General features: G+C 49.7%; 1 protein-coding gene across 2 annotated transcripts; it reads left to right on the top strand.

Annotated features, from left to right (window-relative positions):
• The first annotated feature begins 18,940 nt into the window (after positions 1-18,940).
• On the top strand, positions 18,941-33,367 carry LOC115082401 (dynein regulatory complex subunit 5-like). Of its 2 annotated transcripts, none has more exons than XM_029586620.1 (5): positions 18,941-19,009; positions 20,187-20,442; positions 31,135-31,709; positions 31,858-32,307; positions 32,872-33,367. In XM_029586620.1, the coding sequence occupies exons 2-5, from the start codon at positions 20,214-20,216 to the stop codon at positions 33,076-33,078; spliced, it is 1,461 nt and encodes a 486-aa protein (XP_029442480.1). In that variant the 5' UTR covers positions 18,941-19,009; positions 20,187-20,213; the 3' UTR covers positions 33,079-33,367. The 2 variants fall into 2 exon arrangements, with proteins under 2 accessions (XP_029442480.1, XP_029442479.1); XM_029586619.1 differs by having other exon boundaries at positions 18,959-19,113.
• The last annotated feature ends 38,438 nt before the right edge of the window (positions 33,368-71,805 follow it).

Here is a 71,805-nt window from a genome sequence, read left to right as displayed (position 1 = left end):
TGTCTGGCCTTGAAAGGAAATCTCGGAAGGCCTTTCGGCGTGACTGGGAGTGTGGGGGGAGGTGATGGCGCTCTGCCCGCGTTCTGCCTGCTTATCGAGGCTTTCTCCAGCCGGCGGCGTCATCGCTAGCAAGGCTTTCTGCCGTACGCGGAGGGAGCCATGACTGCGGCAGGGAGCGAGAGGTTCACGGGGCCGCCTCAGGCTGGAATGGGGGTGGGAGCCTGGCTGAACATAACAGGTTTGTTAAAAACAAATAACAGCATCTTGCCCGGGGATTTGTCACGCTCCTAAAGCATTTCTTTCTTCTCAGCACACAATGAGTGGCAAAAGTCCTCATCTGTAGCAGTCTGACAAGAAAGAGGGGAATTTGTGTTGGGGAAGGTATCGGAGGGCGGATCCTTACCCCAAAAGACCAGGGGGGTGATGAAAACAGCCCCTTGGGCATTTGGTTTCCAGAGCAGAAAGGAAAGGCCAGGCAGGATGGGAGAGCTTGCCCTCTCTTCCCGTACATCCTGCCTGGGACCTGGCCTTGTGGCTGAGGTCAGAGGGGTTCCCCTCCCCGAGCCCGGGTGATAACCGGATTAGCAGGCCGTGGACCTCACCGATCAGAGGAGAAGCCGTGAGCTGAGCCGTACTCTGAACCCTGTAACCCACCCACTCCGGTGCGAGGGGCCGAATCGGTGCAGGGGACACGCTCAGTGCCGGGGCCAAGTCCGAGTTTTCGGGCACCAGTCCCGTCAGCCCCGGGGCGTGGATTCTCCCGACGTGGGGGATGCAGCGGGACAGGTGACCCACGTTCAGACAGCCCGCTGGCTCACGGGGATGCTACCTTCCTTCCCTGCAGGCAGTGCTGAGATAAAAGTTTACTGAAACAAAAATAAACTTCAGCCTCCATTTAAAAGATAAAGTTCAGGAACCTTCAGGAAACACACAAAAAAAATCCCCAGTGCCTGTTTTTTCCCCTGCTGTTCCCTGAGCCAGAAAATCCCTGTGGGGATAGGGACAAACTTAACAGCCATACCCCTGGGTGACTGAAAGTGGAGTCCTGGGACAAGGGCCACGTCGCTCCATGTCCACTGATAATCACAACTCCCGGGACCTTGGACGGGAAAGTCCACTGCAAGGGCACCCGCCACACGTGAGACGGAAAGCGAGCAGCTCTCGGCTCCAACACCCTCCGCCTCTTGTTTACAGAGCCAGGCTGAGCAATCCCAGGCCTTGGGAGAATGAAACGTCCAGGGGTGGCTTGAAAAAACTGCAAGTCCCTGGTATTGGTGAAAAGGGAAAATTAGCACGGATTACAGCCCTAACCACGGAAAGAGCCTCCCGCCGAGGAGAAAAGCCTGAGGCGTGGGCCGGCCGTGTAGCAGCAGAGCGTCAGTTCAAGGGCCAAAGCTGGACAGTAATCCGGAGGGCGAGGGGACGGGAGTAGCACCGACAGAAGGCGGAGGTTTGCTGCCCCCAGGGGTCTCAGAGCAGGGGAGAGGGCAGCAGCAATCTGCACCCAGCGGATCCCCCTCCTCAGGCCCAGATGCATTCCCACGCAGGGGTGAGACCTGAGGTACAGTGGGGAGGGAGAGAGGGGAGGGTGACTGTAATGGATCAGAGGCAATGCAAGGCGTTCTTGCGTTTCTACGTATATGGTAATACCTTGAGGGGACTGCTACCCCCCAAACAGCTAAATCTGCTGTGCCAAATCTGGCAGAAATGTATACAGTTATGCATTTCTAATAATTCCACATACTTGTAAATGCTGCCAGCCCACTACAGTGCCATCTGTTTTTCAGGCTCTCCTGGGATGACGGGAGAGAAATCCTACCCCAATACCATCTTCCCCGGGTGGTGCCAAATGCCTATCACATAAGGACCAACAAAGGTCACCCAAGAATGGAAATCCTGTGCTTATCCCAGGCTTTACCCCTCCCTCCCTCACAGCTAAGGATCCTCTGTGCTTATCCCAGGCTTTATCCCTCCCTCCCTCACAGCTAAGGATCCTCTGTGCTTATCCCAGGCTTTACCCCTCACTCCCCCACAGCTAAGGATCCTCTGTGCTTATCCAGGCTTTACCCCTCCCCCCCCCCACAGCTAAGGATCCTCTGTACTTATCCCAGGCTTTACCCCTCACTCCCTCACAGCTAAGGATCCTCTGTGCTTATCCCAGGCTTTACCCCTCACTCCCTCACAGCTAAGGATCCTCTGTGCTTATCCCAGGCTTTACCCCTCACTCCCCCACAGCTAAGGATCCTCTGCTTATCCCAGGCTTTACCCCTCACTCCCCCCACAGCTAAGGATCCTCTGTGCTTATCCCAGGTTTTACCCCTCACTCCCCCACAGCTAAGGATCCTCTGTGCTTATCCCAGGCTTTACCCCTCACTCCCCCCACAGCTAAGGATCCTCTGTGCTTATCCCAGGCTTTACCCCTCACTCCCCCCACAGCTAAGGATCCTCTGTGCTTATCCCAGGCTTTACCCCTCACTCCCCCACAGCTAAGGATCCTCTGTGCTTATCCCAGGCTTTACCCCTCACTCCCCCACAGCTAAGGATCCTCTGTGCTTATCCCAGGCTTTACCCCTCACTCCCTCACAGCTAAGGATCCTCTGTGCTTATCCCAGGCTTTACCCCTCACTCCCCCACAGCTAAGGATCCTCTGTGCTTATCCCAGGCTTTACCCCTCACTCCCCCACAGCTAAGGATCCTCTGTGCTTATCCCAGGCTTTACCCCTCACTCCCTCACAGCTAAGGATCCTCTGTGCTTATCCCAGGCTTTACCCCTCACTCCCCCACAGCTAAGGATCCTCTGTGCTTATCCCAGGCTTTACTTCTCACTCCCCACAGCTAAGGATCCTCTGTGCTTATCCCAGGCTTTACCCCTCACTCCCCCAAAGCTAAGGATCCTGTCTGCTTATCCCAGGCTTTACCCCTAACAGCTAAGGATCCTCTGTGCTTATCCCAGGCTTTTCCCCTCCCTCCCCCACAGCTAAGGATCCTCTGTGCTTATCCCAGGCTTTACCCCTCACTCCCCCAAAGCTAAGGATCCTGTCTGCTTATCCCAGGCTTTACCTCTCACTCCCCCACAGCTAAGGATCCTCTGTGCTTATCCCAGGCTTTACCCCTCCCTCCCCCACAGCTAAGGATCCTCTGTGCTTATCCCAGGCTTTACCTCTCACTCCCCCACAGCTAAGGATCCTCTGTGCTTATCCCAGGCTTTACCCCTCACTCCCTCACAGCTAAGGATCCTCTGTGCTTATCCCAGGCTTTACCTCTCACTCCCCCACAGCTAAGGATCCTCTGTGCTTATCCCAGGATTTACCCCTCACTCCCCCACAGCTAAGGATCCTCTGTGCTTATCCAGGCTTTACCTCTTACTCCCTCACAGCTAAGGATCCTCTGTGCTTATCCCAGGCTTTACCCCTCACTCCCCACAGCTAAGGATCCTCTGTGCTGCTTATCCCAGGCTTTACCTCTCACTCCCCCACAGCTAAGGATCCTCTGTGCTTATCCCAGGCTTTACCCCTCACTCCCCCACAGCTAAGGATCCTCTGTGCTTATCCCAGGCTTTACCTCTCACTCCCCCACAGCTAAGGATCCTCTGTGCTTATCCCAGGCTTTACCCCTCACTCCCCCACAGCTAAGGATCCTCTGTGCTTATCCCAGGCTTTACCTCTCACTCCCCCACAGCTAAGGATCCTCTGTGCTTATCCCAGGCTTTACCTCTCACTCCCCCACAGCTAAGGATCCTCTGTGCTTATCCCAGGCTTTACTCCTGACTCCCCCACAGCTAAGGGTCCTCTGTGCTTATCCCAGGCTTTACTCCTGACTCCCCCACAGCTAAGGATCCTCTGTGCTTATCCCAGGCTTTACCTCTCACTCCCTCACAGCTAAGGATCCTCTGTGCTTATCCCAGGCTTTACCTCTCACTCCCCCACAGCTAAGGATCCTCTGTGCTTATCCCAGCCTTTACCTCTCACTCCCCCACAGCTAAGGATCCTCTGTGCTTATCCCAGGCTTTACTCCTGACTCCCCCACAGCTAAGGGTCCTCTGTGCTTATCCCAGGCTTTACTCCTGACTCCCCCACAGCTAAGGATCCTCTGTGCTTATCCCAGGCTTTATCCCTCACAGCTAAGGATCCTCTGTGCTTATCCCAGGCTTTACCCCTCACTCCCTCACAGCTAAGGATCCTCTGTGCTTATCCCAGGCTTTACCTCTCACTCCCCCACAGCTAAGGATCCTCTGTGCTTATCCCAGGCTTTACTCCTGACTCCCCCACAGCTAAGGGTCCTCTGTGCTTATCCCAGGCTTTACCCCTCACTCCCTCACAGCTAAGGATCCTCTGTGCTTATCCCAGGCTTTACCCCTCACTCCCTCACAGCTAAGGATCCTCTGTGCTTATCCCAGGCTTTACCCCTCACTCCCTCACAGCTAAGGGTCCTCTGTGCTTATCCCAGGCTTTACCCCTCACTCCCTCACAGCTAAGGATCCTCTGTGCTTATCCCAGGCTTTACCCCTCACAGCTAAGGATCCTCTGTGCTTATCCCAGGCTTTACTCCTGACTCCCCCACAGCTAAGGATCCTCTGTGCTTATCCCAGGCTTTACCCCTCACTCCCTCACAGCTAAGGATCCTCTGTGCTTATCCCAGGCTTTACCTCTCACTCCCCTACAGCTAAGGATCCTCTGTGCTTATCCCAGGCTTTACCTCTCACTCCCCCACAGCTAAGGATCCTCTGTGCTTATCCCAGGCTTTACCCCTCACTCCCTCACAGGTAAGGATCCTCTGTGCTTATCCCAGGCTTTACCCCTCACTCCCTCACAGCTAAGGATCCTCTGTGCTTATCCCAGGCTTTACCCCTCACTCCCTCACAGCTAAGGATCCTCTGTGCTTATCCCAGGCTTTACCTCTCACTCCCTCACAGCTAAGGATCCTCTGTGCTTATCCCAGGCTTTACCCCTCACTCCCCCACAGCTAAGGGTCCTCTGTGCTTATCCCAGGCTTTACCTCTCACTCCCCCACAGCTATGGATCCTCTGTGCTTATCCCAGGCTTTACTCCTGACTCCCCCACAGCTAAGGATCCTCTGTGCTTATCCCAGGCTTTACCCCTCACTCCCTCACAGGTAAGGATCCTCTGTGCTTTATCCCAGGCTTTACTCCTGACTCCCCCACAGCTAAGGATCCTCTGTGCTTATCCCAGGCTTTACCCCTCACTCCCCCACAGCTAAGGATCCTCTGTGCTTATCCCAGGCTTTACTCCTGACTCCCCCACAGCTAAGGGTCCTCTGTGCTTATCCCAGGCTTTACTCCTGACTCCCCCACAGCTAAGGATCCTCTGTGCTTATCCCAGGCTTTACCTCTCACTCCCTCACAGCTAAGGATCCTCTGTGCTTATCCCAGGCTTTACCTCTCACTCCCTCACAGCTAAGGATCCTCTGTGCTTATCCCAGGCTTTATCCCTCACCGCTAAGGATCCTCTGTGCTTATCCCAGGCTTTACCCCTCACTCCCTCACAGCTAAGGATCCTCTGTGCTTATCCCAGGCTTTACCTCTCACTCCCCCCACAGCTAAGGATCCTCTGTGCTTATCCCAGGCTTTACTCCTCACTCCCCCACAGCTAAGGGTCCTCTGTGCTTATCCCAGGCTTTACCCCTCACAGCTAAGGATCCTCTGTGCTTATCCCAGGCTTTACCCCTCACTCCCTCACAGCTAAGGATCCTCTGTGCTTATCCCAGGCTTTACCCCTCACTCCCTCACAGCTAAGGGTCCTCTGTGCTTATCCCAGGCTTTACCCCTCACTCCCTCACAGCTAAGGATCCTCTGTGCTTATCCCAGGCTTTACCCCTCACTCCCTCACAGCTAAGGATCCTCTGTGCTTATCCCAGGCTTTACTCCTGACTCCCCCACAGCTAAGGATCCTCTGTGCTTATCCCAGGCTTTACCCCTCACTCCCCTACAGCTAAGGATCCTCTGTGCTTATCCCAGGCTTTACCTCTCACTCCCCCACAGCTAAGGATCCTCTGTGCTTATCCCAGGCTTTACCCCTCACTCCCTCACAGGTAAGGATCCTCTGTGCTTATCCCAGGCTTTACCCCTCACTCCCTCACAGCTAAGGATCCTCTGTGCTTATCCCAGGCTTTACCCCTCACTCCCTCACAGCTAAGGATCCTCTGTGCTTATCCCAGGCTTTACCCTCTCACTCCCCCCCAGCTAAGGATCCTCTGTGCTTATCCCAGGCTTTACCCCTCACTCCCTCACAGCTAAGGATCCTCTGTGCTTATCCCAGGCTTTACCCCTCACTCCCTCACAGCTAAGGATCCTCTGTGCTTATCCCAGGCTTTACCCCTCACTCCCCCACAGCTAAGGATCCTCTGTGCTTATCCCAGGCTTTACCCCTCACTCCCTCACAGCTAAGGATCCTCTGTGCTTATCCCAGGCTTTACCTCTCACTCCCCCACAGCTAAGGATCCTCTGTGCTTATCCCAGGCTTTACTCCTGACTCCCCCACAGCTAAGGGTCCTCTGTGCTTATCCCAGGCTTTACCCCTCACAGCTAAGGATCCTCTGTGCTTATCCCAGGCTTTACCCCTCACTCCCTCACAGCTAAGGATCCTCTGTGCTTATCCCAGGCTTTACCCCTCACTCCCTCACAGCTAAGGGTCCTCTGTGCTTATCCCAGGCTTTACCCCTCACTCCCTCACAGCTAAGGATCCTCTGTGCTTATCCCAGGCTTTACCCCTCACTCCCTCACAGCTAAGGATCCTCTGTGCTTATCCCAGGCTTTACTCCTGACTCCCCCACAGCTAAGGATCCTCTGTGCTTATCCCAGGCTTTACCCCTCACTCCCTCACAGCTAAGGATCCTCTGTGCTTATCCCAGGCTTTACCCCTCACTCCCTCACAGCTAAGGATCCTCTGTGCTTATCCCAGGCTTTACCCCTCACTCCCTCACAGCTAAGGATCCTCTGTGCTTATCCCAGGCTTTACCTCTCACTCCCCCACAGCTAAGGATCCTCTGTGCTTATCCCAGGCTTTACCCCTCACTCCCTCACAGCTAAGGATCCTCTGTGCTTATCCCAGGCTTTACCCCTCACTCCCTCACAGCTAAGGATCCTCTGTGCTTATCCCAGGCTTTACCCCTCACTCCCCCACAGCTAAGGATCCTCTGTGCTTATCCCAGGCTTTACCCCTCACTCCCTCACAGCTAAGGATCCTCTGTGCTTATCCCAGGCTTTACCTCTCACTCCCTCACAGCTAAGGATCCTCTGTGCTTATCCCAGGCTTTACCCCTCACTCCCTCACAGGTAAGGATCCTCTGTGCTTATCCCAGGCTTTACCTCTCACTCCCTCACAGCTAAGGATCCTCTGTGCTTATCCCAGGCTTTACCCCTCACTCCCTCACAGCTAAGGATCCTCTTTGCTTATCCCAGGCTTTTTTTTTTTTATTTCTGTCATTTTTCACTTCTCTATTGCTTTTCCTGGAAGAGCATCCTCGTGTTACTCATGAGTCCTCCTCTGGGGCTTATATCATGATCTCTTTTTAATTTTTTTTTTTTTACTAAGAAAGGTTTGCTTGCTGTGCATAATTTCTGCAGTTGAGGTAAGTGACTGTCTCTGTCGTGTTCGCCCCCTCCCCTCCCCTCCCCTCTTTGCTAGGAAGTGGCCAGCACCACAGACCCAGGAGATGCAGTGCAGGTGGCGAGCTCGCCATCCAAATCAATCCCAGCTCAGAACTGGAGGAGCTGGGAGACAACACGCGCCCCCCTCGGATAGAAAATATCTCCACTGAGCAGAGGCAGTGAAGGGGGAAGGAGGTGCAGGGGGCAGAGGGGAGTTAATTGGGTAGCGTCCTCCCCCCTTCTCATCTCCCCTGGCCCTCACCTCTGGCTGCCAGGAAAGGGCGTGAGTGGATGGATGAAGACAGAGTGCCTGGCAGCTCCCCAGAGAGTGAGGGAGGAGCAGGCACCGGGAGAGAGAAACTCAGCTGCTGCACCCGGGGTGACCGCCGGCTCTGGGCTTCTCTCCTCCGCAGTGAGGAACAGCTGGGCCAGTTGCTGCCGCCTAATCAGCGACAGTTTTATGCTGCAAGGAATTGTACAAAGGGACAGACGTCTCTCTCTCTCTCCTATGGCGTGGGGTCTGCTGGCAGGGGTGCTGGTTGCCCCCACACTGTAGCAGTGGCTCTGTTGGCAGGGGGGGGGGTCTCTGCCCCCTCCAGTCCCATCTTGCTCCTAAACACCCCCCCCCCCCACATTAACATAGTCCTCTCCTCCACACCCCTTCTGCCAGCAGAAGGAAAGCGGTGCTTCCTACCTACGGCTGCTGCCAGCCCTGCCCCCTGCGCCCGCTCCTCTCTGAAAAAGAGAAAATGTGTTTGTGTTCTCACCGGATCTAAATAAAACATTAGATAGGGGGATGGAAATGCCAGTGAAAGAAACTTTACTTCAGTAGGCTCGGGTAGGGGCTGCCCCCGGTTGCCCTCAGGAGTGAGAGGCCCCTGTGGAAGGTCACTCGGTGCAGTGAACACCACCCTATGCCACTCCCGCCGGAGGCTGCTCGGGTGGCAGGGTCACCTCCTGGGGTGGGTGTGGACATTTTAGTTAGGGGCCGAGAGGACCCCTGCTGTCCCGCTGCTCACAGATCCCTGGTGAGGAGCCTGCACCTTGGGTGAGGGATTTGCTCCCGGGTGAGCGTGCGCTCTGGGGAGAGATGCTTGGTTCCGTCCATGCTTTCCAGGAGAAGGACTGCTCGCCGCCTGGCTTGCTGTGAGACACTGCTAGTGTTTTATTTTTGGAGGCCAGCGGTTTTAAGCTTTCTGCAGCCTTTACAGTCCATCTGGGGTATCTTGGAAGAAGACGGGGGCAGCCATCCAGTGCCATAATGTGGTGGAGAATTGAAGGTTGAAGGGCTGGCTTCAGTCTGTGCTTATCTGGTGGAGACGGAGAGAGGAGGAGGCAGTAAGATCGGGGCTCCTTAGAGGCCTTGCGCTCAGAGACGTAGGCCGAGAAGCAGGGAACCTACTCTCCCTCCCCCCTACTAACCCTCCTTGTGAGCTTGGGCAAGTCGCTTTAACTCCCCTTGCCTCAGGTACCCACTTAAGGTTGTAAGCTCTTTGGGACAGGAACGTAACTGTACCTGAATCCTTATCAGCATGATCCAGGCCCGGCACTGCTAGGCAATGGGAGATGGGGGGGGGCATGAAGTGGAGGCGCTCTGGGGAGGGAGCGGCTGGGAGGGAAGAGGGGGACTGATTAGGGCCTGTGAGCTGTTTGTTTTTTGTTTTTCACATGGGATCGCCACTTAACCCCCGCTATATTGAAAAGAATACCCGGTTCTGTTTAAAGTTCTCCGGCTAAGGTCAGCGGTAGGTTTCTCCCACTGAATATTCAGACTTCAGCCGCATAACTTCATCCACATTCAGTAGGCCGGGTACTGGACCTCACCTCCTTAGGGTGGGGTTCCAGGAGGCACAGCCCTAAATTACCCTGGGAGCACCCAGAAGAGGACCCCCGGGAAGAAATCAGAGGAACCGCAAACCCAGACTTGACAGTAATTTATTTCTGTCAGACAGAGGTGGGGAGAAAGCGCACAGAGTGCAAAGCGCTTGCTGTGCAGCGGACGACTCGGTAAAGATTTCGTTGGAGCATCATTCTGAATGCCTGTTCCTGGCACGAGCCTTCGCCTGCACAGAGGTCCACGTTCAGCCGGGCAGAGGTAGCTGCAGGAGATTTAGCACTGCTTCTGAAGGTATCCAGTTATCCGGCCGATACAGTAAAAAACGCGGGAGAGCGGGCGAGCGCCCGATCTCCCAGCGCACGCACAGGACACACTCTCCTGTGCGCGCGATACAATAAGTTAATTTATTTAAATTAGGCCCGGCGGTAAAAAGAGGCGCTAGGGACACTAGCGCGTCCCTAGCGCCTCTTTTTTGACAGGAGCGGCGGCTGTCAGCGGGTTTGACAGCCGACGCTCAATTTTGCCGGCGTTGGTTCTCGAGCCCGCCGACAGCCACGGGTTCAGAAACCGGACACCGGCAAAATTGAGCGTCCGGTTTTCGGCCTGACAGCCACCGGCCCGACAGTCGGAGCGCACTGTACTGTATCGGCCTGTATGTTAGTTGGATGACGTTGAAAACTGGTGTTTTCCGGCTTAACTTAGCCAGACAACGCCGGACCGCACCTGACATAGCCGGATACGTTCCTAGCCAGCTGAGAACTTACCCGGACCAGTGGGATTTTAAATCCTGGCATTTCTGTCACCAAGTGCCAGACTTAGCTGGACAAACGTGCTGAATATGGACCCTATAATGCAGGGGCCTGTGAGGTTTATCCTTCCCAGGAGAGGACCTGCATCAGGACTGCAGGCAGGTGAGCCCAGAACTTGGCCTTGGCACGAAGTACTGAGCACCAACCCCCTCACCTAAAGCAGGGGTCCTTGGTGCCATCCCATCACATCCCGCTGTGTTTCCAGCATTTCCCTAGTGAGAAATATATGCGTGCACTGGAGGCGATGCGTACAGATACATCTCATGCACATTCATTAGAGAGATCCTGAAAACCTGCTTGGCTGGGATGGGGAGGGACCCCAAGGACCAGTTTGAGCACCCCTGACCTAAAAGACAGCCTGGGTCAGTGGTTACAAATATATCAATGACATTAAACAATCAGTCCAAGTCTAAATTATCTGTGAGAAGTGTTGATGGACCTCACGCAGCCCAGCGGGTCCCCGTCTTAGTGACTTAAAAGCAGGTCTGAATTGAACTGTTCTGTCTCTGCTACCTTAAGGGTTAATTTCTAGTTACAGCCGAGACATGAAAAGGATCCCTGCTGCTGCTTCTTGAGTTTGAAAGAGGGAGCGCTTCAGGGAAAGGAGCTGGCCAGACCATCTTTCAAAAGAGAGGAAGCAGATGGCCACCCTGTGTTTATGGCCGGCCCGGCCCGTGCTCTTCATCTTGTCATGTGTCGTTCCAGGTGGAAGAGCCGGGAGAGGTTTGGAGGCGCGCAGCTTCAGATATAAGTGCACGGAGAAGTGAGCGACCCTGATAGCTGGGCCACCCTGATGACGTTACATCGTGAGGGGATGGGATGCTCTAATTAACTCGTCTTTGGGAGCCTATCGGGCAATGCCAAGATTCAAACTGGCGAATGGAAAACGTTTTGTCTGGCAGCCAAGGTTTGCATCACTTACCTAAGCGATACGTTACCTGTTCATCCCTTTAGCCAGGAACAGGTAAGGGACTGAGTGCTCCTGAGATTTAACCAATCCCAGCTGCCTCTGTTGAAGTCTGGGGTAAAAAGAGATGAGCAGACAAAGGCAAAGAAAGACAGGAAACCAGCCACCTGGTAGGATGTTACCTGCCGCCTGCTTTTGGCTGCTGAGAGCTAGGCCTTTGCAGGAATCAAGGAAACGAATATATTTCCTCAAAGACCGTTATAATATTAGTGGATGTATATTATACATAGAGCTAATAGTTTGTTTTTTATTAACCATGTGATAACACTGGTCTCTGGTTTCTTATCTTTTTTCTGACTTTTCTTGTTTTAGTTATAAACTTAGTATAGTTATGTTAAAAAATTAGGGATTACAATTATACATTGTATTTTTTTTCCAACTATTACTTTACTTATTTTATATTTATTGATTTTGTTTTTGTTATGCAGTTTTTTGTTTAGTTATCTCTTTTAGTTTTTTATATTTTGAAGTTGTGAACCGTCTTGGTCAGACTTTGTCTGTGAAAGTCGGTATATAAAATGTTTTAAATAAATAAGTTTAGCTTGGAAAGAGAAGCAGGTAGCCTGAATCCGGTTTAGCTTGGAAAGAGAAGCAGGTAGCCTGCATCCAGTCTAGGCTCTGGCTGGCATTGACAGGAATCGTTGCGTAAAATCATTTTTAGCTAACTTGTTTTCATTTCCTACAGTACAAGGATAGTTGCATGCATGTCATTCTTATTAGGCAAACTGAGTTATAGGGAATAATCAGAAGAACTGTCATGACTTTATTCACAACAGAGAGGGAGTTTTGTCATCTTTGTTGAGCTAAGGCTGTTTGTGAGTCGAAGTGATGTCCTGGTCAATCTGCAGAGCACAGAGGTCACTGGGGGAAGTCCAAGCGTCCTGGAACTGCATCATCATCCGAGGATTGCAGAGAAATTCATCTAAAGCATGTGGCAAACACGTGAGATTGACCTAAGAAATCGCATACCAGTTTCTAGCCAGAATTTCACTGGGGACTTCAGGGATAGACTTTTAATTTGATTGAACTGGGAAATGAAATGGAGTCCATGTTTTTCTTTTTTACATGTTGCAAACAGCGAACTTTCCTATGATCATACATTTGTTCTTTCACTATAAGAGCGTGTGTTTTGTCTCCTGTAGAGTACAGGTTATAAATGTGTAATATGTCGTGAATCTCCGCCAGCAGGGGCCCCTCACTAGGCCACACTTGGACCGGCTCTAGCCAACACCTTCAAGGTGTTGGCTAGAGCCGGTCCAACACCTTGAAGGCTACGTGCCCTGTAAGAACCTCCCTCACAACACAGTCCCCGCCTCAGTGTAGAGTCTCCTCTCTGCCTCTGGCCACTTGTTCCTGTGCTCTTGCCCTTGTTCCTGGACCTTTGCCTGTTACCTCGCCCTTGCTCTGTTCAGGCCTTCTAGCCTGTTTGCCCTTCCTTTTCTTGTCTCTTGCCTGTGCTCGGGCCTATCCTTGTGTCCTTGTCCTGTCTAGGCCCTCCAGTGACCTTCCTTGTCTGGATGTTTCCCAGTTGTGCTTTTGCTCCCAGTGGCCGTCCTGGTCCCTGTGCCGCTGCAGTGGCCCTCCCGTGTCTTCTCCAGGCCTCCCAGTGGCCTATCCTGTTTGCATATATTCCTTGCCCTGTATACTGTTTTGGTCTAGCTCTGCCTTTGCTCTTTCCCTCTGTCTGTCTATCTTTCCCGTGCATGCCTTGTTCCCGAGTACCCTGTTCCTGACCCAGTGCACCGCCCTCCAGAAGCCCCGCCAGCACCAGAGGGCTCACCCCGAAGGGAGAAGATCTCTGCCAGTCCTGCCTGCTCCTGACCCCTGCAGGAGGCCGCATGCTGGATCTGCCTGCTTCTGACTCGCTCCCCCCTGCTTGGGGGATTCCCAAATTCGCCAGCCCCCAGCAATAACATAATGTAAAAGGAAATGTTTTCATTATTTGCAGTAATCATTTTCTCTCTGCTCCAGCCTCCCTTCCCTGTCTCCAGGAAACCCTGTTTGCATATTTTCTTATGTCCATTTTGAAATTAGGCAGCTGGGAGGCAAAGTTATGCAGGTGACCATGTGCTGCAGAGGGACTGCTTACAAAATTATTGCTCCTCCCAAACATGGTAACATTATTCCTTAGCCTAGCCATTGTGAGTACGGGTACTGCTGGTAAGGAATAACCAGGTCAGGTCCCATAAACTAGGGAGGTGTGCTGCCTTTTGAAATGTTTTGTTTTGTTTAATTTTTCTTTTGTTTCAACCTGAAGAAGCAGCTGCTTCCAGCATGAAGGGGGGAAAAAGGCATCGGGTCCAGGCCCCTTCTCCCGCCTGCCAGACCTGTTTAAAGAAAGACTTTCTCTGAGCCCAGATCTTGCCCCATGGTGGGGCTTCCTGGTTGCTTCCGCCCTGCAGCCCAGGTTTGCAGCATGGCCGCCCGTCAGACGATCAGAGGTCATTTTTCAAAGAGATCCGCGCCCGGAAAACGACGCTTGATGCACAGAAGTGGCCCTGCCTCAGGATTGCTTATGCGACAATGCAGGTAAACGCGTCCGTGCACGTCTCGTACGTGCGTCCGGTTACCTGGGGGGAGGCTTTTGCACACTTGCGCACGTTTCCTCGCGGGTGTAACTCGGGTAGATTTGGTGGCAGAATTTCAATGCGAGCGCATCAGCAAAAGTCTGCTTTCAAAATCGGCGTAACTTGGGCGTGCTTTTGACGATTTTCCTAGGTGTGTTTGAAAATGACCCTTCCCATGGAGTCCTTGGGAGCACGGACAGATGGCCAAGAAAGCCGCCTCCATCTTGTGCAGGGGGGACCTGTGTTACTCTCTCTCTCTCTCTCGGTTGCATTAGCGCAGGGACACCCGGCTGCTTTTGCTGACTGTAGTAACATTGCCCGGTCCCGTCTCTTGGAAATAAAAGGCTGAATCGTGCGCGCCGAGGAATCACTCTCCCCTCCTCCCCGATTCTGCACCTTTATGCCTGCTGTTAGCTAATAACCTCTCTCTTCAGAAAGGGCCCTGCTCTCCTGCGGTTTGCGGGGATGGATGGTAATTACCCGTAATTAGTCTGGATTTAATTTCGCCAGTTGGCTGCTGTGATTACTCCCCGGGGAGCAGATGATTTCCCAGCTCCTCCTCGCATGCTAATGCTCGGCTTTGGCTCTGCTTAAAGGGGCAGTGCCTCGGACTGACGGAGAGGATGGACCCAGCAGATACGGACTTCAGTTGCTTACGATAACAGGGCAGGGGTGCAAACAGGCCTGAACTGGGGGAGGGATCCAAGGTTAATGGGGGTAGGTACTGTGGCCAGACCCCCTGCTCTGCCCCCATCCCCTGTGGGTCTTCTGGGCAGGGGTGCAAAACCCTTTTAGTATCTGGCAGCATGGGTTTGGCTCCTGACTCTTCCCTCTCTGCTTGTGCTGCTGCTGCTCCTGGTTCTCATTCTCCCGCCTTAGCTAAGGCAGCTGCTTTATACCGGGGTTAGTCTTTTCAGGTTGCAGAAGAGCAATTATGCACATAGAAAGTTTGAGCGCTTGAAGACTTTTACAGGTCCAGCCCACGTGCGCCGGCGTTTCCGCCTTCGAGTTAGGCCCCTTAAAGGCGCAGTGGCAGCGATCCCAGTGCCTCCGGGCTCTCTTACCTGCTGCACGTTTAAGGGGCTGACTCGGGTAAGGCACGACCCTGCTGCTAGCGGTGGGGACCGGAGGCCCAGGCCCCTGCGCGAGCAGGAGAACTGGGGGCCACGGCAGCCGCACGCCCACTCCCTCCAGCGGGACCGGCTTCCCTTCCTCCCACTGCAAGGAGAATCCGAAGAAGCATCACCTCCCAGCACAGGAGGGGACCCTTCCCCGAAGAGCTTCACCCTCAGAGAATGCCTGCAGGTTCTGGACAGGAAAGAGGGCCTTTCGGTTGCTAAGACCTGTTTTACAGGGCTTCTGGATGTACACAGCACTGTACAGCGTGAAGGAGAGATGGTCCCTGCTCAGTTCTTTTTGTGCTATTGCTATAAAGCTTTCTGAACTAGAATGAGAAGGATTGCATTGAATAAATGTACATTTCCAGTTTTAAATAAAGTAGACTGTTTTGTGGATTTGAAGCTCTGAAGGTGTAGAAGGCGCCAGGGTGAGGAGTTTCGCATGGATATTGCAGAAATGAATAAATTAACCCATCCCGAGAGGGAACCCCGGGATGGGGCATCTCCTTGGGCTCAGGAGCAATAGATTTGAACCCGGTGGGAATCAGGACCCTGGGGCATCTTGCCCCCGCGGTGAGCCTGGCGCGAGGGATTCTCCTCTGCAGACAGGGTGAGCCCGCATCCCACACAGCAAAGCCGCCTGCAAAGCTTGCGCCTCGCTCGGCGTTTTTAGCTCCTCCCTCTGCACTTGCTCATCAGTGCAGCCTCTGTGTTCTCACTACTGACAGCTGAAGGGGAGCTGTGTTTTCTGCTGCTGTAGCCTAAGGCTCTTTCCTTCTGCTTAGGAAACAGAAGTGAAGAGCTCGGATAGGCCCTCTGACAGGTTTTGCCCTTTTGATTTGGAGGTGAGGGGGTTCTGTGTTTCCCTATATCTGGAGCCCTCCGGTCCTATGCCCATCCTCTGAGCCAACCTGAAGATGTTATCCTGCTGCACACTGGCCCCTCAGCCTTTGAAAGAACAGGCAGAGGGCCCACAGGGAAGACCTGGGACGTCCATTAGAACAGGGGACTGCTGGTGACCAGCGGCATGGCAGGCCAGGATCATTACAGCTGTGATTTGCGCCCTTCAGCTCTGTAATTTACTCTTGGGGGAACCTTTCACTCATATCAACTTCCAAGCTACTTGTGATCAAGGATTGTTTTACTTAACAGGACCTCCTGCTGACATGCACACACTGCCTGCATGGACACGAAAAACAGGAGAAAATAATGTCTCACTATTCATTTCCTGAGAATTTAGTGCTAGGAATCAATAGTTGGTGATTTTGCTGATCCACCTGTATGTAAAATGTTTAAGTTATATTTGTGAAATGTGCTTTGCAGCAATGAATCTATCACTGTGGCAGGAGTGACAACAGCTGCCACTAAGTAGGCACGACAGGCTGTCCCTGGGCTAAAGTCAATACATCTCATTAACATCTGGTTTTATTTTTTTATTATTCTGCCTTCTGTGACTGATCAGCCACTTTCCTTAAGTGAATTGACACTTAATCACTTCCTGACAGCCCAGTTCCATCAATACCTGAGCACCAGCGGAAGCTCTAGACAGAAGTATGGGGGGGAGTGACATTTCCACACATCATGCACACCCACAGCACAGACCCCTGCCTTCAAACTACCTATAAAAAACACAGTAAGAAAAAGGCCCAAAGACCTATGCAATTAAAATAAGCCCTGACTAGTTGCAACCATCCAGAGTAAAAGTATCATCACAATTAAGCTCTGGAATTTGTTGCCAGAGGATGTGGTTAGTGCAGTTAGTGTAGCTGGGTTTAAACAAGTTTTGGATAAGTTTTGGAGGAGAAGTCAATTAACTGCTATTAATCAAGCTGTCTTAGGGAATAGCCACTGCTATAACTGGCATTAGTAGCATGGGATCTACTTAGTATTTCAGAACATAAAAACATGCCATACTGGGTCAGACCAAGGGCTCCCTCTGCCTGGATCCCGCCGCCCGTCTGAGACTATCGCGCGTCCACCCGCCGCCGCTTGGAACAGGCGCCCACCCGCCCGCGGCCTAGATTTTACACGCGACCACTCGCTCCCCGGCTCCCGCCGCCGCCCGCCTGGACCCACGCAGCCCTCCGACAGGTATTTAAAATTTTTTTTTTTTTTTTCTGACAGGTTTTATGTGTCTCACAGCATTACATTTTCTCGATCATCTCTGTATCGCTTTTTTTTAAATTGTGTTTTATTGTGTTTCAGTATTTTAAGTGGTGTCGATGGGTTTGCTACAAGACTCACAGTCCTAACACCTACTAGGGGGAGGCGGTAAACTAACACGTTAAGGCCGCGGCAAAACAGCGCGTTCCTAAGGAGATAATATCAGCGCCCGTTACAGTATCCTGGGGGAATAGCTAATTCCTTCATTATACAGCTAATTCGTTCATTTACACATCATCTACATGCTGCGTGCGGAAAGGGTTATGTGTCTATTTTAGGAAGCGCTATGGACGCGTGAAACTGGAGACTGTATCGCTGGATGGCCTTACTCGTCTGTATTGTGCGCTCCCAGCACGTTACAGACGGGAAATCTTCAACCGCACGTTACTGTATCGACCTGTTAGTGAACTTAATAGCAGGTAATGGACTTCTCCTCCAAGAACTTATCCAATCCTTTTTTAAACCCAGCTACAGTAACTGCACTAACCACATCCTCTGGCAACAAATTCCAGAGTTTAATTGTGCGTTGAGTGAAAAAGAATTTTCTCTGATTAGTCTTAAATGTGCCCCATGCTAACTTCATGGAGTGCACCCTAGTCTTTCTATTTTCCGAAAGAGTAAATAACCAATTCACATCTACCCGTTCTAGACCTCTCATGATTTTAAACACCTCTATCATATCCCCCCCTCAGCTGTCTCTTCTCCAAGCTGAAAAGTCCTAACCTCTTTAGTCTTTCCTCATAGGGAGTACTTGCCAAGTACTTATAGCCTGGATTAGCCACTGTTGGAAACAGGATGCTGGGCTTGATGGACCCTTGGTCTGACCCAGTATGGCATTTTCTTATGTTCTTATCCGATTGCATCATTCAGTCAGTTTTGCTATATGGATATGGGTCTGAAGTTTATACAGATAGGGACAAAATCTCAATATAAACCCTGCACCTCTAGTTCTGTAACACACCATATCTACATAAACTCCCCCAACAATGAACCTTCGATGTTTCCCCTAAAAAAAAAAAATCAACTTCTGATGGTGCCACTTTAGTAACTGCCACACAAACACCTTTCACTGCCAGAAATATTACTACAAGACCCAGAACACCAATACCCATCCTATTGGAAAAAAAACCACAGAACAATCCAGGCTGCTATAGATCCCGACACAGACACCATTTATGGAAAAGCGTGATTGCGTGGTACTAGCAAAACTGGAAGTGGACAAGGCCCTGGAGGCCGCATGGGAAACCTGCTGGAATCTCTGCCAGGCCAGGTGCAATAGATCTTTGGGGATATAAAAGACCCCCCAGGCCTGAAGATGAACGGGTGGTGTCCCTTTTTATAACCGTTCTAATAGAAGAAGTTGGAAACTACAGTCTTGTCTTGGTGGACAGAATTTAATGAAGAGCCTTCTGAAGGAAAGCATAATTAAGGAATTAGAAGCCAGGCGGGAAGGGTTTCACTGGAGGGAGATTGTGTCAAGTAAATCCGATTGACTTCTTGATTGGGTGATTAGAAAATTAGATCAAGGACTTCTCTGACTCCCTCCTGCTACCTCTGGCCCCCCTCCTATTCACATACATGTATTGGCATGACAATTTTACATGCCTTGTCAAACTGATATACAGAATGAGTAAAGTAAAAATAAAACATTACAAAATAATTACAGTAAGGTTATGGAAATTACGGGCTCTGCTGCTGTCCTGCATCCTCCCTAGCAGAGCTCAGCCCGCAGCAGGCACAGCGCCTCCCGTTCCAACCCCCACTTCCCCTCCCCCTCCCCCAGCGCTGATTGGCTACTTCCTTCCACCGGGGTGAGGAGGGGCGGAGAATCCCCGCCCTCCCTGCGGCGCTGATTGGTGGCCTCTCTCCTTCCCCGGGGGTTGCCGGGGTAACGTGGACGCTGAGCGGGAGGACGGCGGCGGAGGAGGATCGGAGAAGGCCGGTAACGTTAAGCCCTGCTGCAGCCGGAGAGTCCCCGCACGTTAAGCACAGGAGAGCAGACCCTTCCGCTGCAGGAAAGGGAAGCGCGCAGCCGGGCCCTCTGAGGTGCAAAACTACAGCCCGGTACCGGGGAAGCTCCGAGCCCGGGGGCCGGGCCTTAGCACTGCGCTGCGCAGAATGTGTGCCCCCCCCCCACCCCCGGAGGGCCCAGGCGTGCACATAGGCCAAGCCCACATCCCGGCTCCGGAGTTTATGTGCCCACAAGCGCGAATCCTGCCTTCTTATGTGCACACAAAATGATTGCTGGCCAGAATAAAAGAGGGAAGAGCAGGGCCAGGCTGCAGCTCCTCCAGGGCGACCCCCGCCTGCCTGCTGGAAAGGCCGGTCTGCCACGGACGCACGGCTGCCCTAGGGCACAGCACAGCCCAGAGTGGGCTGCATAGTGCTTGGCCCGTGGGGGTATTTAAAAAGAGGGAAAGATTTATGTGCACACATGCGGATTTGTGCATTTAAATCCCGAGTACAGGTCCCGGCACCAGTACTTAAGCTTCTGTTCGTAAGCTAACATTAGCCCTAGAATATTTTTCCACCTTTGAATGGGAGTTAGGTTTTCTTAACACTGAAAATTTGAGTTTAGCCAACGCAGCACCCTGCATTGGGGGGGGGGGTAATAGCTAATGCCTTCATTACCATAAGACTTGCATGAAGGGCGTACATTGCCTGCACACTTTTTGTGTGCAAAACACTTTGCTGCACTGGTGGTAAAATTAGTGCACAAAACTCGACTCTGCCAAGCGCATCTTATTACTTTCTGCTCTTAAACTGTAAGCCCTCTGGGGCAGAGACATACATACCTACTGTACCTGAATGTAACTCATCTTGAGCCCAACCTTAGAAATTACTAACTCTAAAAACCTAATAGCACATTAACCACTGCAGCTACTGACGGCACGATAATTTTATAGTTGTCTTCAATGTATAAATGCAAATTAAAAATTACAAAGAAATAAATGCAAAACAAAAGTTCAGCTAAACTGGAATGGCATTGGAGTTTTACTCAGGCACTGCCTCTGCTACCCCTAGTACCACTTAATTAACAGGCCCTGCCCTAAAGGCTTCTGATCTAACCGCTAGAAAAGATGCTGATTTCTTTTCCAATTTGAACTTCTCTTTGGCAGAAATGAGCCACTAGAGGCAGCTGAGCAATGATCCCAGCAGCGAGCGCCCCTCTGATGGATGTCCAGGAGCGGAAGATGGCAGATTCTGCCGGTTATGCTGGTTTACTGGACCGTCAAGCTTTACAGATAGGCAAACAGCCAGCGTCTGCTATCAGGAGGCTGCGTAGGATTATCGCAGAGGATCCAGAGTGGTCACTTTACACAGTGCCACCACTGACAGACCTCTGCCTCCAGCATATAATCACCAACTTTGAGTGTAAGAGGTTCATATCTCTTAGGGGGTATAATAGAATTTAATAGATGCTGGGAGTGATGTCTCTTAGGGTGTATAATAGAAGTTAATAGGTGCTGGGAGCGATGTCTCTTAGCATGTATAATAGAAGTTAATAGGTGCTGGGAGTGATGTCTCTTAGGATGTATAATATAAGTTAATAGGTGCTGGGAGCGATGTCTCTTAGCATGTATAATAGAAGTTAATAGGTGCTGGGAGTGATGTCTCTTAGGGGGTATAATAGAAGTTAATAGGTGCTGGGGGTGATGTCTCTTAGGGGGTATAATAGAAGTTAATAGGTGCTGGGAGTGATGTCTCTTAGGGGGTATAACAGAAGTTAATAGGTGCTGGGAGTGATGTCTCTCAGACTGTATAAGAGAAGTTAATAGGTGCTGGAAGCGATGTCTCTTAGGGTGTATAATAGAAGTTAATAGGTGCTGGGGGTGATGTCTCTTAGGGGGTATAATAGAAATTAATAGGTGCTGAGCATGCCCTCAGGGAAGTGCAGTTTTTCCAGGGTTTATCCAATAAACACCTATTGTTTTTTTATTCAGTGTTTATTGAGATTTAATGGTTTAAAGTTAAAATCAGAAACCCTAGCTTTTTGTATTCTCAGAGATCACCGAATTTGCTGGCAAATAAACAGCTAAATTTACAGGGCCTAATGTTGATTAGTAGGGTTTATCCATCTAAGTGGCATCCTCTGAATATCCGCTAATTAGAAACCGGATAGTCAATGGCAGGGAATGGGCAGTGCTACTTATCTGGTTATCTTGACCTGATAAGTGCCTGTATTCAGCCTTTCCTGGTTAAGTTAACTGAATAAGTTAGATCTGCTCAATAGCAGGTCTAAAGTTATCTGGACATAATTTAGTCGGATAACTAGAGTCTATCAATTGATATTCAGCAGCATAGCCGTGCTACTAAATTTCCCTTCTGAGTTATCTGGATAAGTAATTTCTGGATAACTTAGATAACCAGATTTCTTTGAATACTGGGCCCACATTTTCTAAACCCCTAAAATCTGAAACCCTGGCTATATCCTGGCAGTGTGGCCAGAGATAACTGGGCAGACGGAATGTGTCGGTTGTCTTTATCTGCTGTCATTAACTATGTTAATATGAATGTTTCCTAGCAAATAGACAGATGGACTCAGGACCAGTGGGTTTATGCACCTCTACCAGCAGATGGAGATGGAGCAAGCTGATGTCATAATATACATAACCCTGCAGTGGCCGCAGCCTGCCAGTATTCTCCGTCTCCAGCGGATGGGGATTGCTTCAGATTTTGGATGGATAATTTTAAATTGAATAAAGAAAATTCTCTCTACGTACCCGGATTAGTCTGGATTCCTGACCCTCCAGCAGATGGCGACAGAGAAGTTTTGACTGAGCTGCCCGATATCCTGAGGTGCCACCTGCAGTCCGTCAGAATTTCTCTGTCTCCAGCAGATGGTGGAGGTGCAAAATCCTGCAGTCTGAGATATAAGACCAGCAGGTTACTGGGTTAGACTTCTAGCCTCCCAGGGGGTTGTCAGGACCTGGTGGGACCATCCCCCCTGGTATTTGAGGCAGGCGAGCAGAGGGTTGCGGACCCTGTAAGCTCTGTGCCCAGGGTGATACCAGGGGACCTGGCTCACTCTCCCTGGCGGGCACTGGGGACCCTTCAGAGCCTGGTTTTTTTGTTTGGTGGTAGGCAAGAAAGTTTTGTTTGGAAAAAAAAAAAAGTGCGGAGGTAGCGGCACATCTCTCAGGTAGGCGAGGATTTCGGTCCTCCTTTGGCTCACTCCTTCACTGCTGGGGAGGGAGGGCTTTTCTCTTTATTCTCCCCGTGGTTTCTTGCGTTTCCCCCAATCCTCCGATGCCGCGTGGTGCAGCCTGTGGTGCGTGCGGTGACGCGCGCTCGTTGTTCGCGCGCCGGCCTCTGTTCCAGGTGCCTCCCCAGTGGGGAGGGCATCTCGAGGAAATCATTGGGGAGCCAGGCGCTCAAACAGAAAAAGAGAGAGAGGACTGGAAGTCTGTGACTTGTCCGGTGCTGACAGCAGATCCCCTCCCAGGAGGATGACAGGTCCTGGTCGTAGGGCCGAGCAAGCAGGGGTTGGGGACCCTAATCTGCTCTTGGGGACCTAGTGAAGGTGAAAACTGGTGGTCCATTTCCCTGACCTCCAGGAGCGCGAGGAGGATCCCTCGGCCTCTCTTCAGCTAAGCTGCTCGCTTTTCTTCTTATAAAGAACAGAGGAAGGCAGGCCTGATCGGGTTTCCTGTTTTCTCCTTTCATTCGGGCTGTGAGGCTTTTCGGGGATTGGTTTGTTTTATCGCTGCTTCCTCCGCCCGTGTGGACCCCGCTGCAGCCCGGCATGTCTAGTGAGCTCTGATGCTCCGTCTGCGGGTCGGCCTCTCCGTGCTTGTCGTGTACTGGCCCCTGTGTGTGTGTGTTGGGGGGGGGGGGGCCTGCGGCGGCATCTCCACGACAGCGTGGGTCGGGAGGTTCTAAGGCTGCTCGGTGTGCGGCTGCAGCTCCGTTCCCACTGAGCGCGGGAACGGCGGCCATTTTGGGGACATTCACTCCTAAGGCACCGATCGCAGCTGGGGGAGGGGATCTCCCCCTGCACTTTCCCCGGCCAAATTAAGCCCCGTTGAGGCCCGGGAGGGCCGCAGGCAGCAGTCTGAGGGGGAGTTTGATCATCTGGAGGAGGATACTGATTCCTTTCCCCCCTTTTTCGCCCAAGTTTGTGCTCTTAAGGCTCAAAGCTTTCATTGCCTGTGAGGCCATGGGGCGGCCCTGTTGTGAGCACCAGGCCACCGATCCTCTGAAGGTGAAGAGGTTTAAGCTCCCTGGGGCCCTGAGGATTCATTGGGGCCAGGGGTCTCCAAAACTTGGAAATTTGGAGGGGGCTTCCTCCGATATTGTTGCGACCGTCGCTGCCCGACGTCTCCACTACGCCCACCTTAACTCTTTGGCTACTCCCTCTTTGCTTGATGGGAGATTGGCCACCGCGGCGTCAACTTGCCGACCTCCGGCGTCCCCAGGCCGGCTGGACGCTGCACTCCGCCATGTTTCCCAGAAGCCTAAGGGCGCGCGCGTGGCGTGGCCCTGACTCAAGTACCAGCAGTGGTGCGAACCTCAGGGGCGTCCCCCTGAGATGACGTCATCCTCACCGGATACTTAAGGTCTCTGAATTTGCTAACTAATCGAGTTAGCAACGGAAAGAATGCCTAGCTTCCTCCAGGTATCGCTGCGGATGGGATTCGCTCTCCGCATACTTTGCTACTCTGCCTCCTCAGACTTTACCAGAGGTACCCGCTCCTCGGGGGCCTCGCTCTCTCTTGTTTTTCAGGTCGCAGTCTGGAACCGATTCTCCCTCCTCGAGGGCCCACCTTCCCGGATTTGCTATTGAATACCACTTCTGTCAGGAAGTCTTCGCTGCCTACAACACCAGTGAGTTACCATCTCTCTCTCAGAGTGTTCCCTGGAACCAGGTACTCGCTCCTCGAGGGCCTACTTCATTTCCAGCTCCTGGGCTGCTTCTAAGAGACTATTGTGTGAGTGTTACCATCAAGGTTCTGTTCCTGAACTCTGCATACCCTGCCTACTCACTATATTCAGTTTCTCTACAGCTCGGTTATCCAGGGATCGCTGTTCCAGTATCTGAGGGACTACAGCCCAGCCGGGCGCTTCCAGCTCACTACTGCCACCTCTGGTGGTTCAATATACTGTTTAATAAAAAAAACCTCGTGTGTGTCTATCTCCAAACTCTGAGCCTGACCGGTGGTCTCTCTCGGGATCTTCCCCCGAGGGCGTGGTCATCTGCCACCGGCCCAAGGATCCTCCCACAGCTATCTGAAACACTAACAGATATGTCTGAGGGGACGTGCCGAAGGTTGGCACCTCAGCCACTGATCCTGAGCGGAGTCCACAGGATCCGTCTGGAGAGATGGAGTCAGTCCCCGCTCTGGAGGGCAACGTTCCCCAGATGCTTCGCCTGTTCCATAAGGAGGAGCTGGGTCCCTTGATCCTGGTGGAATGGGGCATAGCGGCTCCCCATTTGATGCGGGCTGCGAGGAGGTGGACCCAGTCGTGGCGGGCCTGTGGGGCCCAGCCAAGACTTTTCCTTTTTACAAGTTGGTGCAGCAGTTGGTGGTCCGGGAGTGGGATACTCCAGTGACGGGCCTGAAGGTGAGCAGAGCTATGGACAAGTTATTCCGGCTGCCCGCGGACACTTTGGAGTTGCTTCGGGTTCCGAAGGTGGATGCCTCCGTTTCGGCGGTCACAAAGAGGATGACCATCCTGGTGGAGGGGCCACCGCTCTGAGGGATGTGCTAGATAAGCTGGAGTTGCATCTTAAACGGATTTAAGAGGTGTCTGCATTGGCATTCAGGCGGCTGTCTGCAGCAGTTTTATGCTTCGGGCTTCTCTGAGATGGTTGCAGCAGTTACAGGATCGGGCAGACTTGTCACCCGCTGAGTCTCAGCAGGCAGAGCATCTGGAAGCTGCGGAGGCTTACGGCGCTGAGGTCCTTTATGACCTCATTCCTACTTCGTCCCGTTCGATGGTGTCTGCGGTTTCTTCCTGGAGACTTCTGTGGTTGCCGAACTGGTTTGCAAATGTTTCCTCTAAGGCTCAGCTCGGGGCATTGCCTTTTAAGGGCAAGCTCCTGTTTGGTGAGGATTTGGACCAGCTGATCAAGCTACTGGGAGAGAATAGAGTCCACAAATTACTGGAGGACAAGCCCAAGGGCTCCAAGGGTCCCTTTCCGTCTTGCTCCTGTTTTCATAGATAAAGGCGTTCAGACAGCGCAGAGCTCCGGCATCTGGTCAGGGGGAAGGCCTTGGGAAGGCTGCAATCCTGGCCTCAGTCCTTTCGGGCCTGCAGGTCGAGCACGATGGGCTCCAGTCAGGGTACTGGTGGGGCTAAGCCTTCCCAATGCAGTGAGGCTAGCCCTCTTCTCGGTCCCGGTAATCGGGGGTAGTCTTTCTCAGAGGAGTGGGCCAAGATCATGTCGGACTGGTGGGCTCTTAGTGTGGTCGACCCCTGTTTGCTTTAGAGTTTGCTCGTCCCCTGCGAAGGCTCTTCTGGGTTATGCTGGCACCGTGGTTCTGGTTCCTCTGTAGGAGCAGGGAACAAGTCGTTATTCCATCTATTTTGTGGTACCGAAAAAGTACGGAGTGTTTCGACCCTTGTTAGACCTAAAGAAAGTAAATCTCGCTCTCAAAGCTCCTCGTTTTACCCATTGGGACCCCATCTCAGAGCAGTTTCTGCTACCTCTTCCTCTCACCGAATCTGCATGCTCCAGCCTCTTTTGGTGGCTTCTCCTGGACAAGTTGCGCCGGGGGGCTGGACTTGGAGATTCCCACCTGGACAGTGGTAACTACAGATGCCAGCCTTTCGGGGTGGGGTGCAGACTGTCAGGACCTTTCGGTACAGGGACGGTGGTCGGTGGAAGAGGCATCGTGCTTGATTAACCGGTTGGAGACCAGAGCAATCATCAGCCTTCTCAGTTGTTAGAGTATCTGGGGGTTTGGTTTGACACGGGGCCAGAAGTTTGGATTCAGAAATTGATGTCTCAGATGCGTCAGTGTGGTCCTATCAACAGGTGCTTCGCTTGATGGCGGCAACCCTGGAAGTGGTGCTGTGGGTGAGTGCGCATATGCATCCTCTTCAGAACTCCCTCCTGTCTCTTTGGAACCCGCAGTCTCAAGACTATTTGGTTCAGCTGCACTTGCTGATGGAAATCTGCTCTCGCCTCCAGTGGTGGTTGCAGGAGGCTCATCTGAGAGAGGGAGTTTCCTTGTCCTCCCTGACCTGGTTGGTACTCATGACAGATGTGAGTCTCCCGGGTTGGGGGGCTCACTGTCAAGAGCTGATGGCCCAAGGACGTTGGAATGCTGAAGAGTCCCCTCTGGAACATCAAATCGCCTGGAAGCCCGGGCAGTCCGGTTGGCATGCTTGCAGTTCACCCACAGGCTTCAGGGTCAAGTGATCCATGTGATGTTGGATAACACGACGACTGAGGCCTACATCAATCACCAGGGAGAAACCAAGAGACAGCAAGTGTCGCAGGAAATAGACCAACTTATGGAATGGGCGGAAGGACATCTACAGATGATCTCGCCTCTCACATTGCAGGAAAAGACAATGTAAAGACGGACTTTCTCAGCAGGGAGAGTCTGGACCCAGGAGAATGGATGTTGTTAGATGTGGCGTTTCAGCTGATTGTGGATTGCTGGGGCCTTCTGTTCCTGGACCTGATGGCGACTTCTTGCAATGTGAAAGTTCCTTGCTTCTACAGTCGCCGGAGAGATCTGTGGTCCCTGGGCATAGATGCTCTTGTACAGATCTGGCTGGAGGACAGATTGCTTTATGCCTTTCCTTCGTGGCCCTTGCTGGGGTAGGATAATTTGCAAAATCGAAGTCCACAGGGGGCCTAGTACTTCTGGTGAGAACAGACTGGTCCAGGATTCTGTGGTATGCAGATCTGTGAAGACTCATGATGGAGACCTCCCCCACCTTTGTCTTCTGCTGCATGTGGATCTGTTGCAGGAGGGATCGGTTCTTCATGAGAATCCGACTTGGTTCTGTCTTACAGTTTGGCCCTTGAGAGGGCTCGCTAGTTGAAGCGTGGATATTCTGCTACGGTGATTGCCACCTTACTCTGTGCACGAAAGTTCTCCACTTCCTTAGCCTATGTGCGGATCTGGAGAGTATTTGAGGCCTGGTGTGAGGCGCATGGTTGTTGTTTCTCGTTTGGTTAAGATCCATTACATTCTGGATTTTTTGCAGGATGGGTTGAATAAAAGATTGGCCCTTGGTTCTTTGAAGGTGCAGATTGAGGCTCTTGCCTGTTTCAGAGGCCTGGTGAATGGTGTTTCCTTGTCGTCTCATCCTGATGTGGCCTGTTTTTTTGAAGGGAGTGAAGCATCTTAGGCCTCCCTTGAGGTTACCAATTCCATTGTGGAACCATATATTCAGCTGCCTTAATCTAATTACTCCTTCTTATAAGTGCAACTCTGTTGATTTTGAATATGACTGATGATTGTGGATATTGACAAATGTTTTCAACAATTGTTTATATGTTTGAATATGGGCAATATTTTGTTGACACTGTTCACTGTTCTCAATTTTCTATATGAAATTCATGTTATGTTTTGTCATGTTTTATGTTTCTCAATTATTGTATGTATGTATTTATTGTAAATCGCCTTGACCATTTGTGAAAGGCGATTAATACATTTTAATAAAATGTAAAAATGGTCGTGGATTTTTTGGTAGGCCCTATGTTCCAACCGCTGCGTAGCCTTTCCTTGTGGTTATTGACCTTGAAACAATGTTCTTGGTGGCTATATGTTCTGCGCATTGAATGTCTGAGCTGCAGGCCTTGTCTTGCCGGGAGCCGTTCCTTTGGGTGACTCCGGGGGCATTGCAGCTGCGCACTGTTCTGTCCTTCTTGCCTAAGGTGGTCTCAGAATTTCATTTGAATCAGTCCATTTCCTTGCCATCCCTGGATAAGGTCAAGGATGCGGAGGATTTTTGCCTTTTGCGCTCCTTGGATGTTAAGCGTCTTGTCATGTGGTATCTGCTGGTTTCTGAAACTTTCCAGTTGTTCTCCATGGCAGGAGTAAGCAGGGTGCTCAGGCTTCGCGGGCTACAATAAATTGCTGGATTAAGGAGGTGGTCTTGGCCACGTATATGGATGCTGGAAAGCCGTTGTGTACTCAGGTTAGGGCTCATTCTAGTAGGGCTCAGGCAGTGTCATGGGTGGAAGTTAGTCTGTTGTCTCCTATCAATATCTGCCAAGCTGCGACATGGTCCTCTTTACACGCTTTCTCCAGGTTTTATCGTCGGGATGTGCAGGCCCAGGAGGATGCAGCCTTTGCATGAGCGGTGTTGACTGGATCGCGGGCAGCCTCTCACCCTGTTGGGGAGTAGCTTTGGTACATCCCACTGGTCCTGAGTCCATGCTAGGAAATGGAGAAATTACTTATCTGATGATTTTGTTTTCCTTAGTGTACACAGATGGACTCCGCTTCCTGCCCTCGGCTGCCGCATGAGTGTGTCAATAGTCTTGTGGAGCTCTGGGTCCCAAAGGATTCATCCAGTCCCTAGCTTGGGGTACCTGGAATCTTACGGGAGTTCACTGTTATAGTTGGTTGAGTATAGTTATGGTTGCCTGTTTTTAATTATGTTTTTTATCAAGTTTTTTGCTAGTCTGTCCTCAGTTGCTTTTGAAGAGAATACTGGCAGGCTGGGGTCACTGCAGGGTTATATATACCATAACGTCAGCTTGCTCTGTCTCCATCTGCTGGACAAGGAGAATACTGGCAGGCTGGGGTCACTGCAGGGTTATATATACCGTGACGTCAGCTTGCTCTGTCTCCATCTGCTGGACAAGGAGAATACTGGCAGGCTGGGGTCACTGCAGGGTTATATATACCATGACATCAGCTTGCTCCGTCTCCATCTGCTGGCAGGGGAGCATAAACCCACTGGTCCTGAGTCCATTTGTCTACACTAAGGAAAACGAAATTATCAGGTAAGTAATTTCTCCAATTTCTTCCACTCTTACCCCTTTCTCTTATCAAAAGGGAGATTAACAGCAAGGCTCTGCGGGATTTTGTAAATTGGGCCAACACCTGAAAAGGAACTCTCTTTCTTTTCTCTCTGCTACTTTCCTCCTTTTTCCAGGCCTTGGTGAGGTCCTGTCCCACCGCATGGGAAGTAGAAAGCAGCAGGGCTTGGCCTTGGCGGAGTGATTCACAGGACCTCAAGGCCCGATGTAGTGAGGGGCACTGGGCGGGATGCTCCTGCTGGCGACTGGTTGGACGCCCAGAAATTTACAAGGCCTTTTTCACTCATCCATGCAAATTCCAGGACCGGATTTAAGTTGCTGCATTCAGAGGCAGCTTGTAGGGGGTGGGGTGGAGTTTGTCTAACTTGCCCCAACCCCCCTCCTCCCCGCAGGGCTAGAAGGATAATTCCTCCCCCTCATCACCCATGCTCAGTCCCCTTATGCGATCTCCCCCTCACTTTCACGTCAGCAGCAAGTGGAGGCTGGGGCCTCCTACTGACGGGACCCTTTGAAGATATCTGGTTCAGTGCTCGGTTATCCAGCCACACAAAACCAGATACCTTTAGACCTACAGTTTGGCTGGTTAGTTTTAAAGTTATGCAGCTGCAGGTAGCCGGATAATTTTAGTAAGGGATATTGAGTGGGATGTTTATCCCACTCAATATCCAGGATAAGTTATGCAGCTAACTTTAGTCAGCTAAATTATCCACCAACCAGCTTACTGAATACTGGCTCCTGGGTCTATAAGGGGCGAGCTCACAGTGTGACTGGCCCAGCGGCCCACAGGGGATGCCCAATTCCCCAATAGGGCAATCAGGCCTTGCCTATTCTTTCCTCCCCTTCAGCCCGTTCTTCGGTTCCTCCATCTCTGCTTTCTCCCTTCTCCATATAATGCCTCTTTATCCTATTCTTCCCCCTTGCTGCCACGCTCTTTTCCCCTTCCCCAGCATTTGTCCCCTGCCTTTTTTTTTCCCTCCTTCGACCTCCCCAGCATCCATCCCCCCTCACCTTCCCTGCCTGGCTTGTGGCTGCGGCTCAGCTCCATCTGTGCCAGCACCGCGAGTACGTTCAAAGTTGACAGGCCAGAACTTCCCGGCTACTGGTCTCCTGCAGCCAGGAAGCAGCACCCCACAAATCCTGAACATGGCTGCGTTGCTGGCATCCCCGGGGCAGAAGGGTGTGCATAGGCATGGCCGTTGGAAGAATGCTGTGCAATCATGCATAACGCACACCTTCGAGGGAACACTGGTTCCGAATCCCTCCGCTCAGTCAGCTGTCACAGCAGAGCCCAGGAGGGGAGGGGCCTGGCAGTAAAGAAACGTTCCCCTCTTTGGCTACCGGTGCAAGTCCCTCTTCTGGGACTCCCGACTGCTTCCAGACTGGTTTGACTTTATTTACAAGGCTCTGGTTCCACAGGAAGCAAAGAGCTGAACAGGTCTCACTTTCCCTGATCTGGGAATCCAGTAGGGCAGTGCTCCCCAATCCTGTCCTGGGGCCCTACCAGCCAGTCGGGTTTTCAGGTTACCCACAATGAATATGCATGAGAGAAAATTTGCATGCACTGCCTCCATACATGCAAATGTTCTCTCATGCATATTCATTGTGGGTATCCTGAAAACCCAACTGGCCGGTGGGCCTCCAGGACAGGGTTGGGGACCACTGCAGTAGGGGGGCGCCAGTTACCCCCAGTGACAGAGTTTGGGGGCCGTCAGCCTGTGGCTGATTCCTGTCTCCTGGAACAACAGATCCCTTTACTGCTTCCCACCCTGGGTTGAGGTGTAGTGGGAGGGGTCCCTGCGGTACTCACATTTCTAGCAGCTCGCTCGGAAAAGATCCTCAGGGGGGTGGGAGGGATTCTTCAGAGCGCTAAGCTGCCTCCTTAGGGAGCGAGACGGGTATCGCCTGCTCGCTCTCTCTGACTAGAAGCGCCCAGTCCCTGCCCGGTTAAACCCTGGGCTTTACAGCCAGGGGTTTGTATTCAGAGAGTAGTGGAGTGTAGCAAGAGGTTACAGCCCTAAACAAATTCCCTGTAAGTTTCTGTGAAATGAGTGACAATGGACATGAGAGTTGTAGCAACTGAGTCCAACAATCCTCTCTCTTCTCTCATGCAGCCCATCCCATTGTGGAAAAGCTGATCCCCAAGCATCAGGAGCACGTCCTGCAAAAACTCTCCACCAGCCTGCCCCTCTCTGTCACAGCCAACCTGATAAGTGATGAGGGCTACTGGCAGAGGTGCTGCACCAAGCGCTGGGAAATCTGCGACACTTCCTCCTACGGGGGCAGCTGGAAGCGGATGTTCTTTGAACGTCACCTGGAGAACATCATCGAGCACTTCATCCCAGGGGTGACAGACCTTGGTGTGATCCGGAGCGCCCTTCCCCTCTGCAAGCAGTATGTCAAGAAACTGAACATCACCCAGCTCCTGCCGCCAATAAAGATGGACCTAAGAAAGCAAGATGAAGAGGAAGACACCTCCGACTCGGGGAGCGATAATGGCACCGAGATGTCCACCACAGACCACTTGGATCTGGGGTTCGTTATCGGTGCCTTGTCCAACTTGGAGGAGCTGCACCTGGTCTACGGGGTGAAAAGCTGCGGAATGAACTTTGAGTGGAACCTTTTTGACTTCACCTACCCGGACTGCTTCTCCCTGGCCAAACTCCTCAAGATCTGCAAGACTTTGAAGGTAATTTGAAACCGCCTTCCCCTATCCTCATGAGGGAGGCATTCAGTGGTATAACAGGCTATTTCTTGCACCAGCTGTGTAACAGGAATTAGGGAGTCCTATTTGGGGACATGGTTACACAGTGTCTTACTGTTTTACCCTTCTGCAGGTTTTTAAGCTGTATAAGAGCAAAGTGGACGATGTTAAAGCTCGAGTGCTGATCAACAGTCTGCTGGAGCACCCGTCCCTGGTACACCTGGACCTTTCTCACAATCTGATCGGTGATCGAGGCGCCCGAGCCGTTGGCAAACTTATCAACCACAGCAAGCTGGAAACCATCGATCTGTGCAACAACCGAATCCAGGCCAATGGGGCCCAGGTCATTGCCCTCGCCCTGACCCGAAATTCCATTCTGACCTCCCTGAACCTGCGGCTCAATCGCCTAGGGGATGAGGGAGGCCAGGCAATATGCCACGCCCTGCTGACCAACTCCACCCTGACCAATCTGCACCTCGGCAGCAATGAGCTGTCCGAGCCCACGGGCATCGTCCTCTCTCTTGTCCTGTCCCGGAACAAGGTGCTGCGGACCATCAACCTCTCTTCCAACCGCATTGGCATGGTAAGTTGCTTCTTTCCCGGCGTGGCGAGGGAAGCCCATTTAAGATTATCGGGTAGAGCAGTAATGCTGAGGAATGCGTACAGCAGCAGGCGTTCAGGGAGACCAGAATCCATCCTGCAGGTGCCTTCTGGCTGTGGGTCAGAGCATTAGCTCAGCGACTTCAGCACGTTATGGAAAGGAGAACGTCCCTTCACTGTCAGTAGCAGCAGGAAGCCGATATTTTCACAGTTGCAGCAGCTGTTAAGAGTAGCCAATGTGTCTTATTCGGGTGGGGCTTGCAAAAGAAGGTCCATAGAGTTTCCTAGTGGCTGAGAATGGATTCAGGGTAGCCAGGCCCTTGCTGTTTCTGCGCTCCCCAAACACAAAAGAGGGAAGAGCAGAGCGGCTGCCTGAATTTTAAGTACTGATAATACAGCAGGAAGACGTGACAGGAAGGGCCATATTGCATCTCATCTCTGGTGCACTGGCCCCCACACAGGCATTTGGCTGTAATTGGCCCCTTGCCTGTGAGGTGAATATGCCCCTTGACGTCTGGCTTTAATGGTTTCTCCATTGGAATTCCAGGATGGTGGCAAGCAGCTGGTGGAAGGCATGTCCGACAATAAGACGGTGGTGGAGTTCGACCTGCGGCTGACAGAGGTGGGGCAGGAGAGCGAGTTCTGCATTAACCAGATTCTGAGGAATAACCAGGAGCGGGCTCGCCTGAGAGCTCTCCAGAATCAGCCTGCCCATCCTCTGCAGTACATCCCATCGGACATCAAGGGGCGCTGAGAGCAAGCTTTCAAACCCCCTTAGTTTAGATCTTGCATTTTCTTCTTTCTGTTCCTTTTTGATATACATTATTGCCAGTCGGCTGTATTTTGCCGACCCCTGCCTTGGTTGGGCTCTCGTGCTTCTCTCAGACTGTCTAGGACTAGACCGTCACTGTGGAAGATGTGTGGCTTCCATGCCACCTTGCAAGCTGGAACTTTGGAAGGCAGATGAGGTATATGTAGGTCCAACGTACAGCTCAGAAAGCTGCCCAGGAAAGTAATAAAGCCTGTCTGCTCATCTCACAGTCCCTGCGTCTCTGTTGTTAATCCTCTTATTCTTGTAATTTATAATTGGTGCTGATCCATCAGTACAGCTTTCTCCAATTCTAGCTTGTCAGAAAAGAGAACCTCTTCCAGCCTGGCTGTTCATTCACAGGGATCCAGTATTTCTCCCTTTTAACCTACGATCTGCCTTTAGAGCTGAAGATGCTCTGGTGGAGACCACAGCTCCCTTCAGAATTTGGTGTACAGGAACCTTTAGCTAGTCAGTCATTAAGAAGATAGTTTTGTAATAGCCTGCATAAGAAAATCAGCAAATACATGCATAGGTTACACCCTTATCCCAAAGTAACTTTGCTCCTTGGTATTCTTCCATCTTAAGAGACTTGAAATGAATACTTCAAAGTGCTGAATGACTCTGGCATAAATCTAAATCTACCTCTGACCTGCACACTTATCATCCAAAGCTAGCTGATTATAAGGTAGCCATTGATACTGCCAAAACGAATTGCTTTCCTTCTCATCCTGCTACACCAGACCAGAATGTTTCCCTTCCAGTAGATGGAGACAGAGCACATTGCTTTTCCTGTGACATCATTACTATTTGTGTGGTGCAATGACAGACAAAGCCAGTATTCCCTGCCTCCAACATATGAGGAAAGGCTCATATGTTGAGGAAGAGGTTAGGGCTGTTCAGCTTGGAGAAGAGACGGCTGAGGGGGGATATGATAGAGGTCTTTAAGATCATAAGAGGTCTTGAACGAGTAGATGTGAATTGGTTATTTACACTTTTGAATAATAGAAGGACTAGGGGGCATTCCAGGAAGTTAGCAAGTAGCACATTTAAGACTAATCAGAGAAAATTCTTTTTCACTCAACGCACAATAAAGCTCTGGAATTTGCTGCCACAGGATGTGGTTAGTGCAGTTAGTATAGCTGGGTTTAAAAAAGGATTGGATAAGTTCTTGGAGGAGAAGTCCATTACCTGCTATTAAGTTCACTTAGAGAATAGCCACTGCCATTAGCAATGGTAACATGGAATAGACTTAGTTTTTGGGTACTTGCCAGGTTCTCATGGCCTGGATTGGCCACTGTTGGAAACAGGATGCTGGGCCTGATGGACCCTTGGTCTGACCCAGTATGGCATGTTCTTAATGCAACAGCAGTAGCATATGTGAACAAACAGGGGGATATGCGAAGTTGGGGAATATCCGAAGAGACAAACCTTCTATTTCCCTGGGCAGAAATTGAACAGAATCGGTTCCAAAACCGATCCCTGGGGCACTCCACTTAACACTGTTCTCTCTTCAGAGTAGGTTCCATTTACCATTACGCGCTGTCTCCTGTCAGTCAACCAGTTTGTAATTCATGCCACCAACTTGGCACCCAAACTTCTCATTATATTGAATATCCTCCTATGCAGGACCATATCAAAAGATTTGCTGAAATCTAAGTAAATCACATCGAGCGCTCTTCCTCGATCCAATGTTCTAGCCACCCAATCAAAAAAAAGCAATCCGATTTCTCTGACAGGACCTGGTAAATCCATGCTCCCTCAGGTCCAGCAACCCACTATCATTTCCTTCAGCACCACCAAGGTGAGGCTAACTGGCCTGTAGTTTCCAGCCTCCTCTCTGGGACCACCACTGCTCTTCTCTAGTCATGCGGCACCACTCCCGAATCCAGGGATCTATTAACATAGTAACATAGAAATGACAGCAGAAAAGGACCAAATAGTCCATCCAGTCTGCCCAGCAATTTTCATGGTAGTATCCGCTGCTCTGTGCAGGTTATCCCCATCTTTCTTTTAAGGGTAGCAACTGCTGCTCCATGCAGTTATCACCAAGCCTTATCATAACCCATAAAAATTTACTGCTGGCAACATTGTTACTGGGTGATGAGCCTTGAAAAATCAGTCGGTGCTTCTTGACGCGCTTTGCTTATGGACTTGTCCATGGGAACAGTCCTGTGTTTTTTCCCTGATGTACCCTAGACTGTAAAAAAAAGTCAGGGCTTGTGTTGGTTGTCTCTGAATCCAATTCCTCTTCCCCCACCCCCTTCGTCAAAGCAGAGAGTGATGTTGCAGTTGCATCAAAAGATTTATTGGCTAAGGGTAATAATCACATGCCTTCTATTAAGGGTAGTAACTGCTACTCTGTATAGGTTACCCCTATAAAAGTCGAGGCCCTTGTTGGTTGCTGTCTGAATCCAATTCCCCTTTTCCCCCTGCCATTGAAGTAGGGAGCAACTTTGGAGTTGCATCAAAAGTGTTTATTGGTTAAGGGTAGAAATAGCCTCACCAGCAAGTTACCCCCATGCTTACCAGTTCCCCAGACCATAAAAGTCGAGGCCCTTGTTGGTTGCTGTCTGAATCCAATTCCCATTTTTCCCTGCTGTTGAAGCGGAGAGCAAAATTAGAGTTGTATCAAAGGCTTATTGGTTAAGGATAGTAACCATCGCACCATCAAGTTACCCCCATGCACTCTTTTCTTCATTTTCATCCTCTAACCTTTAGGAATCCACAGTGTTTATCCCTTGCCCCTTTGAATTCTTTCACTGTTTTCATCTTCATCACCTCCTCTGGAAGGGCATTCCAGGCATCCACCACCCTCTCCATGAAGAAATATTTCCTGACAGTTCTGAGTCGTCCTCCCTAGAGTTTCATTTCGTGACCTCTAGTTCTATTGATTTCTTTCCAATGGAAACATTTTGATGTTTGTGCATCATTAAAACCTTTCGAGAATCTAAAGGTCTGTAACCTATCTTTCCTGCACCTCCTCTCTTCCAGGGTATACATATTCAGATACTTCAGCCTCTCATCATATGTCTTCTGATACTGACCATACACAATTTTGGTTGCCCTTCTCTGGACCGCCTCCATCCTGTCTTTCATTTTTGAGATACAGGCTCCAGAACTGAACACAGTACTTGATGTGGGGCCTCACCAAGGACCTGTACAAGGGCATCATCACCTCCTTTTACTTACTGGTTATTCCTCTCTCTATGCAGCCCAATATTCTTCTGGCTTTAGCTATTGTCTTGTCACATTACATCGCCATCTTCAGATCACCAGAAGCTATCATGCCAAGATCCTTCTTTTGGTCCGTGCACATCAGTCTTTCACCTCCCATCAAATATATCTTTTGGATTACTACAACCCAGATGCATGACTCTGCATGTCTTGGCATTGAATCCCAGCTGATAAATCTTCAACTGCCCTTCAAGCTCTCTTAAATCACTATTTCAGACATATCCATTCTGTTGCAGATCTTAGTATCAACCATAAATAGACACATTTTACCTTCTATCCCTTCCACAATGTCGCTCACAGAGATATTGAACAGAGTCGGTCCCAATATCGATCCCTGTGGCACTCCACTTAACACCATTCTCTCTTCAGTCAACCAGTTTGTAATCCATGCCATCACCTTGGCGCTCACTCCCAAGCTTCTCATTTTATTTACAAGCCTCCTATGCGGGACCGTATGAAAAGCTTTGCTGAAATCCAAGTAGATCACATTGAGCACTCTTCCTCAATCCAATTCTCTAGTCACCCAATCAGAAAACAATCAGATTTGTCTGACATAACGTTCCTCTGCTGAATCCATGCTGCTTCGGGTCCAGCAACTTATTGGATTATAGATAATTCAGTATCCTTTCTTTCAATAGCATCTCCATTAATTTTCTCACCATGAGGTGTGGCTAACCAGCCTGCAATTTCCAGCCTCCTCTCTGCTTTCACTCTTGTGTTGTAGGACCACCACTGCTTTTCTCTAGTCATGTGGCATCACTCCTGTTTCTGGGGATCTATTGAACAGGTCACACAGCGGACCCACCAGCACATCTCTGAGCTCTCGTAGTATCCTGGGATGAACCTCCTCCGGTCCAATGACCTTGTCCACTTTCAGTTTTCCTAGCTCCTCCCATATATTCTCTTCTGTAAACAGAGTTTCATCTACCCCAATCCCATCTACATTCTTGTCAACCAGCAACAATCCTTTTCCAGGGTCTTCTTTGGTGAATACCAAGCTGAAGTATTTGTTTAATATTTCTGCCATTTCTTTGTCTCTCTCCACACATTGCTCCTTGTCAACTTTCAGTCTCACTATACCACTTTGGACCTTTCTCCTTTCTCTGATATATCTGAAAAATGATTTGTCACCTCGCTTTACCTCTTTGGCAATCCTTTCAGGCTTTCCTGATTTCTTTGTCTCCTTCAGTTCCACCAGTTATTCTTCCCTGTGTTCCTCTTTTTGATATCCTTTATACTTCTTGAATGCTGCTATTTTTGCCTTTATTTTTTCAGCCACCTCCTTTGAGAACTAGATTGATTTCTTTGTCCTCTTACTTTTTGTTTACTTTTCTAACATATAAATTTGTTGCCTTTGTAATAGCTCCTTTTAATTTGGCCCACTGTTGTTCCACCTCATCCATTATCTCCCAATCTTCCAGTTCTTCCTCCAGGAACATTCCCATTTTGACAAAGTCCGTCTGATGATCACTGGTGCTCAAGTGAGCACTTATCTAGACACTAGAGACATTATCCCCATTTGTGAGCACTAGATCGAGTATCACACCCTCCTTCGTGGATTCCATTACCATTTGTTTAAGCAGAGCCCCTTAAAAGACATCCACTATCTCTCTACTTCTTGTAGATTCCACAGAAGGGATACTCCAATCCATATCCGGCAGATTCAAATCTCCAATGAGCAACACATCGCCCTTCTTTCCCACCTTTTTGATGTCTTCAACTAGATCTCTGTCCAGTTCTTCCATTTGAGTTGAAGGCCTGTAGCTCACACTAGTAAAAATGAAAGCACCATCTTCTTTTTTTAGGACGGCCCATAATGCTTCTTCTCTACTTCACGTCTCTTGCAATTCAGTTGCTTGGATATTGTTTTTGACATAAAGAGCCACTCCTCCCCCTTTTCTGAGCTCTCTGTTCTTTCTTACCAAGTTATTGTCCGGGATGGTTGTATCTCAGTCATTAGACTCACTGAATCATGTCTCCATAACAGCAACAATATCCAAGGCTGCCTCCACCATTAAGGCCTGCAGCTCTGGGATTTTATTGCCCAGACCATAAGCATTTGTGGTCATCGCTTTCCAACTTTTGTCCCTTGGTTTACTGCTCTTCCTAATTATCTTTTCTGTTGTTTGGAGCTGATTGATTTTATTTTCTTCTCCCACTTCCTATATCACTTGGAGGTGATGTCAATTTCATTGGCCACCGCCTGCCACCCCGCCCTCTAGTTTAAATGCCTAATAATGTATGATCTGAATTTCTTGCTTAGCATCCTCTTTCCTGCCAAGGACAAATGTACACCATGCTTACCATTTAAACTTCTATTGTCCATGTACATCCCTAGCCTCCAATGTATACCATCCTTACCATATAACCTTCTGTTGTCCATATATATCCCCAACCTTCAATGTACACCATCCTTGCCATATAACCTTCTATTGTCCATGTACATCCCTAGCCTCCAATGTATACCATCCTTACCATATAACCTTCTGTTGTCCATATATATCCCCAACCTTCAATGTACACCATCCTTGCCATATACATAGAAACATAGAAATGACAGTAGAAAAGGACCAAATGGTTCATCCAGTCTGCCCAGCAAGCTTATGGTGGCATCTGCTGTGCCATATAAGTCACCCCCATACTTAGTTTCCCAAACCATCACAGTCAGGGCCCTTGTTGGTTGCTGTCTGAGTCCAATTCCTCGTTACCTCTTGCTGTTGAAGCAGAGAGCAATGTTGGAGTTGCATCACAAGTATAAGGCTTATTGATTAAGGGTAGTAACAGCCACATTAGCAAGTTCCCCCCATGCTTATTTGTGTTCCCAGACCGTAAAATTCAATGTCCTTGTTGGTTGCTGTCTGAAACTAATTCCTCTTTTCTTCTTTTTACTCTGGTGTTAAAGCTGAGAGCAATATTGGAGTTAGATCAACAGTATGAAGGCTTATTGTTTAAGGGTGGTAATCGCCACACCATCAAGTTACCCCCATGCACTCTTTTCTTCATTTCCATCCTCTAACCTTTAGGGATCCACAGTGTTTATCCCATGCTCCTTTGAAATCTTTCACCATTTTTGTCTTCACCATCTCCCCCGGAAGGGCATTCCAGGCATCCACCACCCTCTCCATGAAGAAATATTTCCTGACATTGGTTTCAAGTCGTCCTCCCCGGAGTTTCATTTCATGACCCCTAGTTCTACTGATTTCTTTCCAACAAAGAAGGTTTGTTGATTGTGCATCATTAAAACCTTTCAGGTATCTGAAGGTCTGTATCATATCTCGCCTGCACCTCCTCTCCTCCAGGGTATACATATTTAGGTCCTTCATCCTCTCCTCATAAGTCATTTGATGGAGATCCCCCACTATTTTTGTCACCCTTCTCTGGAGCGTATCCATCCTGACTTTATCCTTTTTGAGATACGGACACCAGTATTGAACACAGTACTCCAGGTGAGGCCTCACCAAGGACCTGTACAAGGGGATTATCTCCTCCTTTCTCTTACTGGTTATTCCTCTCTCTGTACAGCCCAGCATTCTTCTGGCTTTAGCTATTAAGAACATAAGAGAACATAAGAAATTGCCATGCTGGTTCAGACCAAGGGTCCATCAAGCCCAGCATCCTGTTTCCAACAGAGGCCAAACCAGGCCACAAGAACCTGGCAATTACCCAAACACTAAGAAGAACCCATGCTACTGATGCAATTAGTAGCAGTGGCTATTCCCTAAGTAAAATTGATTAATAGCCATTAATGGACTTCTCCAAGAACTTATCCAAACCTTTTTGAACCCAGCTACACTAACTGCACTAACCACATCCTCTGGCAACAAATTCCAGAGCTTTATTGTGCGTTGAGTGAAAAAGAATTTTCTCCGATTAGTCTTAAATCTGCTACTTGCTAACTTCATGGAGTGCCCCCTAGTCCTTCTATTATTTGAAAGTGTAAATAACCGAGTCACATCTACTCGTTCAAGACCTCTCATGATCTTAAAGACCTCTATCATATTCCCCCCCCAGCCGTCTCTTCTCCAAGCTGAACAGCCCTAACCTCTTCAGCCTTTCTTCATAGGGGAGCTGTTCCATCCCCTTTATCATTTTGGTTGCCCTTCTCTGTACCTTCTCCATCGCAACTATATCTTTTTTGAGATGCGGCGACCAGAATTGTACACAGTATTCAAGGTGCGGTCTCACCATGGAGCGATATAGAGGCATTATGACATTTTCCGTTCTATTAACCATTCCCTTCCTAATAATTCTTAACATTCTATTTGCTTTTTTGACTGCTGCAGCACTCTAAGCCGACGATTTTAAAGTATTATCCACTATGATACCTAGATCTTTTTCCTGGGTGGTAGCTCCTAATATGGAACCTAACATCGTGTAACTACAGCAAGGGTTATTTTTCCCTATATGCAACACCTTGCACTTGTCCACATTAAATTTTCATCTGCCATTTGGATGCCCAATCTTCCAGTCTTGCAAGGTCCTCCTGTAATGTATCATAATCTGCTTGTGATTTAACTACTCTAAATAATTTTGTATCATCCGCAAATTTGATAACCTCACTCGTCGTATTCCATTCCAGATCATTTATATATATATTGAAAAGCACCGGTCCAAGTACAGATCCCTGAGGCACTCCACTGCCCACTCCCTTCCATTGAGAAAATTGACCATTTAATCCTACTCTCTGTTTCCTGTCTTTTAACCAGTTTGTAATCCATGAAAGGACATTGCCTCCTATCCCATGACTTTTTAGTTTTCGAAGAAGCCTCTCATGAGGGACTTTGTCAAATGCCTTCTGAAAATCCAGAAGGCGTTTTACAAATCACACTGCTTTGCTGTCTTGAGAGCACTAAACACTATTACCCCAAGGTCCCTCTCTTGCTCCATGTACAACAGCCCTTCCCCCACATCACATACAGCTCTTTTGGATTACCACACCCCAGACGCATGACTCTGCACTTCTTGGCATTGAATCCAAGCTGCCATATCTTTGATCATTGTTCAAGCTTCTTTAAATCACATCTAATTCTCTCTACTCCTTCTGGCATGTCCACTCTTTTGCAGATCTTAGTATCATCCACAAAAAGACAAACTTTACCTTCTATCCCTTCTGCAATGTTGCTCACAAAGATATTGAACAGGACCGGTCCCAACACCGATCCTTGTGGCACTCCATTTAACACTGATTTGTCTTCAGAATAGGTTCCATTTACCATCACACTCTGTCTTCTAACCGCCAACTAATTTGTAATCTATGCCACTATCTTGGCGCTCACTCCCAAACTTTTCATTTATTCACAAGTATCCTATGCGTGACTGATTGAAAAGCTTTGCTGAAATCCAAGTAGATGACATTGAGTGCTCTTCCTTGATCCAATTCTTAAGTCATCCAATCAAAACAATCAATCAGATTTGTCTGACAGGACCTTCCCCTGGTGAATCCATGCTGCCTTGGGTCCAGCAATCCTCCTGACTGTAAATAGTTCACTATTCTTTCCTTTAGCAGAGTCTCCATTATTTTCCCACCATTGGGTTGAGGCTAACCAGCCTATAGTTTCCATCCTCCTCTCTGCTCCCACTCTTGTCAAGCGGGAACACCACCGCTCTTCTCCAATTGTTGTGGTTTTGTAAGAATGTGAACCCTGGGCTGAGATGAGAGGTGACTCCGCCCACAGGGAGGAGCCCTGTGAGCCTCACCCTCAGCAGGCGTAGTCTCAGTGGCGTGGGACACAGCTAGAAGTAGAGACTTTATTATGACGGAAGGAAAAAGTAATGTCCACAGAGCTGGAGATGTAATAGTACAGTACTGAGCAATGGGGAATTCCCAGAGCGAGGCTACAGATGAGAAGATCTGGTAGTGACCCACGGAGCGGGGTACACTGGGGATCCCCTCTGACGCGTGTAGGCACCTCAGGAATACAGATCCCGTAGTGGCCCGTGGAGCGGGGTATGCCAAGGATGTCTGTACAGTAGATGTAGAAAAACTGGTAGAGTTGCTGGAACCCGGAAGTAGCTCCCGTAGTTGGTGTGTCAGTACTCTGCAGCGCAGGAAATGCTGAATAACTTCTACTGAAGGAAAGGCGGCAGTGGCCCGAGGCGCAGCATACACCGCAGGAGATTCTCAATACAGTTCGTATAGTAGACGTCAGAAGAGGTACTCACAAGAGATGGTTCCAGGAGAGAGAGAGACCTGAGAAGCAGGTCTGGTAGTAGTCAGGCAGGTAGGCCCTCCAAGGAGCGGATAGCTGGGAACACAGGGGAACCTCCGAGGAGCGGGTACTCAGAGCGTTAGATGCCAAGACCAAAGTCAGGAACAGGAAGTCCTCGAATGAGGATTCAGCAAGATGGAATTCCTTGCTAACTCATAGAAGGCAAGGGTCGGTCAGGTTAAATACAGTAGTGGGTTGACATCATCGGGGGGGGGGACACGACGCTCCCGAGGTCCCCGCCATGACGTGTACAAAGGAGGCCCTTGGCGCATGCTCACCTGTTGCAACCGTCCATTTCCGACGGCTTCACTCCGCCTACCTTTCTTTCCTTTCATCTCCTCTTGATGTTGATGGACGCCTGGCTGCCGCGGCGTCTGCCTGCCGTCCTCTCCAGCGTCCCCGGACCGGCTTGGGCGCTGCCTCCCGCCATGCTTCGCTGGTACCTTAGGGCGCACGCACCGCGCAGCCCTCACTCTTATTTCCTACTTGGCACGAACCTCAGGAGCGTCCCCCTGTGATGACGTCATGCTACCCGGATATTTAAAGCCTACGATGTTTGCTAGCCTTTGAGTTAGCAAGGGATACCTTACGGATGGGATTTTCTCTCCATACCCAGCTACTCTGCCTCCAAACTACCATTGGACTCTTAACGCTAATGGGGTACCCGCTCCTCTGGGGCCTCACTTGCTTTTCAGGTCGCTATTAGGAAACCAGTACTCGCTCCTCGAGGGCCCATGTTCCCTGACTCGCTGCCTGCTCCTACCTTCTCTTCTGCCTGGAAGGATTCGCTATCTTCAACACCAGTGAGTACTACCATCTTCACCTCAGAGCTGTTCCCTGGAACCAGGTACTCGCTCCTCGAGGGCCTGCCTCCGTTCCAGCCCTGGTGCCATCTTCTATGTGGAACCACTGTGTGAGTACATCTCCTACAAGCCTCTCAGCTCTCAGGGATCAGGTACTCGCTGCTCGAGGGCCTGCTCTCCCTATCCTGGGGTTCTCCATACTGGGGCTTGTGCATATTCCACTGAACTCATTATTCTCAGTTCCTTCCACTACAGCACTGCTACTGGAGGAGTCGCTGTTCCAGCGCCTGAGGGACACTAGCCCAGCAGGGCTACTTCTGCTGCTCACCCCTGCCACCTCTGGTGGCTTCACCACATTGTTTAATAAAAGATCAATCTCTGTGTTTGTGTGTCCTAAGCTGAGCCTGACCTGTGGCCCCTCACGGGACTGCCCCCGTGGGCGTGGTCAGCTGCCACAGTGTCCAAGGGTCCACCCAAACCTCACTATAACATTGCCTAAGTAATTCCGGATCCAAGATGGCGGTCGGCAGCGTCCACGCTGTCCCGGGAACGCTGGAGAGGTCAGCAGGGATTCGCAGAGACCGCCATTCTTCCCAGATTTGACGGTGCAGGGAGAAAAAGGTGAGCATGAGAGGTCGCAGCCATCTGCGACCGACAGGCATAACACCAATCACTTGGCACCACTCTCGTTTCCAGGGATCCCATGCAGTAAAACATTTAACATATTCCAAAGGAAAAGAAAAATTGTACAACCACCAAATTTAATAAAAGGAAATTGAGGGGAGAGACATTGAAACTAAAAAATTAAACTCTGGAATTTGTTGCCAGAGGATGTGGTTAGTGCAGTTAGTGTAGCTGGGTTTAAAAAAGGATTGGATAAGTTCTTGGAGGAGAAGTCCATTACCTGCTATTAAGTTCACTTAGGGGCGGATTTTAAAAGGAGCGCGAATAGCCTACTTTTGTTTGCGCTCCAGGCGCTTCAGGCGCAAACAAAAGTACGCTGGATTTTAGCAGATACGCGCGGAGCCGCGCGTATCTGCTAAAAACCTGGATCGGCGCGCGCAAGGCTATGGATTTTGTATAGCCGGTGCGCGCCGAGCCGCGCAGCCTACCCCCGTTCCCTCCCCTCACCTTCCCCTCCCTTCCCCTACCTAACCCATCCGCCCGGCCCTGTCTAAACCCCCCCCTTACCTTTGTCGGGGGATTTACGCCTCCCTCCGGGAGGCGTAAATCCCCGCGTGCCAGCGGGCCGCAACCTGGGGGCGGGTACGGAGGGTGCGGCCTCGCCCCCGGACCGCCCCGGGCCGTAGCCACGCCCCCGTACCCGCCCCCAAAACGCTGCCAACACGCCCCCGAAACGCCACGATGACTGGGCCCGCCCCCCGACACGCCCCCCCTCGGAGAACCCCGGGACTTACGCGAGTCCCGGGGCTCTGCGCGCGCTGGTAGGCCTATGTAAAATAGGCTTCCCGGCGCGCAGGGCCCTGCTCGCCTAAATCCGCCCGGTTTTGGGCGGATTTAGGCGAGCAGGGCTCTGAAAATCCGCCCCTTAGAGAATAGCCACTGCCATTAGCAATGGTAACATGGACTAGACTTAGTTTTTGGGTACTTGCCAGGTTCTTATGGCCTGGATTGGCCTCTGTTGGAAAGAGGATGCTGGGCTTGATGGACCTTTGGTCTGACCCAGTATGGCATGTTCTTATGTTCTTATGTAGTGAACAAAAAGTAATATTCAAAGAAGAGAAAAAAGGTATCACTTTGAACTACCCCAGCTTAATATTTATGTCGGATGCTCTAATTACAAACCCAAGAGCCCTTTAAGTTGGTCTGGATCTGTGACGATATATTTTTCATTGTTGTATTTAACTAAACATCTGCATGGGTATTTAAGCAGAAATTGCCCCGCTTTATCGAGTACATCTTGTCTATATACTAGAAATATTTTCCTGCGTAACTGGATGTTTCTGGCCAAATCTGGATACATCCAGACTTTCTGACCATAAAAGGTCACAGATCTAGACCCTAAGAAAAACCTTAATACATTTTCTTTATTTGAAAAAAAAGCAAAGTTCACCAAAATAAAACAAGCAAACGGTAATCCAAAAACTCTTTTTACAATAGTAAAAAACTTAACAACAATACAATCTAACATACCATCCAATACTTCCGATGACTTTTGTAACAACATTGCTTCATTCTTTAAAAAGAAAACTGATGACATTTCACACGAATTCAATCTGTTACCAATTCCAAAAAATAACACCCCCCAACTCACTTGTGTCTTTTCCGAATTTTCATCTATAAATGATAACACTATAATAAAAATACTTACCAAATCCAAACCATCAAATAGTCCATTTAATCCATGCTCTGGCCATCTACTCAAAGATTTAAAAGATCCTCTTGCACCAATCATTACAAATATAGTAAATGCTTCTTTACAACAAGGTATATTCCCAGATTCCTTAAAACAAACTGCTATTATACCCATTCCAAAAAAGAAAAACCATGACCCAGCCGATGTTACTAATTACCGCCCTATCGCTATATTACCATCTTTAGCAAAAATTATAGAATCAGTAGTTCTACATCAAATATCAGACTACATCGAAGAAAATAATATTTTACATACTAACCAACACGGTTTTAGAAAAGGACACAGTACTGAATCCTTACTCATATCATCCTTTGACACCATAATCCGTGGATTTGATTCCAACACAAATTACTTACTGGTTTTAATTAATATTTCCGCCGCATTTGATACAATAAATCACGACATCCTTATTACCAATCTAATTCAAATAGGCATTTCCGGTCTTCCCTTAAAATGGTTCACGTCATTCATATCCAATCGCCAACAAAAAATCATGACAAACAATCAATCATCACAATGGTACACCACTTCTACAGGAGTACCCCAAGGATCAGCTTTATCAGCTCTTCTATTCAATCTATACTTGATACCTCTGTGTAAACTTCTTGACGGCCTAAACTTAAATTTTAAAATTTACGCTGATGACATTCAGTTTATCTTACCTTTCACTGACTCCTGGTCTAAAACCTTCTCATTATTGCACTTATATCTGTCTACAATAAAAATCTGGCTCTCTCATAACCGGCTAAAGTTAAACACAAACAAAACAGAGTTAATCTATCTATCCACTGTTCCAGACTCAATTCACAAACCTCCAACAACATTTATCTTTGAAAACCAAACCATTCCCATAAAAACACATGCAAAAAATCTAGGGGTTATCCTAGACTCCAAACTATCGTTGACAAACAATATATCTGAAATAGTAAAAAAATCCTTCTACAAAATTTACATGCTCAAGCAATTAAAACCATTACTTTTACCAAATGATTTCCGCCTGATTACACAAACCCTTATCTTATCTTCACTGGATTATTGCAATGCGCTTTACCTTGGTTTACCCCAGTCAACTATTCATTCTCTCCAATTAATTCAAAATGCAACTGCTCGTATGTTATATAATATCCGTCGAAACGAACATATTTATTTATTTATTTATTTATTTAAATGCTTTTAAAATATACCGACATTCATAGGACATATCATGCCGGTTCACAATCAACATTGTAAAGGAGGAAGAGGAAATTACAAATAACAGGGAGGGGGGAGGTGGAGCAGTGAAGGAAAAAGGAGAGGATGGGGGTCAGGTGACAGTAAGCGCAGAAGTTGCGGGAAGGAGAAAGGTAGTGAAGTGCTAGGGGAGAGAGAAATTGATAGGAACTGTGTTAAAAAAACTGAGAATAAAAAATTAACAAATTTACAAAATCAGCAATTCCCTAGGATGCATCAACGGATTAGAAGGGGTAAGGGAATTGGAAGTGGCAGTGGAGGGGGTTTAGGTCTGATTGGAGTCAGGGTATGCTTGTAAGAAAAGCCAGGTTTTGATGCCTTTTTTGAAGTTGGGTAAGGAAGGTTCAAGGCGGAGATACGTGGGAAGAGAGTTCCAGAGGGAGGGGCCGGCTATGGTAAAGGCTCTCTCTCTGGTAGTTGAGTGGTGTGCTATTTTGAGGGGTGGGATGTGTACAGTGCCCGCCGTGGAGGCTCTGGATGGACGATTGGATGTACGGAAACGTGGTGTTTCCTTGAGCCATTCGTGGGTATTTTTGTGAAGCATGTTATGGAGTATTGTAAGGGTTTTGTATTTTATACGGAAAGGGATGGGGAGCCAATGCAGTTCTTTTAAAATGGGTGTGATGTGTTCTCTCTTACGAGTGTCTGTGATGATTCGTGCCATGGAGTTCTGCAAGATTTGTAGGGGTTTAATTGTGGCGTAGGGCAGGCCTAGGAGAAGTGAATTGCAGTAGTCTAATTTTGATAGGATTGTGGACTGCAATACAAGGCGAAAGTCTTGAAGGTGGAGGAGGGGTTTGAGCTTTTTGAGGATGTGGAGTTTATAGAAGCCGGTTTTTAGAAGGGATTTGATGTGTGGATGAAAATTAAGGTGTTTGTCTAATACAACACCTAGGTCTCTTACAGATGGCAGGATGGGGAGGGTTGTGGGGGTAGTTTTAGTAGAGGCCTGTGAGGTAACCTCGAGTTTGTTGGAAATGAGGATGATTTCAGTTTTTGCTGTGTTAAGAGCGAGTTGGAGGCTGTCTAAGAGAGAGTTAATGGAGGCAAGACAGGATTCCCAGAAGTTTAGAGTTTCTTGTAGGGTTTTTTGCATGGGGATGAGGATCTGTACATCATCCGCATACATGAAGAAATTGAGACCGAGGTTAGAAAGTAGATAGCAGAGGGGAAGAAGATATATGTTAAAGAGGGTGGAGGATAAGGAGGATCCTTGGGGGACACCCTGGAGGAGGGGTATGCGTGGGGACTCAGAGTTGTCAATGTTGACCAGGTATTCTCTATGGGTGAGATATGAGGTAAACCATGATAGTACAGTGCCAGAGATGCCGATTTCTGATAGCCGGGATAGGAGTATTTGGTGGTTGACAGTGTCGAAAGCAGCAGAGATATCTAGTATAGCGAGTAAGAATGAGGTTCCTTGGTCCATGCCTATATGTATGGTGTTGGTGACTGCCAGAAGGAGGTTTTCCGTATTGCGACCTTTACGGAAGCCGAATTGTGCGGGGTGCAGAATGTTGTGGTTTTCGAGGTAGTCAGAGAGCTGGGTATTGACAACCTTTTCAAGTATTTTAGATACAAAAGGGAGGTTGGATATAGGCCGGTAGTTAGAGGGGTCTTTGGGGTCTAAGGTGGGCTTTTTTAGGAGGGGCTTGACTATTGCAAGTTTGAGTGGGTCTGGGACCTTGCCATATGTAAGAGAGCAGTTGATCAAGTCAGGTAGGAGTCTGGATATGGATGTGGGAGAAGATAGGAGGGTCTTAGAGGGGATGGTGTCAGCAGAATGGGAAGCAGGTTTCATTCTTTTTAGAATGGTTTCAATTTCAAGGGTAGATGTTTGTTCGAACGTTTGCAGATTGGTTCTGGATGTTTTGGTAGGTAGGTGGAAAGTGGTGGGGGGCTTGGTGGTGAAGCGAAGGAGAATGTTGTCAATTTTATTCTTGAAGAAATTAGCAATTTCTGTGCATTTCTCTTTGGCGTTTTGTTCTGGGGAGAAGGGGCGTGGGGGGCAGTGAGATTAGCAACAAAAGTGAAAAGGGCATTTGCATCGAATTGATAATTGTGGATTTTGGCTGCGTAGAAGTCTTTTTTGGCTTGGTTAGTGGCTTGACGGTAGTGGTGTAATGAATGTTTATATGCTGACTTGTGTCTGGGAGTGGGGTTTTTACGCCAGGTGCGTTCTTTGGCTCTAAGGTCCTGTTTGATCGTTTTGAGTTATTTGGTGTACCATGGTTTTTTGTCTGTGTTGGCTAAGGGTATTTTTTTGTGTATCATGGGGCAGGCTTCCTCCGCTATCTTGGCATTGATGTTATTCCAAGATTGCAAAGCTGTGTTCGGGTTGGAGAGGTCCAGGGATTTGTTTGCTTTCTCAAAGGCACGGGCGATGTCTTCCGATGAGCAGTGCTTGCGGAAGGCAATAGTCTTGCTGGTATAGTCAGGATATCTCTCCAATTTTACAACAATTACATTGGCTTCCAGTATCATACCGCATAACATACAAAATCCTATCTACCATACACAATTTGATTTACAACAATGACTCAATCTGGCTATGTTCATTACTGCGAATTTACAAACCCTCCAGACAACTACGCTCTTTCGACAAATGTTTATTGGAAATTCCTAATGTAAAATCTGTAAGTCTATCTCTAATCCGTAAACGCGCTTTTTCAGTTGCAGGTCCAACAATATGGAACGCTTTGCCTGACTATATCCGACTGACCTCTAACCGTAGAGAATTTAAAAAATCACTGAAAACTTACCTATTTACCCAAGCTTTTCAGCTACAATAGTTTGTATAAATTCATGATTCCCAACTAACCTTTTAACAATTGTCAAAAGTGGCCAATTCAAGTCACAAATACCCAAACATTAAATAGATCTCAAGCTACTATTGCTTATTAATTAATAGCAGTTTATGGATTTTTCCTCTAGGAACATATCCAAAACTTTTTAAAACCCAGTTACACTAACTGCTGTTACCACATCCTTTGGCAATGAATGCCAGAGCTTAACTATGTGCTGAGTGAAAAAGAATTTTCTTCGATTTGTTTTAAATGAGCTACTTGCTAACTTCATGGAGTGTCTCCTAGACATTATCTGAGAGAGTAAATAACCGATTTACATTAACTTGTTCAAGTCCTTTCATGATTTTATAGACCTCTATCATATCCTCCCTCAATTGTCTCTTCTCCAAACTCAACAGCCTCAAACTCTTTAGTCTTTCCTCATAGGGGAGCTGTTCCATGCCCCTTATCAATTTGGTTGCCCTTCTCTGCACTTTCTCCAGTGCAACTATATCTTTTTTGAGATGCGGTGACCAGAATTGCACACAGATTCAAGGTGCATTTTCACCATGGAGTGATACAGAGGCATTATGACATTTTCCGTTTTATTCACCATTCCCTTTCTAATAATTCCCAACATTCTGTTTGCTTTTTTGACTGCTGCAGCACACTGAGCCGATGATTTTAAAGTATTATTTACTATGACGCCTAGATCTCTTTCCTGGGTGGTAACTCCTAATATGGAACCTAACATTGTTAACTATAGCATGGGTTATTTTTCCCTTTATGCATCACTTTGCACTTGTTCACATTAAATTTCATCTGCCATTTGGAAGGCTATTCTTCCAGTCTCGCAAGGTCCTCCAATTCATCACAATCCGATGGAGATTTAACTACTCTGCATAATTTTGTGTCATCTGCAAATTTGATCACCTCACTCATCGTTCCCCCTTTCCAGATCATTTATATATATATTAAAAAGCACCGGTCCAAGTACAGATCCCTGAGGCACTCCACTGTTTATCTTTTTCCACTGTGAAAACAGATCATTTAATCCTACTCTCTGTTTCCTGTGTTTTAACTGTTGCATCCATTGGTGCTAGACGGCTTCGCCCCGTTTGCCTCAACTTATTCACGACTCCTCCCGCATTTACAAGCCGACCTCTCTGGCATCCCCAGAATGGCTATGGTGCTGCCTCCCGCCATGCTCCTCCCAGGTATCTACTAGGGTGCGCAAACACCTAGTGAGTACACTAACCCTACTAGGGTGTGCAAACACCTAGTGAGTACACTAACTCTCAGTCTATTTCATCCACAGTACTTCCTTGCTGGGAAACCTGCTTCGGAACCTCCCAATACCAACGGGGTGAGAAGGGCTCCCTCTGCCGAGGTCCCTGAGACTGCAGCTACCAGACTGCCTCACTACTGCTACCTCTGGTGGTACTCTTCAAAGCTGTTTAATAAAGAACTAATTGTGTTTGTGCGTTCTGAGTTTAGCCTATTACTGTGGCTCCTCATGGGGCTCCTCCCTGTGGGCATGGTCATCTGCCACAGTACCCAAGGATCACCCAAACACCGCTCATTCATAACATTAACCACTTTGTAATCCACGAAAGGACATCGCCTCCTATCCCATGACTTTTTAGTTTTCTTAGAAGCCTCTCATGAGGACTTTGTCGAACGTCTTCTGAAAATCCAAATACACCACATCTACCACATGTTTATTCGCTCCTTCAGATAAATGTAGGCGATTTGTGAGGCAATGTAGGAGATTTTGCAGAAATGGCTGAGCCCCAGACCAGACATACTAAAAAGGGCATCAGGAAAGGTTATTTGGTTGGCAGAGTCAGAAGAAGTTTTCCAAGGATTGAAGGGAGCCCTGTTTTAATGAGCCCTGACGTTAATAAGTCTTTCATTATTCAAACATACTTCTGAGATGGGCCTAAGGACAGTCTTGATGCAAGAAAAGGAGGGCTAAGAGTGGCCAATAGCATTCATAAGTAGGAAGTTACTCTTTAGGAATAAATGTTATTCAGTGACTATAGAGGAAGCCTTGGAGACATTCTGCTGTTATCTGCTGGGACTTAAGTTCACGCTGGTGACTGATGATCTGTCTCTAGTCTGGATCGCCAGGAACCAAGAGACAAATGGCCAGGTAATGAGGCAATTTCTGGCCCTCCAACCCTTCACCTTCCAAATGCAACCTAGGGCAGAAAAGGAGAACTTAACTACTGATTTTCTCTCCTGAGAAATTTCCCTGGCAGATGCAGGCACTCAACTGAGAAAGTTAAACTGAGCGGGAGGGTATGTGGCCAGACCACGGAGCATCTTAAAGAACTGAATCCAGCTTTCTAGCCCAGTCCACCTTAAGTGATAGGAAGCTAGGTCAGAGGGCACCTCCCAGCGTAGGGAATAAAACCCAGGCCTAAGAAGAAGTGTTAGGAAAGCTCAGGCAGTATGCTAAGACTCCGTATGTGTGAGTACACTGATTGTTTGTTGTTTAGATTGCTGAAGTAAGATGACGGTGTGACCTGTTGCTTCTATAAATAAATAAAAGCTGTTATTGCTGTAAACTGGAGTCTAGGCTGTTCCTGTCCTCTGGCTCCTTCTGATCAGTAATGCCCAAGACCATACACCATGTTATCACACCATCCCCTCCAACGGCTGGGCTGTATGTCTGGAAATCAGACTGGAAATTTGCAGAGATGTGAATTTGTTTTTAGTATGATGTGAGCTCTGGGAACCCAGCCTACTCAGGAAGGGCCTGAATCAAAGTGGCACCTGGCGGTCCAGCTGACAGGTTCTTCTGTTCAGGGGTTTTCATGACACCATGGTTTTTGTGTGTCTTTGTTTTTATGTTGTTTTTTTTGTTGTTGTTGTTGTTTTTTAATCATTTTATGGACTTATTTTTGTTAGCTGCTCACAGTAGAACTTTGGATTGTTGGATGATAAGCTTTTTAAATTAATTCATTAATTAAGTGTTAACCCAGGCTGATCTGGGATCAGCTATCATGTTCCCTGTCTTTTGATAATTTGAAGTAAGAACTGTGGATGTCCCCTCTAAGTCTGCACACTCCATGTGACTTACTGCTGTCCCTCTGCTGTAACTTGCTGCTTGCCTGTCTGCATTGCTTTTGTTGACAGTAATACATGGCACCTGCATTTGCACATCAAGGAGTCAATGAGTCAACGGAATCTTTATTACACAGATTTGGTTTTACAATCTTTGCACTTTTATATTTCCAACAAAAGGCAACAATGTGATATCTTTTGTTAACATCTATATTTACAGTTCAACACAACATACTCGTGGTATGATGGAAATCGATTCCTGTCATGTCCTTTACCATGTAGTGGCAATCCCTGGTGGAGCAGGGGTTCAGCTGATTAACTGGCCAAGGGCAGAGAGGTTTAAACACTCATATCATTGCTTTTACTCAGTGCGTATCCAGCAGAAAGCAACTGTAGGATCAAACGAGAGCCAGCTAATCAATGAGCTGAGTCAGAGGTGGCGTTCTGAAAACAGAGCTTCATCCAATGGAGGAAACCACAATTCTAAAGCAGCCCTTGCATTGTAGCCTGCAAGCATGTCAGCCAAAGCATGCAGTGACTGTGAGTCTATCCAGAGGCGACAACTGCAATCCCACAGCACTCCCTGCAGCTTTCCCGGAAGCTGAACCAGTGCGAACATTCAGCATCATAATCCCACAGCACTCCCTGCAGCTTTCCCGGAAGCTAAACCAGTGCGAACATTCAGCACCATAATCCCACAGCACTCCCTGCAGCTTTCCCAGGAGCTGAACCAGTGCGAACATTCAGCACCATAATCCCACAGCACTCCCTGCAGCTTTCCCAGGAGCTGAACCAGTGCGAACATTCAGCATCATAATCCCACAGCACTCCCTGCAGCTTTCCCAGGAGCTGAACCAGTGCGAACATTCAGCACCATAATCCCACAGCACTCCCTGCAGCTTTCCCGGAAATTAAACCAGTGCGAACATTCAGCACCATAATCCCACAGCACTCCCTGCAGCTTTCCCAGGAGCTGAACCAGTGCGAACATTCAGCACCATAATCCCACAGCACTCCCTGCAGCTTTCCCAGGAGCTAAACCAGTGAGAACATTCAGCACCATAATCCCACAGCACTCCCTGCAGCTTTCCCAGGAGCTGAACCAGTGCGAACATTCAGCACCATAATCCCACAGCACTCCCTGCAGCTTTCCCAGGATCTGAACCAGTGCGAACATTCAGCACCATAATCCCACAGCACTCCCTGCAGCTTTCCCGGAAACTAAACCAGTGCGAACATTCAGCACCATAATCCCACAGCACTCCCTGCAGCTTTCCCAGGATCTGAACCAGTGCGAACATTCAGCACCATAATCCCACAGCACTCCCTGCAGCTTTCCCAGGAACTGAACCAGTGCGAACATTCAGCACCATAATCCCACAGCACTGCCTGCAGCTTTCCCAGGAGCTGAACCAGTGCGAACATTCAGCACCATAATCCCACAGCACTCCCTGCAGCTTTCCCAGGAGCTGAACCAGTGCGAACATTCAGCACTATAATCCCACAGCACTCCCTGCAGCTTTCCCAGGAGCTGAACCAGTGCGAACATTCAGCACCATAATCCCACAGCACTCCCTGCAGCTTTCCCAGGAGCTGAACCAGTGCGAACATTCAGCACCATAATCCCACAGCACTCCCTGCAGCTTTCCCAGGAGCTGAACCAGTGCGAACATTCAGCACCATAATCCCACAGCACTCCCTGCAGCTTTCCCAGGAGCTGAACCAGTGCGAACATTCAGCACCATAATCCCACAGCACTCCCTGCAGCTTTCCCAGGAGCTGAACCAGTGCGAACATTCAGCACCATAATCCCACAGCACTCCCTGCAGCTTTCCCGGAAATTAAACCAGTGCGAACATTCAGCATCATAATCCGACAGCACTCCCTGCAGCTTTCCCAGGAGCTGAACCAGTGCGAACATTCAGCACCATAATCCCACAGCACTCCCTGCAGCTTTCCCAGGATCTGAACCAGTGCGAACATTCAGCACCATAATCCCACAGCACTCCCTGCAGCTTTCCCAGGAGCTGAACCAGTGCGAACATTCAGCACCATAATCCCACAGCACTCCCTGCAGCTTTCCCAGGAGCTGAACCAGTGCGAACATTCAGCACCATAATCCCACAGCACTCCCTGCAGCTTTCCCAGGAGCTGAACCAGTGCGAACATTCAGCACCATAATCCCACAGCACTCCCTGCAGCTTTCCCAGGAGCTGAACCAGTGCGAACATTCAGCACCATAATCCCACAGCACTCCCTGCAGCTTTCCCAGGAGCTGAACCAGTGCGAACATTCAGCACCATAATCCCACAGCACTCCCTGCAGCTTTCCCAGGATCTGAACCAGTGCGAACATTCAGCACCATAATCCCACAGCACTCCCTGCAGCTTTCCCAGAAGATAAACCAGTGCGAACATTCAGCATCATAATCCCACAGCACTCCCTGCAGCTTTCCCAGGAGCTGAACCAGTGCGAACATTCAGCACCATAATCCCACAGCACTCCCTGCAGCTTTCCCAGGAGCTGAACCAGTGCGAACATTCAGCACCATAATCCCACAGCACTCCCTGCAGCTTTCCCAGGAGCTGAACCAGTGCGAATATTCAGCACCATAATCCCACAGCACTCCCTGCAGCTTTCCCAGGAACTGAACCAGTGCGAACATTCAGCACCATAATCCCACAGCACTCCCTGCAGCTTTCCCAGGAGCTGAACCAGTGCGAACATTCAGCACCATAATCCCACAGCACTCCCTGCAGCTTTCGCAGGAGCTGAACCAGTGCGAACATTCAGCACCATAATCCCACAGCACTCCCTGCAGCTTTCCCAGGAACTGAACCAGTGCGAACATTCAGCATCATAATCCCACAGCACTCCCTGCAGCTTTCCCAGGAGCTGAACCAGTGCGAACATTCAGCAACATAATCCCACAGCACTCCCTGCAGCTTTCCCGGAAGCTAAATCAGTGCGAACATTCAGCACCATAATCCCACAGCACTCCCTGCAGCTTTCCCAGAAGCTAAACCAGTGAGAACATTCAGCACCATAATCCCACAGCACTCCCTGCAGCTTTCCCGGAAACTAAACCAGTGTGAACATTCAGCATCATAATCCATCAGCACTCCCTGCAGCTTTCCCAGGAACTGAACCAGTGCGAACATTCAGCATCATAATCCATCAGCACTCCCTGCAGCTTTCCCAGAAGCTAAACCAGTGAGAACATTCAGCACCATAATCCCACAGCACTCCCTGCAGCTTTCCCAGAAGCTAAACCAGTGAGAACATTCAGCACCATAATCCCACAGCACTCCCTGCAGCTTTCCCGGAAACTAAACCAGTGTGAACATTCAGCATCATAATCCATCAGCACTCCCTGCAGCTTTCCCAGGAACTGAACCAGTGCGAACATTCAGCATCATAATCCCACAGCTCTCCCTGCAGCTTTCCCAGAAGCTAAACCAGTGAGAACATTCAGCACCATAATCCCACAGCACTCCCTGCAGCTTTCCCAGAAGCTAAACCAGTGAGAACATTCAGCACCATAATCCCACAGCACTCCCTGCAGCTTTCCCGGAAACTAAACCAGTGTGAACATTCAGCATCATAATCCATCAGCACTCCCTGCAGCTTTCCCAGGAACTGAACCAGTGCGAACATTCAGCATCATAATCCCACAGCACTCCCTGCAGCTTTCCCAGAAGCTAAACCAGTGAGAACATTCAGCACCATAATCCCACAGCACTCCCTGCAGCTTTCCCGGAAACTAAACCAGTGTGAACATTCAGCATCATAATCCCACAGCACTCCCTGCAGCTTTCCCAGGAGCTGAACCAGTGCGAACATTCAGCATCATAATCCCACAGCACTCCCTGCAGCATTCCCAGGAGCTGAACCAGTGTGAACATTCAGCATCATAATCCGTCAGCACTCCCTGCAGCTTTCCCAGGAGCTGAACCAGTGCGAACATTCAGCACCATAATCCCACAGCACTCCCTGCAGCTTTCCCGGAAGCTAAATCAGTGCGAACATTCAGCACCATAATCCCACAGCACTCCCTGCAGCTTTCCCAGGATCTGAACCAGTGCGAACATTCAGCACCATAATCCCACAGCACTCCCTGCAGCTTTCCCGGAAGCTAAATCAGTGCGAACATTTAGCACCATAATCCCACAGCACTCCCTGCAGCTTTCCCAGAAGCTGAACCAGTGCGAACATTCAGCACCATAATCCCACAGCACTCCCTGCAGCTTTCCCAGGAGCTAAACCAGTGCGAACATTCAGCACCATAATCCCACAGCACTCCCTGCAGCTTTCCCGGAAATTAAACCAGTGCGAACATTCAGCACCATAATCCCACAGCACTCCCTGCAGCTTTCCCGGAAATTAAACCAGTGCGAACATTCAGCACCATAATCCCACAGCACTTCCTGCAGCTTTCCCAGAAGCTAAACCAGTGAAAACATTCAGCACCATAATCCCACAGCACTCCCTGCAGCTTTCCCGGAAATTAAACCAGTGCGAACATTCAGCACCACAATCCCACAGCACTTCCTGCAGCTTTCCCAGAAGCTAAACCAGTGTGAACATTCAGCACCATAATCCCACAGCACTTCCTGCAGCTTTCCCGGAAATTAAACCAGTGCGAACATTCAGCACCATAATCCCACAGCACTCCCTGCAGCTTTCCCAGGAGCTGAACCAGTGCGAACATTCAGCACCATAATCCCACAGCACTCCCTGCAGCTTTCCCAGGAGCTGAACCAGTGCGAACATTCAGCACCATAATCCCACAGCACTCCCTGCAGCTTTCCCAGAAGCTAAACCAGTGCGAACTTTTAGCATCATAATCCCACAGCACTCCCTGCAGCTTTCCCGGAAATTAAACCAGTGCGAACATTCAGCACCATAATCTCACAGCACTCCCTGCAGCTTTCCCAGAAGCTAAACCAGTGCGAACATTCAGCACCATAATCCCACAGCACTCCCTGCAGCTTTCCCGGAAATTAAACCAGTGCGAACATTCAGCACCATAATCTCACAGCACTCCCTGCAGCTTTCCCAGAAGCTAAACCAGTGCGAACATTCAGCACCATAATCCCACAGCACTCCCTGCAGCTTTCCCAGGAGCTAAACCAGTGAGAACATTCAGTACCATAATCCCACAGCACTTCCTGCAGCTTTCCCAGAAGCTAAACCAGTGCGAACATTGAGCACCATAATCCCACAGCACTCCCTGCAGCTTTCCCAGGAGCTAAACCAGTGTGAACATTCAGCATCATAATCCGTCAGCACTCCCTGCAGCTTTCCCAGGAGCTGAACCAGTGCGAACATTCAGCACCATAATCCCACAGCACTCCCTGCAGCTTTCCCAGGATCTGAACCAGTGAGAACATTCAGCATCATAATCCCACAGCACTCCCTGTAGCTTTCCCAGAAGATAAACCAGTGCGAACATTCAGCACCATAATCCCACAGCACTCCCTGCAGCTTTCCCGGAAGCTAAATCATTGCGAACATTCAGCACCATAATCCCACAGCACTCCCTGCAGCTTTCCCAGGATCTGAACCAGTGAGAACATTCAGCATCATAATCCCACAGCACTTCCTGCAGCTTTCCCAGGAGCTGAACCAGTGCGAACATTCAGCACCATAATCCCACAGCACTCCCTGCAGCTTTCCCAGAAGCTAAACCAGTGCGAACATTCAGCACCATAATCCCACAGCACTCCCTGCAGCTTTCCCAGGAGCTGAACCAGTGCGAACATTCAGCACCATAATCCCACAGCACTCCCTGCAGCTTTCCCAGGAGCTGAACCAGTGCGAACATTCAGCATCATAATCCCACAGCACTTCCTGCAGCTTTCCCAGAAGCTAAACCAGTGCGAACATTCAGCACCATAATCCCACAGCACTCCCTGCAGCTTTCCCAGAAGCTAAACCAGTGCGAACATTCAGCACCATAATCCCACAGCACTCCCTGCAGCTTTCCCAGGAGCTGAACCAGTGCGAACATTCAGCACCATAATCCCACAGCACTCCCTGCAGCTTTCCCGGAAATTAAACCAGTGCGAACATTCAGCACCATAATCCCACAGCACTTCCTGCAGCTTTCCCAGAAGCTAAACCAGTGCGAACATTCAGCACCATAATCCCACAGCACTCCCTGCAGCTTTCCCGGAAATTAAACCAGTGCGAACATTCAGCACCATAATCCCACAGCACTCCCTGCAGCTTCCCCGGAAATTAAACCAGTGCGAACATTCAGCACCATAATCCCACAGCACTCCCTGCAGCTTTCCCAGGATCTGAACCAGTGCGAACATTCAGCATCATAATCCCACAGCACTCCCTGTAGCTTTCCCAGAAGATAAACCAGTGCGAACATTCAGCACCATAATCCCACAGCACTCCCTGCAGCTTTCCCAGGATCTGAAGCAGTGAGAACATTCAGCACCATAATCCCACAGCACTCCCTGCAGCTTTCCCAGGAGCTGAACCAGTGCGAACATTCAGCACCATAATCCCACAGCACTCCCTGCAGCTTTCCCAGAAGCTAAACCAGTGCGAACATTCAGCATCATAATCCCACAGCACTCCCTGCAGCTTTCCCAGGAGCTGAACCAGTGCGAACATTCAGCACCATAATCCCACAGCACTCCCTGCAGCTTTCCCAGGAGCTGAACCAGTGCGAACATTCAGCACCATAATCCCACAGCACTCCCTGCAGCTTTCCCAGGATCTGAACCAGTGCGAACATTCAGCACCATAATCCCACAGCACTCCCTGCAGCTTTCCCAGGAGCTGAACCAGTGCGAACATTCAGCACCATAATCCCACAGCACTCCCTGCAGCTTTCCCAGGAGCTGAACCAGTGCGAACATTCAGCACCATAATCCCACAGCACTCCCTGCAGCTTTCCCGGAAACTAAACCAGTGCGAACATTCAGCACCATAATCCCACAGCACTCCCTGCAGCTTTCCCAGGAGCTGAACCAGTGCGAACATTCAGCACCATAATCCCACAGCACTCCCTGCAGCTTTCCCGGAAGCTGAACCAGTGCGAACATTCAGCACCATAATCCCACAGCACTCCCTGCAGCTTTCCCGGAAGCTGAACCAGTGCGAACATTCAGCACCATAATCCCACAGCACTCCCTGCAGCTTTCCCAGGAGCTGAGCCAGTGAGAACATTCAGCACCATAATCCCACAGCACTCCCTGCAGCTTTCCCAGGAGCTGAACCAGTGAGAACATTCAGCACCATAATCCCACAGCACTCCCTGCAGCTTTCCCAGGAACTGAACCAGTGAGAACATTCAGCATCATAATCCCACAGCACTCCCTGCAGCTTTCCCAGAAGATAAACCAGTGCGAACATTCAGCACCATAATCCCACAGCACTCCCTGCAGCTTTCCCAGAAGATAAACCAGTGCGAACATTCAGCACCATAATCCCACAGCACTCCCTGCAGCTTTCCCGGAAGCTAAATCAGTGCGAACATTCAGCACCATAATCCCACAGCACTCCCTGCAGCTTTCCCAGGAACTGAACCAGTGAGAACATTCAGCATCATAATCCCACAGCACTCCCTGCAGCTTTCCCAGGAGCTGAGCCAGTGAGAACATTCAGCACCATAATCCCACAGCACTCCCTGCAGCTTTCCCAGGAGCTGAACCAGTGCGAACATTCAGCATCATAATCCCACAGCACTCCCTGCAGCTTTCCCAGAAGATAAACCAGTGCAAATATTCAGCACCATAATCCCACAGCACTCCCTGCAGCTTTCCCAGAAGATAAACCAGTGCGAACATTCAGCACCATAATCCCACAGCACTCCCTGCAGCTTTCCCGGAAGCTAAATCAGTGCGAACATTCAGCACCATAATCCCACAGCACTCCCTGCAGCTTTCCCAGGAACTGAACCAGTGCGAACATTCAGCACCATAATCCCACAGCACTCCCTGCAGCTTTCCCAGGAGCTGAACCAGTGCGAACATTCAGCACCATAATCCCACAGCACTCCCTGCAGCTTTCCCAGGATCTGAAGCAGTGAGAACATTCAGCACCATAATCCCACAGCACTCCCTGCAGCTTTCCCAGGATCTGAACCAGTGAGAACATTCAGCACCATAATCCCACAGCACTCCCTGCAGCTTTCCCGGAAATTAAACCAGTGCGAACATTCAGCACCATAATCCCACAGCACTCCCTGCAGCTTTCCCAGGAGCTGAACCAGTGCGAACATTCAGCATCATAATCCGTCAGCACTCCCTGCAGCTTTCCCAGGAGCTGAACCAGTGCGAACATTCAGCACCATAATCCCACAGCACTCCCTGCAGCTTTCCCAGAAGATAAACCAGTGCGAACATTCAGCACCATAATCCCACAGCACTCCCTGCAGCTTTCCCAGGATCTGAACCAGTGAGAACATTCAGCACCATAATCCCACAGCACTCCCTGCAGCTTTCCCAGAAGATAAACCAGTGCGAACATTCAGCACCATAATCCCACAGCACTCCCTGCAGCTTTCCCAGGAGCTGAACCAGTGAGAACATTCAGCATCATAATCCCACAGCACTCCCTGCAGCTTTCCCGGAAACTAAACCAGTGCGAACATTCAGCACCATAATCCCACAGCACTCCCTGCAGCTTTCCCGGAAATTAAACCAGTGCGAACATTCAGCACCATAATCCCACAGCACTCCCTGCAGCTTTCCCAGAAGATAAACCAGTGCGAACATTCAGCATCATAATCCCACAGCACTCCCTGCAGCTTTCCCAGGAGCTGAACCAGTGCGAACATTCAGCACCATAATCCCACAGCACTCCCTGCAGCTTTCCCAGGAGCTGAACCAGTGCGAACATTCAGCACCATAATCCCACAGCACTCCCTGCAGCTTTCCCAGGAGCTGAACCAGTGAGAACATTCAGCATCATAATCCCACAGCACTCCCTGCAGCTTTCCCGGAAACTAAACCAGTGCGAACATTCAGCATCATAATCCCACAGCACTCCCTGCAGCTTTCCCGGAAATTAAACCAGTGCGAACATTCAGCACCATAATCCCACAGCACTCCCTGCAGCTTTCCCAGGAGCTGAACCAGTGCGAACATTCAGCACCATAATCCCACAGCACTCCCTGCAGCTTTCCCGGAAATTAAACCAGTGCGAACATTCAGCACCATAATCCCACAGCACTCCCTGCAGCTTTCCCGGAAATTAAACCAGTGCGAACATTCAGCACCATAATCCCACAGCACTCCCTGCAGCTTTCCCGGAAATTAAACCAGTGCGAACATTCAGCACCATAATCCCACAGCACTCCCTGCAGCTTTCCCAGGAGCTAAACCAGTGAGAACATTCAGCACCATAATCCCACAGCACTCCCTGCAGCTTTCCCAGGAGCTAAACCAGTGCGAACATTCAGCACCATAATCCCACAGCACTCCCTGCAGCTTTCCCAGGAGCTAAACCAGTGTGAACATTCAGCACCATAATCCCACAGCACTCCCTGCAGCTTTCCCAGGAGCTGAACCAGTGCGAACATTCAGCACCATAATCCCACAGCACTCCCTGCAGCTTTCCCAGGATCTGAACCAGTGCGAACATTCAGCATCATAATCCCACAGCACTCCCTGTAGCTTTCCCAGAAGATAAACCAGTGCGAACATTCAGCACCATAATCCCACAGCACTCCCTGCAGCTTTCCCAGGAGCTGAACCAGTGGGAACATTCAGCATCATAATCCCACAGCACTCCCTGCAGCTTTCCCAGGAGCTGAACCAGTGCGAACATTCAGCACCATAATCCCACAGCACTCCCTGCAGCTTTCCCAGGAGCTGAACCAGTGCGAACATTCAGCACCATAATCCCACAGCACTCCCTGCAGCTTTCCCAGAAGATAAACCAGTGCGAACATTCAGCACCATAATCCCACAGCACTCCCTGCAGCTTTCCCAGGAGCTGAACCAGTGCGAACATTCAGCACCATAATCCCACAGCACTCCCTGCAGCTTTCCCAGGAGCTGAACCAGTGCGAACATTCAGCACCATAATCCCACAGCACTCCCTGCAGCTTTCCCAGGAACTGAACCAGTGCGAACATTCAGCACCATAATCCCACAGCACTCCCTGCAGCTTTCCCAGGAACTGAACCAGTGCGAACATTCAGCACCATAATCCCACAGCACTCCATGCAGCTTTCCCAGGAGCTGAACCAGTGCGAACATTCAGCACCATAATCCCACAGCACTCCCTGCAGCTTTCCCAGGAGCTGAACCAGTGCGAACATTCAGCACCATAATCCCACAGCACTCCCTGCAGCTTTCCCAGGATCTGAACCAGTGCGAACATTCAGCACCATAATCCCACAGCACTCCCTGCAGCTTTCCCAGAAGATAAACCAGTGCGAACATTCAGCACCATAATCCCACAGCACTCCCTGCAGCTTTCCCAGGAACTGAACCAGTGAGAACATTCAGCACCATAATCCCACAGCACTCCCTGCAGCTTTCCCAGAAGATAAATCAGTGCGAACATTCAGCACCATAATCCCACAGCACTCCCTGCAGCTTTCCCAGAAGATAAATCAGTGCGAACATTCAGCACCATAATCCCACAGCACTCCCTGCAGCTTTCCCAGAAGATAAATCAGTGCGAACATTCAGCACCATAATCCCACAGCACTCCCTGCAGCTTTCCCAGGAGCTAAACCAGTGCGAACATTCAGCACCATAATCCCACAGCACTCCCTGCAGCTTTCCCGGAAGCTAAATCAGTGCGAACATTCAGCACCATAATCCCACAGCACTCCCTGCAGCTTTCCCAGGATCTGAACCAGTGCGAACATTCAGCACCATAATCCCACAGCACTCCCTGCAGCTTTCCCGGAAGCTAAATCAGTGCGAACATTTAGCACCATAATCCCACAGCACTCCCTGCAGCTTTCCCAGAAGCTGAACCAGTGCGAACATTCAGCACCATAATCCCACAGCACTCCCTGCAGCTTTCCCAGGAGCTAAACCAGTGCGAACATTCAGCACCATAATCCCACAGCACTCCCTGCAGCTTTCCCGGAAATTAAACCAGTGCGAACATTCAGCACCATAATCCCACAGCACTCCCTGCAGCTTTCCCGGAAATTAAACCAGTGCGAACATTCAGCACCATAATCCCACAGCACTTCCTGCAGCTTTCCCAGAAGCTAAACCAGTGAAAACATTCAGCACCATAATCCCACAGCACTCCCTGCAGCTTTCCCGGAAATTAAACCAGTGCGAACATTCAGCACCATAATCCCACAGCACTTCCTGCAGCTTTCCCAGAAGCTAAACCAGTGTGAACATTCAGCACCATAATCCCACAGCACTTCCTGCAGCTTTCCCGGAAATTAAACCAGTGCGAACATTCAGCACCATAATCCCACAGCACTCCCTGCAGCTTTCCCAGGAGCTGAACCAGTGCGAACATTCAGCACCATAATCCCACAGCACTCCCTGCAGCTTTCCCAGGAGCTGAACCAGTGCGAACATTCAGCACCATAATCCCACAGCACTCCCTGCAGCTTTCCCAGAAGCTAAACCAGTGCGAACTTTTAGCATCACAATCCCACAGCACTCCCTGCAGCTTTCCCGGAAATTAAACCAGTGCGAACATTCAGCACCATAATCTCACAGCACTCCCTGCAGCTTTCCCAGAAGCTAAACCAGTGCGAACATTCAGCACCATAATCCCACAGCACTCCCTGCAGCTTTCCCGGAAATTAAACCAGTGCGAACATTCAGCACCATAATCTCACAGCACTCCCTGCAGCTTTCCCAGAAGCTAAACCAGTGCGAACATTCAGCACCATAATCCCACAGCACTCCCTGCAGCTTTCCCAGGAGCTAAACCAGTGAGAACATTCAGTACCATAATCCCACAGCACTTCCTGCAGCTTTCCCAGAAGCTAAACCAGTGCGAACATTGAGCACCATAATCCCACAGCACTCCCTGCAGCTTTCCCAGGAGCTAAACCAGTGTGAACATTCAGCATCATAATCCGTCAGCACTCCCTGCAGCTTTCCCAGGAGCTGAACCAGTGCGAACATTCAGCACCATAATCCCACAGCACTCCCTGCAGCTTTCCCAGGATCTGAACCAGTGAGAACATTCAGCATCATAATCCCACAGCACTCCCTGTAGCTTTCCCAGAAGATAAACCAGTGCGAACATTCAGCACCATAATCCCACAGCACTCCCTGCAGCTTTCCCGGAAGCTAAATCATTGCGAACATTCAGCACCATAATCCCACAGCACTCCCTGCAGCTTTCCCAGGATCTGAACCAGTGAGAACATTCAGCATCATAATCCCACAGCACTTCCTGCAGCTTTCCCAGGAGCTGAACCAGTGCGAACATTCAGCACCATAATCCCACAGCACTCCCTGCAGCTTTCCCAGAAGCTAAACCAGTGCGAACATTCAGCACCATAATCCCACAGCACTCCCTGCAGCTTTCCCAGGAGCTGAACCAGTGCGAACATTCAGCACCATAATCCCACAGCACTCCCTGCAGCTTTCCCAGGAGCTGAACCAGTGCGAACATTCAGCATCATAATCCCACAGCACTTCCTGCAGCTTTCCCAGAAGCTAAACCAGTGCGAACATTCAGCACCATAATCCCACAGCACTCCCTGCAGCTTTCCCAGAAGCTAAACCAGTGCGAACATTCAGCACCATAATCCCACAGCACTCCCTGCAGCTTTCCCAGGAGCTGAACCAGTGCGAACATTCAGCACCATAATCCCACAGCACTCCCTGCAGCTTTCCCGGTAATTAAACCAGTGCGAACATTCAGCACCATAATCCCACAGCACTTCCTGCAGCTTTCCCAGAAGCTAAACCAGTGCGAACATTCAGCACCATAATCCCACAGCACTCCCTGCAGCTTTCCCGGAAATTAAACCAGTGCGAACATTCAGCACCATAATCCCACAGCACTCCCTGCAGCTTCCCCGGAAATTAAACCAGTGCGAACATTCAGCACCATAATCCCACAGCACTCCCTGCAGCTTTCCCAGGATCTGAACCAGTGCGAACATTCAGCATCATAATCCCACAGCACTCCCTGTAGCTTTCCCAGAAGATAAACCAGTGCGAACATTCAGCACCATAATCCCACAGCACTCCCTGCAGCTTTCCCAGGATCTGAAGCAGTGAGAACATTCAGCACCATAATCCCACAGCACTCCCTGCAGCTTTCCCAGGAGCTGAACCAGTGCGAACATTCAGCACCATAATCCCACAGCACTCCCTGCAGCTTTCCCAGAAGCTAAACCAGTGCGAACATTCAGCACCATAATCCCACAGCACTCCCTGCAGCTTTCCCAGGAGCTGAACCAGTGCGAACATTCAGCACCATAATCCCACAGCACTCCCTGCAGCTTTCCCAGGAGCTGAACCAGTGCGAACATTCAGCACCATAATCCCACAGCACTCCCTGCAGCTTTCCCAGGATCTGAACCAGTGCGAACATTCAGCACCATAATCCCACAGCACTCCCTGCAGCTTTCCCAGGAGCTGAACCAGTGCGAACATTCAGCACCATAATCCCACAGCACTCCCTGCAGCTTTCCCAGGAGCTGAACCAGTGCGAACATTCAGCACCATAATCCCACAGCACTCCCTGCAGCTTTCCCGGAAACTAAACCAGTGCGAACATTCAGCACCATAATCCCACAGCACTCCCTGCAGCTTTCCCAGGAGCTGAACCAGTGCGAACATTCAGCACCATAATCCCACAGCACTCCCTGCAGCTTTCCCGGAAGCTGAACCAGTGCGAACATTCAGCACCATAATCCCACAGCACTCCCTGCAGCTTTCCCGGAAGCTGAACCAGTGCGAACATTCAGCACCATAATCCCACAGCACTCCCTGCAGCTTTCCCAGGAGCTGAGCCAGTGAGAACATTCAGCACCATAATCCCACAGCACTCCCTGCAGCTTTCCCAGGAGCTGAACCAGTGAGAACATTCAGCACCATAATCCCACAGCACTCCCTGCAGCTTTCCCAGGAACTGAACCAGTGAGAACATTCAGCATCATAATCCCACAGCACTCCCTGCAGCTTTCCCAGAAGATAAACCAGTGCGAACATTCAGCACCATAATCCCACAGCACTCCCTGCAGCTTTCCCAGAAGATAAACCAGTGCGAACATTCAGCACCATAATCCCACAGCACTCCCTGCAGCTTTCCCGGAAGCTAAATCAGTGCGAACATTCAGCACCATAATCCCACAGCACTCCCTGCAGCTTTCCCAGGAACTGAACCAGTGAGAACATTCAGCATCATAATCCCACAGCACTCCCTGCAGCTTTCCCAGGAGCTGAACCAGTGCGAACATTCAGCATCATAATCCCACAGCACTCCCTGCAGCTTTCCCAGAAGATAAACCAGTGCGAATATTCAGCACCATAATCCCACAGCACTCCCTGCAGCTTTCCCAGAAGATAAACCAGTGCGAACATTCAGCACCATAATCCCACAGCACTCCCTGCAGCTTTCCCAGAAGCTAAATCAGTGCGAACATTCAGCACCATAATCCCACAGCACTCCCTGCAGCTTTCCCAGGAACTGAACCAGTGCGAACATTCAGCACCATAATCCCACAGCACTCCCTGCAGCTTTCCCAGGAGCTGAACCAGTGCGAACATTCAGCACCATAATCCCACAGCACTCCCTGCAGCTTTCCCAGGATCTGAAGCAGTGAGAACATTCAGCACCATAATCCCACAGCACTCCCTGCAGCTTTCCCAGGATCTGAACCAGTGAGAACATTCAGCACCATAATCCCACAGCACTCCCTGCAGCTTTCCCGGAAATTAAACCAGTGCGAACATTCAGCACCATAATCCCACAGCACTCCCTGCAGCTTTCCCAGGAGCTGAACCAGTGCGAACATTCAGCATCATAATCCGTCAGCACTCCCTGCAGCTTTCCCAGGAGCTGAACCAGTGCGAACATTCAGCACCATAATCCCACAGCACTCCCTGCAGCTTTCCCAGAAGATAAACCAGTGCGAACATTCAGCACCATAATCCCACAGCACTCCCTGCAGCTTTCCCAGGATCTGAACCAGTGAGAACATTCAGCACCATAATCCCACAGCACTCCCTGCAGCTTTCCCAGAAGATAAACCAGTGCGAACATTCAGCACCATAATCCCACAGCACTCCCTGCAGCTTTCCCAGGAGCTGAACCAGTGAGAACATTCAGCATCATAATCCCACAGCACTCCCTGCAGCTTTCCCGGAAACTAAACCAGTGCGAACATTCAGCACCATAATCCCACAGCACTCCCTGCAGCTTTCCCGGAAATTAAACCAGTGCGAACATTCAGCACCATAATCCCACAGCACTCCCTGCAGCTTTCCCAGAAGATAAACCAGTGCGAACATTCAGCATCATAATCCCACAGCACTCCCTGCAGCTTTCCCAGGAGCTGAACCAGTGCGAACATTCAGCACCATAATCCCACAGCACTCCCTGCAGCTTTCCCAGGAGCTGAACCAGTGCGAACATTCAGCACCATAATCCCACAGCACTCCCTGCAGCTTTCCCAGGAGCTGAACCAGTGAGAACATTCAGCATCATAATCCCACAGCACTCCCTGCAGCTTTCCCGGAAACTAAACCAGTGCGAACATTCAGCATCATAATCCCACAGCACTCCCTGCAGCTTTCCCGGAAATTAAACCAGTGCGAACATTCAGCACCATAATCCCACAGCACTCCCTGCAGCTTTCCCAGGATCTGAACCAGTGCGAACATTCAGCACCATAATCCCACAGCACTCCCTGCAGCTTTCCCGGAAATTAAACCAGTGCGAACATTCAGCACCATAATCCCACAGCACTCCCTGCAGCTTTCCCGGAAATTAAACCAGTGCGAACATTCAGCACCATAATCCCACAGCACTCCCTGCAGCTTTCCCAGGAGCTAAACCAGTGAGAACATTCAGCACCATAATCCCACAGCACTCCCTGCAGCTTTCCCAGGAGCTAAACCAGTGCGAACATTCAGCACCATAATCCCACAGCACTCCCTGCAGCTTTCCCAGGAGCTAAACCAGTGCGAACATTCAGCACCATAATCCCACAGCACTCCCTGCAGCTTTCCCAGGAGCTGAACCAGTGCGAACATTCAGCACCATAATCCCACAGCACTCCCTGCAGCTTTCCCAGGATCTGAACCAGTGCGAACATTCAGCATCATAATCCCACAGCACTCCCTGTAGCTTTCCCAGAAGATAAACCAGTGCGAACATTCAGCACCATAATCCCACAGCACTCCCTGCAGCTTTCCCAGGAGCTGAACCAGTGGGAACATTCAGCATCATAATCCCACAGCACTCCCTGCAGCTTTCCCAGGAGCTGAACCAGTGCGAACATTCAGCACCATAATCCCACAGCACTCCCTGCAGCTTTCCCAGGAGCTGAACCAGTGCGAACATTCAGCACCATAATCCCACAGCACTCCCTGCAGCTTTCCCAGAAGATAAACCAGTGCGAACATTCAGCACCATAATCCCACAGCACTCCCTGCAGCTTTCCCAGGAACTGAACCAGTGCGAACATTCAGCACCATAATCCCACAGCACTCCCTGCAGCTTTCCCAGGAGCTGAACCAGTGCGAACATTCAGCACCATAATCCCACAGCACTCCCTGCAGCTCTCCCAGGATCTGAACCAGTGCGAACATTCAGCACCATAATCCCACAGCACTCCCTGCAGCTTTCCCAGGAACTGAACCAGTGCGAACATTCAGCACCATAATCCCACAGCACTCCATGCAGCTTTCCCAGGAGCTGAACCAGTGCGAACATTCAGCACCATAATCCCACAGCACTCCCTGCAGCTTTCCCAGGAGCTGAACCAGTGCGAACATTCAGCACCATAATCCCACAGCACTCCCTGCAGCTTTCCCAGGATCTGAACCAGTGCGAACATTCAGCACCATAATCCCACAGCACTCCCTGCAGCTTTCCCAGAAGATAAACCAGTGCGAACATTCAGCACCATAATCCCACAGCACTCCCTGCAGCTTTCCCAGGAACTGAACCAGTGAGAACATTCAGCACCATAATCCCACAGCACTCCCTGCAGCTTTCCCAGAAGATAAATCAGTGCGAACATTCAGCACCATAATCCCACAGCACTCCCTGCAGCTTTCCCAGAAGATAAACCAGTGCGAACATTCAGCACCATAATCCCACAGCACTCCCTGCAGCTTTCCCAGAAGATAAATCAGTGCGAACATTCAGCACCATAATCCCACAGCACTCCCTGCAGCTTTCCCAGGAGCTAAACCAGTGCGAACATTTAGCATCATAATCCCACAGCACTCCCTGCAGCTTTCCCAGGAACTGAACCAGTGCGAACATTCAGCACCATAATCCCACAGCACTCCCTGCAGCTTTCCCAGGAGCTAAACCAGTGAGAACATTCAGCACCATAATCCCACAGCACTCCCTGCAGCTTTTCCAGGAGCTAAACCAGTGAGAACATTCAGCACCATAATCCCACAGCACTTCCTGCAGCTTTCCCAGGAGCTAAACCAGTGCGAACATTCAGCACCATAATCCCACAGCACTCCCTGCAGCTTTCCCAGGAGCTGAACCAGTGCGAACATTCAGCATCATAATCCCACAGCACTCCCTGCAGCTTTCCCAGAAGCTAAACCAGTGCGAACATTCAGCACCATAATCCCACAGCACTCCCTGCAGCTTTCCCAGGAGCTGAACCAGTGCGAACATTCAGCACCATAATCTCACAGCACTCCCTGCAGCTTTCCCAGAAGCTAAACCAGTGCGAACATTCAGCACCATAATCCCACAGCACTCCCTGCAGCTTTCCCAGGAGCTGAACCAGTGCGAACATTCAGCACCATAATCCCACAGCACTCCCTGCAGCTTTCCCAGAAGCTAAACCAGTGCGAACATTCAGCATCATAATCCCACAGCACTCCCTGCAGCTTTCCCAGGAGCTAAACCAGGGTGAACATTCAGCACCATAATCCCACAGCACTCCCTGCAGCTTTCCCAGGAGCTGAACCAGTGCGAACATTCAGCACCATAATCCCACAGCACTCCCTGCAGCTTTCCCAGGAGCTGAACCAGTGCGAACATTCAGCATCATAATCCCACAGCACTCCCTGCAGCTTTCCCAGGAGCTAAACCAGTGCGAACATTCAGCACCATAATCCCACAGCACTCCCTGCAGCTTTCCCAGGAGCTAAACCAGTGCGAACATTCAGCACCATAATCTCACAGCACTCCCTGCAGCTTTCCCAGGAACTGAACCAGTGCGAACATTCAGCACCATAATCCCACAGCACTCCCTGCAGCTTTCCCAGGAGCTGAACCAGTGCGAACATTCAGCACCATAATCCCACAGCACTCCCTGCAGCTTTCCCAGGAGCTAAACCAGTGAGAACATTCAGCACCATAATCCCACAGCACTTCCTGCAGCTTTCCCAGGAGCTAAACCAGTGCGAACATTCAGCACCATAATCCCACAGCACTCCCTGCAGCTTTCCCAGGAGCTGAAGCAGTGCGAACATTCAGCACCATAATCCCACAGCACTCCCTGCAGCTTTCCCAGGAGCTGAACCAGTGCGAACATTCAGCACCATAATCCCACAGCACTTCCTGCAGCTTTCCCAGGAGCTAAACCAGTGAGAACATTCAGCACCATAATCCCACAGCACTCCCTGCAGCTTTCCCAGGAGCTGAACCAGTACGAACATTCAGCACCATAATCCCACAGCACTCCCTGCAGCTTTCCCAGGAGCTGAAGCAGTGAGAACATTCAGCACCATAATCCCACAGCACTCCCTGCAGCTTTCCCAGGAGCTGAACCAGTGCGAACATTCAGCACCATAATCCCACAGCACTCCCTGCAGCTTTCCCAGGATCTGAAC

The sequence above is a fragment of the Rhinatrema bivittatum genome, unplaced genomic scaffold (assembly GCF_901001135.1).
Source record: "Rhinatrema bivittatum unplaced genomic scaffold, aRhiBiv1.1, whole genome shotgun sequence".
NCBI classification, from domain to species: domain Eukaryota; kingdom Metazoa; phylum Chordata; class Amphibia; order Gymnophiona; family Rhinatrematidae; genus Rhinatrema; species Rhinatrema bivittatum.
Note: the sequence above shows the minus strand (reverse complement) of the source record. Positions and strands in the feature narration are given on the sequence as shown.

Bases quoted from the DNA above. Each gene is read 5' to 3' on its own strand.
- LOC115082401 (XM_029586620.1), top strand. From the start codon at position 20,214: ATGATCCCAGCAGCGAGCGCCCCTCTGATGGATGTCCAGGAGCGGAAG. The intron at 20,443-31,134 runs GTAAGAGGTTCA...TCTCTCATGCAG, and splicing joins TATAATCACCAACTTTGAGT to CCCATCCCATTGTGGAAAAG. The intron at 31,710-31,857 runs GTAATTTGAAAC...ACCCTTCTGCAG, and splicing joins AGATCTGCAAGACTTTGAAG to GTTTTTAAGCTGTATAAGAG.